Consider the following 61,021-nt stretch of genomic DNA (forward strand, 5'->3'; position numbering starts at 1 on the left):
ACGAGCCTTACACATTGTTTGGTACCGTCATCGTGCATTAAATCACTTGACCGACCATCTCGACCACTACACCGTCACTAAACTTAACAAAACACTCTTTTACTTGCTAAAACGGTTTTAAACCGAGTCTTTTCCGACCAAACGAGTTGATACACTTACGTCGGTTTCTCGCCATAACCAAGCATGTAAGTATGAGGGTGTAAAAATCCTCTTTTTATTATGTCTTTACTTGTTTCATGACTATAACATGCTAAATCATGCATAACATGGTCCAAAACATGGGAATAACGAGCCAAAACTGAGTTTTAGCCTGAGACAGAAGCCCCTTGTTATGCACAGTGGCTCGCGCCTAAATGGGGTGTCCAGGTCAGACTCAACCGTGTTTGTTCTCGTCTTTCCTTTTTAATTCATTTTCATATTTGTAATCGGTTTTTACCATTTTAAGTATTTTCAAGTCATTTTTACAAGTTTTAACCATAAAACATTTTTCACCCTTGGTTCTTAATACCATGACGGTTTAATCCGTGTTTCGGTGATAATATTTGGTTAATTACATTTAAAAGGTATTTTAAAACCTTTTATTTCATTTCTTTACATTTTGGAAGGTATTTTAAAGCCTTTCATCATTTCTTTACATTTTCAAATAAATGTATTAGTCACCAACACAAAGTCAGCCTTGGTTCTACATACCATGTTGGATTTTAATCCGAGTACGATGATGAGTACCGACTAATTATATTCAAATGAACTTAAAACAATTAGTTCATATTTATTCTCAAAACTATTCATGTCAAGCTTGCAAAATCGAACCCGACATCGAATACCGTCAAAATAATGATGATTATTCAAGTCTCGTTCTTCAAATCAACACAAATGCGGCCTAAACGGTCCTTTCAAACCAAAACGGGTTCAAATACCCATTTTCAACACGTTTTATAAACATTTTTCAAATGGTCAAAACACGTCATATACCGTTGACTGACCCACGCCTAAACAGGCCATTTCTTTCCTATTTTCAAACCAGGGGAGACCCCCATACATCACCAACAGGCTCGCGCCTCATGTGGCTGCCTGGTGCAGGGTCTGTTCCCCTTCCCGCATTAGTCCAAGACGATCCCGACTCCGGTTAACCCGGATATAAGACGGATCAGACGACTAATCTGCTCATTCAAAAATCATATTTGCAAAACGCCTTACTAAGACAAATGGATCACGTTATGCACCATAAACCTAATACGGTGAATGGATGTTTAATTTCCGTCTTGCATGGAAATCAATCATAAATCTAACTCGACATCTTATACTTGATACTTGGATTAAATCGACCGACTTAGAAAGCTCTCACATGTTAGGTTTAAATTATTGGATGCGCATTCATGCATTTAAACCGTTTTATCAACTTTTGCATTCAACCAACCAAGATCGATCAGTAGAGGCCGCTACCGCGGGCGGGATTGGGTGTCTGATTAAAGGGCTTCCCAATACGTATCTTCACCTCTTACTCAGAGACTTTGGATAGTGGACGACCTTAGCTAGGGCGTACGAGAGTCATTCTAGAGATAGGATGCTAAAGAGGACGATTTCCTTATCTTTAGTACCTATATCAAACGCTGCTTTGTGCTTCGATTTGACCGAGGTATAAAGTGGATTTCGAACGGGTTCCAAGCATCCCACAAATGCTTGGTAGCGACTCCGAACATCTCTAATCGTTTCGAGACCCTTATCGAGACGAAACCGACCGATCTAAAACGATCCGGTCGAAAGCATCTTTACGCCGTCGAGCGTGGCTTTCAAAAGACCGTTGTATGTCCACAGATCGGCTGGGCTTGCAGGTGGGCCATGTCCACATTATTTGACTAAGAACCTAATGCTAATGTTACTGAACAATGTTAAGTGATTGATTCTATTTATTTTCTTTTACTATATATTTTTTTCTGCAATTTTTGAGAGTCTGAGATTTGTGTTTTGGACTTTTAACTATTATTGATTAATGAATTTATTGCTAATTTTGACTGTATTGAGTTTAATGCTCAATTAAGATCAGGACTTATTTAGGAAGCTGATTTGGGTTTTGATGTTTTAGTTACTAACTACAACAAGCCAAGCCAAGCCATTACAGCTCTGAAGATGCTGAGAGAAAACAAGATCAATTTCGACCTCGTCATTAGCGATGTGCACAAGCCAGATATGGATGGATTTAAGCTGCTTGAGCTTGTAGGACTTGAGATGGACCTACCTGTTATAAGTAAGCTTTGGAAACATTTGCCCTGGATTAAATTGATTTATACAATATGTTATCGTATCGTGTGCTCTCACAAATATGAACAACCGGCTGTCTTCAATCGAGATATTAGTTTATGATAATTGATTTTTCAGTTCTTTTTGTGCGATTATACGGAGTACTCTTAATTTATTTAAGTGAGACCGTATCAACTCATGTACACTTGCCCGATAATGGACACAATTGGACATGAGCAGGACACTTGGACACTTCAATTTAAACCAAAACATGAAGTGATCTTTTCATAAGATAACCCATTCCATCATTTGGACGTGCACCTACTTGTAACTTGAGCAACATAGACTTTTATTTTATGGTCTGAAACGCTGTAGAAGTCAAAATTTTAATGGTGAATAATTTTTCTTTTCGAATAAACACTTCCTTTACAAAAAAAAAAAAAAACTGATTTGTGCAGTGTTATCTGCCAAAGGCGATACCAAGTTAGTGATGAAGGGGATAAATCGTGGAGCTCGTGACTACTTACTCAAACCTATTAGGTTAGAAGAAGTTAAGAACATTTGGCAGCAACTCATCAGGAAAAAGAAAATTGAGCCGAGAGATAGGAACAGCTCCAACTGCCTAGACAAGGATTCTGATGAAATGCATTAGCAGGGGCTAACTCTAGTCAGGATGTGAAGTTCTGCAGGAAGCGAAAAGACGAAAATATGGATGATTATGAAGAACAAGATGAAAATGACTCTGAGAATGACAATCCCTTTGCTCAAAAGAAACCTCGTGTTGTGTGGTCGGTGGAGTTGCATCGCAAGTTTGTTGCAGCTGTCAATCATGTTGGCCTTGACAATATGTTTTCTTTTTATTCATGTTTTCATAGAATTTAATAACCAGAGCGTGGACTTCCCTAATAAGCTATATTACCTTGACTCGTCATATTCCTTTTGCTTTTTGTGGACGTGGCCCACCTGCAAGCCTAGCCGATTTGTGGACGTGCAGTGGTCTTTTTGAAAGCCACGCTCGGCGGCGTAAAAATGCTTTCGACCGGATCGCTTTAGATTGGTCGGTTTCGTCTCGGTAAGGGTCTCGAACCGATTAGAGATGTTCGGAGTCGCCACCAAGCATTTGTGGGATGCTTGGAACCCGTTCGAATCCACTTTATACCTAGGTCAAATCAAGGCAAAAAGCGGTGTTTGACATAGGTACTAAAGATCAGGAATCGTCCCTCTTTAGTATCATATCTCTAGAATGACTCTCGTACGCCCTGGATAAGGTCGTCCACTATCCAAAGTTTCAAAGTAAGAGGTGAAGGTACGTATTGGGAAGCCCTTTAATCAGACACCCAATCCCGCCGCGATAGCGCCTCTCTTGATCGATCTTGGTTGGTTGAATGCAAAAGTTGATAAAACGGTTTAAATGCATGAATGCGCATCCAATAATTTAAACCTAACATGTGAGAGCTTTCTAAGTCGGTTGATTTAATCCAAGTATCAAGTATAAGATGTCGAGTTGGATTTAAGGTTGATTTGCATGCAAGACGGGAATTAAACATCCATTTACCGTATTAGGTTTATGGTGCATAACGTGATCCATTTGTCTTAGTAAAGCATTTTGCAAATGTGATTTTAAATGAGCAAATAGTCATCTGATCCGTCATATATCCGGGCTAACCGGAGTCGGAATCGTCCTAGACTAATGCTGGAAGGGGAATAGACCCTGCACCAGACAGCCATATGAGGCGCGAGCCTGTTGGCGATGCAATGGGGTCTCCCCTGGTTTTGAAAATAAGAAAGAAGGGGCCTGTTTAGGCGCGGGTCAACCAACGGTTGTATGCCGTGTTCTGACCTTTAAAAAAACGTTTATAAAACGTATTGAAAATTGGGTATTTGACCCGATTTGATTTGAAAGGGCCGTTTAGACCGCATTTGTTGATTTGAGGAGTGAGACTCGAATAATCATCATTATTTTGATGATATTCGGTGTCTGGTTCGACTTTGTCAAACTTGACATGAATAGTTATGAAAATAATTATGAACTAATTGTTTTAAGTTCATTTGAATGTGATTAGTCGATACTCATCATCGTACCCGGGTTAAAATCCGGCATGGTATGTAGAACCAAGGATGACTTTGTGTTGGTGACTAATATGCTTGTTTTGAAAATGTAAGGAAATGATGAAAGGCTTTAAAATACCTCCCAAAAATAAAATAAAAGGCTTTAAAATACCTTTTAAATGTTATTAACCAAATATTATCACCGAAACACGGATTTAGCAGTCATGGTATGAGGAACCAAGGGTGAAAAATGTTTTATGGTTAAAACAAATAAAATAAGATAAAAAGGTTCAAAAATATTTGAAATAGTAAAAACCGATTGTAAATATGAAAATGAATTAAAGGGAAATGACGAGAACAAACACGGTTCAGTTCTGACCTGGACACTCCATTGAGGCGCGGGCTAGCCGGCGAACTAAGGGGCTTCTGTCTCAGGCCAAAAATCAGTTTTGGCTCGTTTATTCTATGTTTTGGTTCATGTTATGCATGTTTTAGCATGTTGTAGTCATGAAACAAATAAAAACATGATAAAAGAAGGATTTTTACACCCTCATACTTACATGTTTGGTCATGGCGAGTGACCGACGTAAGTGTAACAACTCGTTTGGTCGAAAAAAACTCGGTTTAAAACCGTTTTGGTAAGTGAAAAGAGTGTTTTAAGATTAGTGACGGTGTAGTGGTCGAAGTGGTCGGTCAAGTGATTTAATGCACGATGACGGTACCAAACAATGTGTAAGGCTTGTATTTACGATCGGTAGGTCGTAAATACGCATCGGATTGTGACTTAAAAAGTTGAGTCGAGAATTTTAAGGGAGAAAAGAGGGGGCGGACACTCGCGTGTGTTCTCAAATGAGGGCATTTGAGGGGTATTTATAGGAAAATGAGTGGTTGTGTGAGTTTTGAGCGACGTGGCCACCTGGGCTGCTCAAAGAGGCGCGAGCCACATCGCGGTTCTTCGAGTTGTCTTGTCGCTTTCACACAAGAGCAATCATGATTTGTTCTATCCTAGGATTTGTAGTCATATGTTTAGTACTTGACTATTCATAAATCCCGGAAATATTAGCATAGAAGGCTTTGAATGTTTGTTTTTTGTGGTTGACTCGGTTTGACTCGTTGTTGGAGTCGGGATTTGAATTTTTGAGTCGGTTTTTGGTCCGGTGTCGGTTTTGACTCTAGTTAGCGTCATTGTGACCCCGTCGTCGTGCATTAAACACTCCAGGTATTTTTGAAATGTTTTATTTTCCAAATCGTTTTAAGTTTTTCGACGTAAAGTTGTACACAAACTGTCGATCAAACGCCGCGATTCCAAAGCATGTTATAGTCCGATAATCATCGGGTGTTTGTTGAAGTCTCAGCAGATACTGGTTATCTACAGAGCCCCCACTTTGAGTAAGGCTTGGACAGGGCGAAAGTCAAAGTAGAGCCCCCAGGTCAATCGAAGATTACAATCTGGAGACCCAAGCGACGTCGAGGCGGCTCGAAAGGATTCGGGCCAAGGACCTGCCGTCGGGAAGGGCTACGCCAAGGCGACTCGAGGGTACGAGCCAAGGACCTGTCGTCGGGAACAGTTTAGAGTCTGTCGACTATCCGAGCGGGTCGTTTAAAGTCCGTTAGACTACGTACAAATGCTCGCCAGCCACAAGAAGGAGTCATACCTGAGGCATCTTCGGATACGTCCTTGCATGTTTGCGGATAAAGGCTCGCCAGCTGTGGTGCGTATGTGAGGAGGGCTCGCTATCCGCGATGCGTTGTAAGGCTTGCCAGCCATGGTGCGTACCTGAGGAGGGCTCGCCAGCCGCGATGCGTAGTAAGGCTCGCCAGCCATGGTGCGTATATGAGGAGGGCTCGCCAGCCGCGACGCGTTGTAAGGCTCGCCAGCCATGGGGCGTATATGAGGAGGGCCCGCCAGCCGCGATGCGTAGTAAGGCTCACCAGCCATTGTGCGGTGGGTTATCGACCATGAGAATAGCCGCGTCGAGTGAGCTTGTTTTGAAAGTAGCGAACTCGTGATGCCGCCGTGAAAATAGTGAATTTTGAATTTCACTATCAATGTTGTTGAAATAAGAGGGTTCCGCGAGGAAGCCCCCCTGTTGACATTTGAAGGAATAGTGAATTTGAACTTCCACTACTCGTTTGTTTGAATTTGAAGTGGCGGTTTTGATCGCCGTTTGTTTGAGTTTTGAAGGGAATAGCAAATTTTGAATTTTGCTATCACGTTTGGAGTGACAGTTTATGTGCCGCCATTGACATTTGAAGGAAATAGTGAATTTGGAATCTTCACTATTATTTTTGAAGTGATGGTTTATGTGCCGCCGTTGACATTTGAAGGAAATAGTGAATTTGGAATCTTCACTATTATTTTTGAAGTGACGGTTTATGTGCCGCCGTTGACATTTGAAGAAAATGTTGAATTTAAATTTTCACCATTATTTTGTTTTTTTATTTTTTTTTGAAGGGAAAATGGCGGTTTTGATCGCCGTTTGTTTGAAATTTTTGAAGGAAAATAGTGAATTTATATTTTCACTATTTGTTTTTTTGTATTTGGGAAAATGACGGTCCTTAAGGTCGTCGATGAAAATTTGAAGTTTGTTATGTGGAAATTGGGCCAAAGCCCAAAATTCGCTGAATAGAGCAAGGGGAGGCCTGGTTTAGGCGCGAGCCACCTGGCGAACCAAGGGGGCTTCCCTATTTTTCTGTAAAAGACGCGAGGTTTGGCTGCATATCATCCTCACTCATCTTCAACCTTTCGACACAAGAAAACCCAAAAAACGCCATTGTTGGTCCTTTAGCTTGCTTTCATTTGCGCCGATATCATCAATGTCATCTCAAGGTACGTATTTCCTCATGAATCCATTTAAATTTGTTGGTCATTTGATAGATTGAATTAGGGCGAAAATATTACCCTAGAAAATTGATTTGGACGTTTTTGATTGAGCCCATTTCGAGTGAAATTGATGATTGCATTAGGTTAGAAACCTGTTTAGGAGTATAGGGGTGCTTTTAGTTTGCATTTTGGTCCCCGTTCCTGCTCCCTATGCTCGAAAAACGTGAGTGAGGTGAGAAACCGTCTCATCTCACAATGCCAAGTTAATTTACTTGGATAATGAGCCCCACTAGATTGCATTGTAGTCGGGAAAGATCGTATTTGCCATTGTGGACCTTTGTTGGGTATTGTGGGCAAAATTGGAACTTTTGCCTTTTGTGACGGTCTTATGTCTGACAAAATAAGCGCCTGTTTGGGCTTAAATTGAGTCAGTTTGCCTTAAAATGGACCTTATTGGTAGTTTAGGTCACCTTGAGGTGTGATAAAATCATGTTTGCCTCTTTGCGGTCGTTTTTGAATTTTTGACCGGTTTGTGCTCAAATTGGCGTATAAATTGCCTTTTTGAGCCGTAGAAAAATTCCTCATTGCATTGGGAATGTATTTTGGGTTGTTGGCGGACCTTGTGTGGGTCTTGGGGTGCCGTTTTTTTGCTGTGGTTGTTTTGACTCGTCTTTTGTTTGAAAAGAAGGGCGAGTCGTTTTTGTGCGTTTTTTTTTTTGAATTGTTTTTGTTTTGTTTGGTTGGATTTGGGCGGGGTTGCCCTTGCTTTGCTTTGCAGGTTGTTAGTTTGTTCTGGGTTTGTCCGATTTACGCCGTCATAATGCCGAAATTTCGGCTGACGTTTTTTGTTTATTCTTTTGATCGCAGGGTACTATTTGGGACCTAAGGGGTCCGTCGTGGAGGCCTTGGAGGAGGAAGATGATCCCGGAGGAGCTGCAGTGACCGGGAAGGCTGCCGGAGCCGAGGCGGTGGTGGAGGATGCTTCCGTAGAGGAGGAGAGGCAGTTGACGTGGTCGGCTTGTCCTTTTCATTGTGGCTCATAGACAGGATGGCTGATGATTGGGGTCAGCACCAGGGTGGTGCGTCGCATCATGGTCCTTGGCCTCCTTATCATCCGAAGTCTGCCAGACATTGTCTTCATTTTTGTCGTGGAGCAGGAACGAGGTATTACCGTCATGGTAACCACCTCTGCTTCCGCTGTTGCTCCTCTATTTCTTGTGTTGCTCCCTTTTTTTTCCGTTTGAGAGGATAGAGAGTGCTTAGTTTGGTAGGTGGCGAATAGCCCCCAGTTCATTGTCTTAGGCCAGTGTCTGTATTATAGATGGTTATTTTAGGCCAGTATCTATATGATAGATGTCTGTACTGGATCCTGTTTGTACGGTCAGTTGTCCGTATCAAACGTGTGTCGATGTATTTTGCGTGAGGCGGTTTGTATATATGTGTTTTTGGATTGTGGTTCATTTGTGATTTTTGGCTTTTTGTGTTGTGTTTCGGAGGAGCGCTGTCGGCTGTCAATTCTCCTTTCTCTTTGCACTAGTTCTTGTATCGTTAGTGTAGGAAACAGGCAACAGATAGCACATATACATAAACGCAAACACGTAAAAGCATTTGATTGAAAAACAAAAATTAACCAATATGACTTGGAGTTCTTCGAGTTGAAATTTGAAATGATATGATATTTGAAAATTCCGCGACAAGTCGTCACTGAAGATTGAGCAATTAACTCGTGTCGTGAATTAAATTGCATCGAAATGTTGAAATTGATTTGTGACTCGAAAAATTCAAACTCAAACCGTCAGGGATGAATTTTAGAAAATATTTTTACGAGCATATTTGATCTTTGAGGTCAAGACTAAAATTTGTGAGTGCTTGAATTTTGGAGGAAAACTGATGTCGTGTTATCAATTTTCGATTTTTATTTTGATGGAAAATCGTGAAAAAGCGAAAAATTTTCGGAATTTTGATTGACATGGAAACGATCCGTCGCAGATCGGGGCGACTAGCCCTTCCCCCTTTAAAAAAAGAAAGAAAATCCCTATGTTTAAAGCTGCGTCGTGGAAACCGTGTCGGATTTCGTAAAACGCGAAAACAAGGAAATGTGAGTGTGAGGAAACACAAAATGTCCTGGATCATCCCGAAGAGGCGCGAGCGTCCTGGCGGGAGGTTTGAGGTGTCAGGAGAAAACACATATTGAAAGAGACAAGTCAAAAGCGGGAATCCTGGGGAAGGCCTAAAGAGGCGCGAGCTGCCTGACGATGGAAGCCAGCTCTCCCCTTTTTCTGAAAAACGCGCTGATCATTTTTGTATAAATAGTGATGTTTGCGCTTCATTGTTTCATCATCCGAAACACAAAAACATCTCTATAAAACTTCTTCTTCTTCCACAAAAATATTTCATGGATGCCTTTGAGAATGCGTTGCGACAATGGTGCCGGGATTTGTCGCCTCCCGAAAAGTATCAACTCGTTTGCATGGGAGTTGGTCAATTGTTGGTGCTCCGTCAAGTCAAGGTGCAACCCTCATTTCTCGAAGCATGTTCTCGGTTTTGGGATTCGAAACACCATGTTTTCGTTTTCCCGAAGGGTGAAATATGTCCTCTTGCCGAAGAAGTTGGAGCCATTGGTGGGTGGCCGGGTTGTGTTCCGGTGCTTCCTCCTACTTGGTTGTTCTATAAGGAGAAATTCCGTTCCATGTTGGGTTTGTCGACGAGTCAAGTCAACTTCCTCTTTGCTCCTCATGGTGTGGATATGTTGGCTCTTATCAACATCTTTTCAAACCGATTAGATGTCAATGTTTCGGAGGTGGCTAGGAGAAGGGCTCTTGCCTTTTGCCTTATCCATTTGTACCTCTTTGTTGATGTTTTGAAGAAGGAGGGGCCGAAATGTTATGGTAGCATGACCCTTATTCATGTGGTTGAGCAAATGGAGCATGGTAGAGATCCATCGTGGTTGGTACTTGGCGAGATCATCCAAGCCTTGGACAAGGAAGGCTCTTGTGGAGAAGCTCCTTCGTTCGGATCCCCAAGGATCCTCCAAGTGTGGCTATTGGAGAGGCTAAGGTATGTAGAGCCTCCGGTTGATTCTTCTTCTTATTCCTTCCGTCGCCTTACCATGAGGAACAAATTGTACCCGGATAGTTTTGTTTCTACCGAGGCTTATTGGGCCGCAAGATTGGAGGAGGAGGGTGGTCCTCACATCCGATGGGTGGTGCCATGGTGGCACTTGAGGTCTTTCACGGGGTTGCCCGCTTCGGGTGCTAGTCCTCGTTCTTTGATGGTGGTGGGTTTGAAGGTTGCTTCCTTCATTTATCCCGAAAGGCTCGTGAGGCAAATGGGGCGTCAACAAAAGTTGCCCGCTCAAGATACCCTTGTCCAAGAGAATGTTTTCCGGAACTCCGAGCTTGTGGAGGTCTTCGAAAGATGGTGGGCGACTCGGCCGCTTTGAGAGGTACTAAACCCCGTTGCCATGTCATGGGTGACTCCCGCTTATGTCAAGTGGTCACGAGCTCCGTCCTTGGAAGAGAGGTCCAAATTCCGTAAGGACGAGGTTGTCGACTTGAAGTATCGAGAGGTTGGCAAGGCCAACCGTGCCTTCTTTGAGGAGTATGTTGATGGGGGTAGCCCCGATGTGATAAGACCACCAAAAAGGAGAAGCGCGGGTCCCAAGAACCTGGTGGGCCGTGCATTGGCTCGTTTTGGGTCGAACATGGGGTCTTGTGCTAGACCGGAGGCCGTCGCCGTCTTAGATCCGTTGAGGATCCGTTCCGAGGAGGAATTCCATGTTAGGCGGGCCATCGAGAAGAACAAGGGGAAGATGTACCCCGAGGGGAAAGGCAAGGGTAAAATGGAAGAGTGAAGACCTCCATTACCCACTTTATTATTATGTTGTATTAGTGTTGTGAGTTTTTATTATGTTGTACTAGCTAGTTATTGTGTGTTTTGTGCTAGTTTTATTATGTGAGGTGTTTTGGTCGACACCTTAGCTTTGACAAGTTGTAGACTCGTCGAGCTTTATTTGTTGTTGAAATTGTAATCCCTCCCATTATTAATTAAATAAGATGATTGCTTGTGTCAAAAATTGTGAACGCTTTTTTCTTCCATCCATTTTGTAAAGGCAATTCGATTTGAATCGTCCTAAACATTCGCACTCGGGAAAGTGGGATTTTTGTAGGAAGGGAGAAAGGCTCTTTTTGTATTTTTTTGGGGGAAGGGGAATGCTTTTCCCTTTCTTTTTTTGATGGGGATGATGTTTTGTATGTGGGTGATGTTTTTTTTATTATAGGGATGGTTGTATCCTTCTTGTGTAAGAAAGGACTGCCTATGTATTCACCTGAAGAGGTGAAATCAAACCATGATCGTAGTTCGAAATGTTTTGTAAATTTGATTGGGTTTTGTGGTTGTATCCCTCATGTATAAGAGGGACTGCCTACGTATCCACCTGAAGAGGTGAAATCAAACCATGCTCGTAGTTCAGGGATTTTTTTTTGTTTTAGTGCAAATGGATGTTGCCTTTGACAGATCAAAGGACCTTCGAAATGGGCAAGGTGCCGCAACTTAGACTCGATAAAACATGCAATATCAAATCAGAACGTGTTGAGGAACTTGACTTGAAAAGGGTTGAGGTGGTTGCTAGTTGTAAAACTAGGCTAGGTCGTTGGTTGCTATGGTTCAAGGGTAGTATTTCTTGAGTTGGTCTAGGTTGGTTGGGTTTGTAAAATCCTCCCCATCTAGGTCACTCAGTCTCACTGCGCCCCCCGAAAGTATTTTCTTGACCAGGTATGGCCCGGCCCAATTGGGTTTGAATTTTCCCCTCGGATCGACGGGTAATGGTGCTCGAACTGACTTGAGGACCAAGTCGCCTTCTTGGATGTTCCTGGGTTTGACCCTCTTGTTGAATGCCCGTTGTATACGTCGTTGGTATAGCTGGACGTTGTGCAAGGCGTTGAGTCGCCGTTCGTCTAGAGAGTGAGTTGCTCGTACCTTCGACGGGTCCATTCCGCCTTAGGGACTTGACTCTCCAGTAGGATGCGTAGAGAAGGGACCTCTAACTCTACCGGTTGAACCGCCTCCATGCCATATGATAGGTAGAAGGGTGTGGCGCCTGTCGATGTTCGGATGGAGGTTCGGTATCCCCAGAGTGCGAATGGGAGCTTGCTCGGCTAATCGCGGTAGTTGTCTAGCATTTTCTTGATAATGGTGACAAGGGTTTTGTTAGCTGCCTCGACCGCTCCGTTGGTTTGGGGACGGTAGGAGGATGATCGATATCGTTTGATCTTGTACTTGTCCAGCAAGGCCTGAGTTTCCGCCCGGAAGTGAGAGCCTTGATCGCTGATGATTTCATGGGGTATCCCATATCTGCAGATGATGTTGTTCTGGATGAACCTGGCCACTTGTTCGGCGGTCAAGACTGCATATGACTGCGCTTCCACCCATTTGGTGAAGTAGTCGATGGCGACGAGGACAAAACAATGCCCCTTGGTGCCCACCGGGTTGACTTTCCCGATGATGTCGATGCCCCAGGTTGGGAAAGGCCAGGGTGACGTCATGGTGTATAAAAGGGATGGCGGTATGTGTTGTATGTTGCGAAGATTTGGCAATTGTGGCAATGTTTGATGTAGCTACGGAAATCAGCTTCCATGGTGGTCCAGTAGTAACCTAGCCGCATGATTTTTCGGGTAAGCATCATTGCGTTCATGTGAGGGCCACATTCTCCGTCGTGGACCTCTCCCATGACTTTTTTGGCTTTGTGATGGTCAATGCAAAGGAGGAGAATTCCTTGGGGTGTTCTTTTGTAGAGTTGATTTTGGTTTATCACGAACTGTGATGCAAGTAAACGGATGGCTCTTTGTCCTCTTGGGTCAGAGTTGGGAGGGAATTCGTTTTTGGTTTTGTAGTTAAGGATGGCTTGGTACCAAGGTTCGACATGGCTTTCCTCGTCATTGTTGATGGAACAAATGTGAGCTGGCTCGCTCCTTCTCTCGACACATAGGGGCATCGATGTCATGTCGTCAGGTATGTTGACGAGCGCGGAAAGTTTTCCCAGGGCATCAGCAAATTGATTTTCCTCTCGTGGCAAGTGGAAATAGTCGATTTGGTCGAAGAACTCAGCCTCTTGATTGATCTTTGCTCGGTAGGGAGCTAAACTGTCACTTCGGATTTTCCATGACCCGGACACCTGATTGATGACGAGCGAGGAATCACCATGGACCCTCAATCTCTTGATGCCAAGTGTGATGGCTGCTTGTAGGCCGATGAGGCATGCTTCATATTCAGCGGTATTGTTGGTGACGGCGAAGTCTAGTTTGACCGATATCGGAACATGTTCTCCCGCTGGCGATATTAGAAGGATTCCTACCCCAAAGCCTCTCAGATTAGATGCACCGTCGAAGTATAGGTCCCATGCGTCGGAGTCAGCACAAAAGATGTCTTCGTCAGGAAGTGACCATGTGTCAGTCGTTAGATCCTCGTTGACGGGATTCTCTGCCAGGAAATCGACGACTGCTCTTCCCTTGATAACCTTGAGGGGCACAAACTTGAGATCAAACTCGGACAGTATGAGTGTCCACCTAGACAGCCTTCCGTTTAGTACGGGTTTTTCGAAGACATATTTAACCGGGTCCATCTTGGAGTAGATGTGGACCGTGTAGCTGAGCATGTAATGCCGCAGCTTCTTTGTTGACCATACTAGGGCAAGGCATGTCTTTTCTAGTTGAGTGTACCTTGTCTCGTACTCGATGAACTTTTTGCTGATGTAGTAGATGGCTCGTTCTTCGTCGTCGACTGTTTGTACTAGCATAGCTCCCATGGCCGTGTTGGTAACAGTCAGGTATAGGGATAGAGGAATCCCCGGTTGAGGTGGCATGAGGACAGGAGGTTTGGATAGGATTTCCTTTATCCTGTCGAAGGCCTTTTGACAATCGTCGTCCCAATCGATGTGATCGGAGGCGCGAAGTTTATTGAATATTGGTTCGCAAATCATAGTGAGCTTGGCAATGAAGCGGCTAATGTATTGAACCTGACCGAGAAATCCTCGAATCTCCTTCTCGTTCCTAGGCCGAGGCATTTGTTGAAGGGCTCTGATTTTGGTTGGATCAATCTCAATGCCTCTTTTGCTGACGACATGTCCCAAGATTTTTCCGGAGGTGACCCCGAATGCACACTTCTGAGGATTTAGTCTCATGTTATACTTCCGCAGACGAGCGAAGAATTTCCGAAGGGCGTTGATGTGGCCGTCCCGTTCTCTCGACTTGACAATCATGTCGTCGACATACACCTCTACCTCCTTGTGCATCATATCATGAAGGAGAGTGGTAGCGGTTCTTTGATAAGTAGCCCCGACGTTAATGAGACCGAAGGGCATGACCGTGTAGCAATATGTACCCCACTGTGTAGTGAACGCAGTCTTGTGCATGTCTTCCTCAGCCATTTTAATCTGGTTGTATCCGGCATACCCGTCTATAAATGATAGGAGAGCATGTTCGGCAGTGTTGTCTACCAGAATGTCAACATGTGGCAAAGGGAAGTCGTCCTTTGGACTCACTTTGTTTAGATCCCTGAAGTCGACGCAAACCCGAATTCTCCCGTCTTTCTTGATGCAGAAACAATGTTGGCCACCCGTCGAGTATTCGAGACACTTTGATGAAACCAGCCTTGAACTGTTTATCCACTTCTTCCTTGATTTTTAGGGCCCATTCAGACGCATCCGGCGTAGCTTCGCTTCACAGGTTTAGCTCCGGGCTTAATGGGTATCCGGTGCTCTGCAATTTCCCTGTCAATCCCAGGCATGTCTTTGTAGGACCAGGCGAATACGTCCTTGTATTCGTGGAGGAGGTCAATGAACTGTTGTGTTTCCGAGGGGTCCAGGGTTGTCCCTATCCTAAGTTCTTGAGGTGTGTTGTCGGTTCCTATGTTAATAGGCTCAGTCTCCTCAATAACGGAGTTTCTGGTCTTCCGTTTGTCAAGTTCTTTGGCTAGGTGAGGTGGGTAGTTACTCAAGTCAAATTCCTCATAGTCTTTCAGAGTTGCATTGCAGTTAAATTGAGACGAGTCATAAGCAAACTTAGCGTTCATTAAGTTGACACGAGCGAAAAGCTCGGAGAGGACAGGCATCTCATGGTTGGTCAGAGGCGACGCAGCATAGGAGGTGGCCCCTGGAACAGGCTCCAGGTTGTCACCTTTCATGGGAGTGGAGGTGACCCTAGTAGACTCAGACTCTGAATCAGCCACGACCTTGTGATAAAATAGTGGGAAGGGGACCTTGACTAAGACATTAGGAGTGTTAGGAGCTATGACAGACTCTGACTCCGACTCAGACTCAGATTCAGATTCTTCTCCACTTCCTTCTTTGAACATAGGGCCTTCTCCAGTTGTGATCTTGAGAATGCGGCCTCTGCGATTTGTCCACTTGACGGTCTTCCTCCAGCCTTGTGTAGCTTTCTCCGGGTCAGTGTCAGAGATCAAGGCGGTTGGATCAAATTGTTTCTCCCTTAGGGCGATGTTGATAATGTCCTCATAGTCGAGGTGCTTGATGTTATCTTCCCCAAAGAGAAGGGTGACAGCTTGTCCATCGAGGAATGACGACGGCTTAGACTCGGTTGATGCAGTTTCGGTGTTGTCGGGGATGAAGTTGCAATCCTGGAAGACTTCCACACCCGGGTACCTGGCCTTGGCTACAGACTCATAGATCGACTCTGGAAAGCCATGGTAAAGCTTTGATTCTCCCTCGGGGACAAAGTATCCATTGAGGGTCAGATGATAGGGACGGAGGATAACCCCGTGCTTCTTGCGCTTCCGAACTAGGAGGTTTATCTTCTGGATATCTTCATCGGTAGGCTCGTATCCCAGTCCGAAGGGAATGTTGGGGACCTTAGCCTGTTTCAAGGGAGGTAAGGTGCTCTTCAGTGGATTGAGGGGTAAACCCGGGAAGTAACCCTGGCGCATCATGATGCGGTTGACTGTGAGGTTGGCAAACGGATCACAATCAGAAGGTGTTGATTCATCAGTTTTGGCATTCACAGCTTGGAATCCCCACATTTCATTATCGTCTTCCTCAATGGTCTGGGAGGCTATTCCCTTTCTCATGACAGCTTTGATCGGGGAAGCGGGAATTGTGATTGTTTTCCCGTTGAAGGGGACCCTGATTTTCTGGTGGAGAGTTGAGGTAACCGCCTTGACGGCGTGAATCCAGGGACATCCCAGGAGCATATTGAAATAGGCGTCGATGTCGACCACCTGAAAACTGGTTTGCCTTTCCAGCGGTCCGGTTGCGACAGTTAGAGTGATGAGCCCCGCGACCTTGCGACGAGTGCCGTCGTAGGTGCGTACTCCTTGATTTGTCGGGACCAAATCAGCTTCCTTAATACCCAGCTTATGAGCAGGCTTAAGGGGAATGACATTCACCGCGGATCCGTCATCCACGAGGACCATGGGCACATTCTTCTTGAGACATTGTACGGTAATGTACAGGGCAAGGTTATGATTGGCTCCGAAGGGAGGGATATTCTCGTCAGAGAAGACGACTGGGTTGTTCAAGTCAGGGGCGTCCCTTGTCATATGTGCCACTATTTCTTCAGGGGAAGAGGTTGAGGGCACATTTTCCCAAGGCCTGTAGCAAAGCCTGTCGATGTTCAAAGGATGTCGCGATCAGTTGCCAGATTGAGATTTCGGCTTTTGCCTTCTGAAGCTGTTTGAGGATTGAATTCTCAGGAGCCTTTGGTTGGGTGTCTACTTCCGGGACAACTTGGTCGTTTGTTGTTGGAACGACCGTTGGATTGTTCGGGTTCTGATATGGGCGTCCGGACCGGGTAAGGTGACCGATCTCTTTTGCCCGTTTCTCTTTCTCTGGGACAAGGTAGACATCTTCAATGTCGTCTCTCCAGATGCCGTTGATTTCAGGATCTCGAAGGCACCTTGGAGGGGTATTCCTTGGTGGGTAATTTTTGTGAGGGATATTTTTGTGAGGGTAATTTTTGTGAGGGTAACTTTTGTGAGGGTGATTATTGTGAGGATAATTATTGTGAGGTGCATGCCAGAATGGTCGCGGGAGCAATCCGTCCTGGTGAGGGTAGTTTTGGGTGCTCGGGGGACTCTCCCTCGGGCGTGGTGGTGGATTAAAGATAAGCCGGCGGTAGGCATCGTCAAGTCGGGTAATCCTCTCGGAGAGGTTGGCTATGGCTTCCTTAACCTGTTGGAACATGGTGAGCATAGTGGCGGCACTGAACACAAATACCTCGTCCAAGGGATCTTTCTCCAAGGCATTCACCTCGTCATCAACTGGCAGGATGAGGTGAGAGCAGTCTAGAGTTGGCTCATCGTTGGAGATGGCGTGGATTCCCAGAGGGTTTGTTTTGTTGTTTGGCTTAGTCGGCGGGGGTAAAGGCAATTCCCCTTTCTCAATCATGTCTTGGATGATGTGTTTGAGTTTGAAGCAGGTTTCTATATCATGCCCTTTCCCTTGATGGTACTGACAATAGGCATTGGGGTTCCAGAAGCGGGATTTCTTAGAATCGGTCGGATCCGGGGTGGGTCCGATTGGTTGTAACTTTCCCTGGTCCATGAGCCTCTTCAGGTCACTCGCATAAGTTGACCCTATATTAGTGAACACTCTCTGGGGGCGCTCAGCTCTCTTAGCAGATGGTTCAACGAGGTTGACCTCATCGATCTTGTTCATTTGGTCGTAAGGGCGAGACCCGGTTCATGTGGATCCCTGGTAGCCTCTGCCAGTAATCTTGGCCAAGACACCCTTTCGGAGGTCATCTTCAATGCGTGTCCCCAGAATTTGCAGATCCTGGAAGGTCTTAATATTTTGATACCTCAGTAAGTTGGCATACACTGGGCGGAGATTGTTGACAAACTTTTCCACCAAAGTTGATTCACTCGGCTTGCGACCACCGATTGTACTTACCCTCCTCCAACGGGTTAAGAACTCGGTGAATCCCTCCTTGTCGTTCTGGGTTAGGACCTCAAGGGTACGGGTATTGGCTTGGATTTCAACATTGTCAGCGTATTGCTTAGCAAATTCAATTGCGACCTCATCCCAGGTAGTAAGGTTTTTCGGATCAAGGGAGTAGTACCACTGACGAGGGATCGGTTCCAAAGAGGACGGAAAGATCCGGGTGAAAAGTTCCTGTTTGACCCCTTTAATGTCCATGTAGTCTTTGAAGGCACGTATATGATTGAGCGGGTCCTCCACTCCTTTGAACTTAGGTACATCAGTTAGGGTAAAGTTGTCAGGTAATTGATCCCCAACAGGTTCGAACCTTCGGTTGTTCTCAAGATGGATATTGTTACCCCGGGCTAGGAGTTGTTCTTCCAAGAGCTTTAGCCTCTTCTCAGTTTCAGTCAGAGGTGGAGTATTATGTTCTCCAGTTTCCTTGTTGTCTAGGGTGTCGATACGGGTCTCGACGCGATCCAGGGTGACCTTAAGAGAGGTGAGCAGGCTGGCTAGCTGATCAGTCGTGACATCTCTGTTGTTATCATTGCTGTTGTTGTTGACAGACGAAGTTGAAGACGGGGCCATGGCTCTGAGGTAGAAAAACGGCTCACATTACAACTCAATCCGACACGGTTCAAAGACTGAACACAAACAACGCAAGGACGAGACAAAGATCAGACTCAACAGGACGAGGATGACCGTGCGTGGTACCTCAGTGCTGACTCGATTTATGACGTGACGGTGTTGACCGAACTTTTGACACATGTCCAGCATAACGGCGTGACGCCAATGGACGGGTCTCGTGGTGAGACGCCTAATAAGTAAAGACCCATAAGTACGTTTGCTTCGAATCGATAGACACGAGGCGGAATTGGAGTGGTGGACTGAAGTTTTCGAAAATAGAAATTTTCAAAAAGATTCATTTGTCACTTTGCGGACGATTTCCGAAGATAGAGATCTCCGTAAGTCGATCAGTTGAAAGGGTTGTTTTAAGTTTATTTGCAAAAGACGGTTTTGAGTTTGAATCGGCTCGGAAAACAGTGTATTGTTTCCCAAGACGGTTTCGAAATTCAAAATTGTATGTTTTGAAAATCGAGTTTGAAATGTTTGAAGAGGTCTCGAAGACGGTGCATGGACCTCGGGATCTCGAAAGTGTCTCGAGAAAAGGGCGTGTGCTTTTCTCGGGTTTTAAAAGAGCCATTGTCGGCGCGAGACGGGTTAAAATCCGTGTCTAGACGCGGCGATTATAACGGCGTGAAAAGGTGGTTTGAAATGGTTGTAGAAACCGAGTTTGAAAATCGTCATTACGACGGCCTAGAAAGTCGTGTTGAAATTGTTATAAAAAACCGGGTTTGAAAATCGTCATTATGACGGCCTAGAAAGGCGTGTTGAAATGGTTATACAAAACCGGGTTTGAAAATCGTCATTACGACGGCCTAGGAAGGCGTGCAACGGTCGGCGAAAGACCAAGGTTTAAAACGGCCATTATAACGGCGCAAAAGGTTGTTTTCGAAAGTTTGAAAATGACACGGAAGGACTTATGATCAAGTAGCACATAAGCACCCACAGTTCATTATATTATGCATTATGCTGACACGGGTTTTGGCTTAGAAGGGTGGGTTACACACCAAGCAATCAAACCCCGATTTGCGAGAGGGATACCAATCCAAACAAAATGTGTACGGAGGGTGCCCTAGCCTCGTGCTCGAAAGTGATGAAAGCTCATTGACAAAACAGAAATGCATAACGTCAATGGTATGCTTGACTCAATCGGGATTCGAAACGCGGGGATGAGAAAACTCACGCCGACGAGACGAGCCAATTGGTCGATAAAGGGTTAGGTTGTGGGCCCGGACAAGGAACCCGACCGTGACCGTAATATCAATTAATGCATTCCAACCAAGACCTCGTTCGAGTCTCACCATCTAGGGATCACAAAGACGTAAGTGTCCTAGTTTTCCCCAGCGGAGTCGCCAATCTGTAGACATGGCCCACCTGCACGCCCAGCCGATCTGTGGACATACAGCGGTCTTTTGAAAGCCACGCTAGGCGGCGTAAAGATGCTTTCGACCGGATCGTTTTAGATCGGTCGGTTTCGTCTCGGTAAGGGTCTCGAAACGATTAGAGATGTTCGGAGTCACCACCAAGCATTTGTGGGATGCTTGGAACCCGTTCGAAATCCACTTTATACCTCGGTCAAATCGAAGCACAAAGCAGCGTTTGACATAGGTACTAAAGATAAGGAAATCGTCCCTCTTTAGCATCCTATCTCTAGAATGACTCTCGTACGCCCTGGCTAAGGTCGTCCACTATCCATAGTTTCTGAGTAAGAGGTGAAGGTACGTATTGGGAAGCCCTTTAATCAGACACCCAATCCCGCCCGCGGTAGCGGCCTCTACTGATCGATCTTGGTTGGTTGAATGCAAAAGTTGATAAAACGGTTTAAATACATGAATGCGCATCCAATAATTTAAACCTAACATGTGAGAGCTTTCTAAGTCGGTTGATTTAATCCAAGTATCAAGTATAAGATGTCGAGTTGGATTTATGGTGGATTTGCATGCAAGACGGGAATTAAACATCCATTTACCGTATTAGGTTTATGGTGCATAACGTGATCCATTTGTCTTAGTAAAGCATTTTGCAAATGTGATTTTAAATGAGCAAATAGTCATCTGATCCGTCCTATATCTGGGCTAACCGGAGTCGGGATCGTCGTAGACTAATGCTGGAAGGGGAACAGACCCTGCACCAGGCACCCATATGAGGCGCGAGCCTGTTGGCGATGCAAGGGGGTCTCCTCTGGTTTTGAAAATAAGAAAGAAGGGGCCTGTTTAGGCGCGGGTCAACCAAGGTTGTATGCCGTGTTCTAACCTTTAAAAAAACGTTTATAAAACGTATTAAAAATTGGGTATTTGACCCGATTTGATTTGAAAGGGTCGTTTAGACCGCATTTGTTGATTTGAGGAATGAGACTCGAATAATCATCATTATTTTGATGATATTCGGTGTCGGGTTCGACTTTGACAAACTTGACATGAATAGTTTTGAAAATAATTATGAACTAATTGTTTTAAGTTCATTTGAATGTGATTAGTCGATACTCATCATCGTACCCGGGTTAAAATCCGGCATGGTATGTAGAACCAAGGATGACTTTGTGTTGGTGACTAATATGCTTGTTTTGAAAATGTAAAGAAATGATGAAAGGCTTTAAAATACCTCCCAAAAATGAAATAAAAGGCTTTAAAATACCTTTTAAATGTTATTAACCAAATATTATCACCGAAACACGGATTTAGCCGTCATGGTATGAGGAACCAAGGGTGAAAAATGTTTTATGGTTAAAACAAATAAAATAAAATAAAAAGGTTCGAAAATATTTGAAATAGTAAAAACCCGATTGTAAATATGAAAATGAATTAAAGGGAAATGATGAGAACAAACACGGTTGAGTTCTGACCTGGACACCCCATTGAGGCGCGGGCTAGCCGGCGAACTAAGGGGCTTCTGTCTCAGGCCAAAAATCAGTTTTGGCTCGTTTATTCCATGTTTTGGTTCATGTTATGCATGTTTTAGCATGTTGTAGTCATGAAACAAATAAAAACATGATAAAAGAAGGATTTTTACACCCTCATACTTACATGTTTGGTTATGGCGAGTGACCGACGTAAGTGTAACATCTCGTTTGGTCGAAAAAAACTCGGTTTAAAACCGTTTTGGTAAGTGAAAAGAGTGTTTTAAGATTAGTGACGGTGTAGTGGTCGAAGTGGTCGGTCAAGTGATTTAATGCACGATGACGGTACCAAACAATGTGTAAGGCTTGTATTTACGATCGGTAGGTCGTAAATACGCGTTGGATTGTGACTTAAGAAGTCGAGTCGAGAATTTTAAGGGAGAAAAGAGGGGGCGGACACTCATGGGGGCATTTGAGGGGTATTTATAGGAAAATGAGTGGTTGTGTGAGTTTTGAGCGACGTGGCCACCTGGGCTGCTCAAAGAGGCGCGAGCCACGTCGCGGTTCTTCGAGTTGTCTTGTCGCTTTCACACAAGAGCAATCATGATTTGTTCTATCCTAGGATTTGTAGTCATATGTTTGGTACTTGACCATTCATAAATCCGAGAAATCTTAGCATATAAGGCTTTGAATGTTTGTTTTTTGTGGTTGACTCGGTTTGACTCGTTGTTGGAGTCGGGATTTGAATTTTTGAGTCGGTTTTTGGTCCGGTGTCGCTTTTGACTCTAGTTAGTGTCATTGCGACCCCGTCGTCGTGCATTAAACACTCCAGGTATTTTTGAAATGTTTTATTTTCGAAATCGTTTTAAGTTTTCCGACGTAAAGTTGTACACAAACTGTCGATCAAACGCCGCGATTCCAAAGCATGTTATAGTCCGATAATCATCGGGTGTTTGTTGGAGTCTCAGCAGATACTGGGTATCTACAAATAATAACCCACATCATTTCTCAATCATGATCTTAGTCAATCAAAAAAGCCATTCAAAAGACATACTGAAGCACAAATCATAGTTAAAAGTAGAAAACCCTCAAGTGGCATCTAGGCTGGTGCTCGCCCCCTTTGAACAATGAAAAAATTTCGATTTTTTCCTAGTATACCTTACTCCATTAGTAATTTGCCCCTCTGGAAATTTTCACCCCATAGCGAAAAATCCTGGCTCCCCCAGTCAACCCAAGTCCATAAAAAGGGATCATACTAAAAACATGAAATATCTACATTAATTAAAAAAAATCACATAAATCTATCAACCAATTAAAAAATTCTCATCATAACAAATAAAGCAATCAATTATATGCACCACTTATAAGATTTAAGACGGATACCCATCTTAAGCAAGACTTGTGAAACTTATTATACACTAAATAAACATAAAATTTATGAATTTAATAATTTTAAAAAAAGGAAAATCAAATAAATTAAAAAAAATAAAACAAACCATGATATTGTCATTTTCTCAAGAGAGTCTCAAGAAGTTTAAGACAAATAGGATCATCATCAACTGCCAAAACTCTCATACCAGTTGGAAATTGATCATTTGGTTGATCTCTTCTTCTTTCAATTACAGTCATTTTTCAACCTAATAAAATTTGAGAAAAATTTAACAAAAGCTGCTATCTGAAACCTTGAATGTTTAGCCTGTCTTTTTTCTGGTATAGGCTTAAGAAAGTCGATATATGTAGAGGGTAAATATTTATGACAGCTGATCTGCTTTGATCACTGCACATTAACACGACATATTTGTATGTGGCCTTGAAAATCCTGAAGAACGCAACCATGTACTCTTCTAGGTCATCTGAGGCGAGGGTTAGGAATCCAAATGGTCCAAGGCCACCTTTGACATTTGCTCCCTTCCTGCTGCAGAGAATCTGGCGGCTAACAGGTTCATGCCTTGAACAGAGTTTTAGTAGTGTTTTCAATCAAAGAGTAAAGTGTGACACGAGTTGTAAACTCCAAAGATGGAAAACAGGACCAAATAACTATCATGGAAAAAAATGGCTTTCACAATGCTAGTCACCTAATAATTTAGAAGTTTCTCATAGACTGCTCTAAGATTAGTTAAACCTCGTAAACTATTTTTTTTTCTTACACGGTGGATTTTGATGGAAGGTAGATCAACCCTAATCTCAATACACTCTAATCGACCTTTCAAGATACCCGATCAACCTAAATAAACATAACAACCGAAAATAAGCGAGTATATACTATTAGGAGTCGGATTATTATTATTGTACTGGCTTAGTCCAATACCGTTTCATATTGACGACTAAGATGAATATGCTCTACCATTCTATCAATCTTAACACATAGCCAAGAAGAAAAAATCAAAGCACAAAAATAAACCAGAAATTAAAATTGCCCCAAATTATTGCATGCAATCAATTTAAACAAAAAAAAAAACCCCAAATTATTACATGCGATCAATTTAAACCCAAAAACTGAACCCTAGATTATTTAATTTAACTCAAAATCAATAACCCATGGGATTCAAGTCATGATCGCCATTGTTGTCCTTAACTCACAATCAACAATTCACCTCAATAGTTAACATAAGGAAGAAAATCACAAGAATGAACAAGGCAATTTACCTGCTACATGTTTGTATCAGACGGATTCAATTCGTGATCATCGTTGTCCTTAACTCACAAATCAACAATCCATAGTTAACGCCATTGTTGCCGATCTAATATGTGAGCTACTTCCTCGAAAAAAAAGGAATTATGGGCATTGTTTTGGCCAGGAAAGAAGAAAAGAAAACAAAGAAAGGGAAACAGAAAAAGAGGGGATACGAGGAAGAGAGCAAGGCAACAATGGAAAGGGGTAAAATGGACAGAAAATGGAAGAGGGGTAAAATGGGCATAATAGCACAAAAGTATTGTGCTGGGAACAGTAACCCAGGTTTGGGTTTTTTAAAGACTATGGATATTACAAGCTCTATATTTTCCCGATGTGGGATAACTTTACTCTAAACTCTTGGGGTGTTAAAAAATTTGAGATATCAAATCCCGTGTATTTTGATGAATCATTCATCTAAATTACGATTATGAATTGTTTTTTCAATTATGAATTGTTTTTGGCAATCGTTTGTTGTATCTCGGGTTAAGAAAAATTATTTTTGGGTCAAGATAATGTTGTCATATCTCTTAAAATCAAGTTTTATGCATTTTGATAAATCGTATATCTTTATTACAATTATGAATTGCTTATTGATTATGAATTAAATTGAGATATGATTCTTCTCAATTTCCCAGCTCGGGAAATGTTCTTTTGGGTTGGGAAAATGACATAGATTCTTAATTAAATAGTAATTATGAACTGTATCTTGATTATAAAACAATTTATGGGTCTTTTTATAATACCTCATGTTAATTGAAGAGGTCCAGTGATAGGCTTAAATGACTAGTGCTTAAAGGGATTAGAAGTACTACTCATAACAACAAAATTGCACTTTATTTTCTGGTTAAACATGAAAAAAAAAAAACTCCAAAGTTAAGCGTGCTGCTTGTCTGGGAGGAGTCTTAGGATGGGTGACCTCCTAGGATGGTTTCCAGGATGAGCATGAGTGAGGACAAAATGCGCTAAAAAGGACTCGTGTTGATCTGGGGGCCATGTACACAGCCTGTCGAGGTAACATGAGTGACCGCTCTCGACCCTAGATTTGGGTCAGGGTGTTACACTTTTAAAATTTTACTCAATACTTTCTAAACAAACGTATCATTGTGACATGTGATGTATGAATGATTAATGTTTTAAGCTTTGTGTGACTAGAATGGATAAGTACCCTTGTAGTTGACCTAGTACCATGGTTATGACCCATTGAGTTGATGGGTAACAGTTTGCATCGTTGGTTAAAGTGACTGCGAAAGCAATTCTGTGCCAATTATGTGAATCGAGTTGTTACTCATGCCGTGCAATTTGGTTCGCTTAACATGGCTATCAAGTCGAACTTGGGCTTTGAGGCAAGGAGTTTGTGTCATATGATGGCTAACCGACAAACCGAGAGTTACATGGAGATGTAATTGACATGGTGATGTATACCTTGACATTTGTGGTTTAGGTGATAAGCCACAGCTCACATAACCACAAAGTGTTTGGGATCTTGGAATATTGCTCATGTATGAGGGTTACATGTTCAATTTATCATCTTAAATTGTTTAAGATTAATTATTAATTATTGTTTCATTTTGCATATATTAATGTTGGATTAGTTGATTGTTATCGTGTTAATCTTTGTTGTTGGTGTTATACTGTATGAATTTAGTTATCATGTTGTGGTTATGGTGTGGCGGTATAATAGCGGTTTTGTTGTTGATTATGGAGCCATTTTTGGAAGATGGTTTTCACCCCCATGTTCTCCCTTTGTGGCTCCCGTCACAAGAGGGATGTGCACATTATGATCTTTGTTCGCTCGTAGCGATGAGCGGGGCTTAGGTGGCAAGGTTGCGGTCTTCCATTGCCGGTGCATGTTACCCGTTGCGATGGGAACCATCAGATACTATAGAGTTGGAGTGGTGGAGCTCGGTAATCGGTGGTCTTAAGTTTGCACTGTCCCATTGTTTTGCTTTGTTTTTACTGTCTTTATATCCTGTTACTGGCTTGTGTGGTGTCTGTTGTGTTTCTTCTTGTTGTCTGTGTCTGCGGTGATCCATTTGATATTGCCGGCAAATGGTGAGCAGAGAGACGTTTCTGGTTACTATGGTTGCTATCTCGATGTAGCTGCTGGGTTGGAAAGGTCGCATGACATAGAGTCTTTCGTCGGGCAATAGTAGTTTCACCAGTTGTATTTTTAAATCTTCTCGCGGAATGATAAAACGTGAATTTGTTCTCAAGCAAGTAGAAGTCTTGAACAATTGGAAAAGGCGTTCGAGGTTGCCACCACGAATATCACCATCAAGTACACCTGGAACATCCTGATGAAAACCCAGTTGTCGCGCAAAGCGATGAGGAATATACGGTTCAACGATGTAGTTGTATCATGCCTTAAAGTTAAGAAGTTGGACCGCGATGCAATAAGAAAGTCTTTCGGTCGACGCATCATGTTACGGCCATCATCCTTGTATTCCACATCTTCCTTAGTCCCATGAAATGTAGAGTGCCACGAAACCTGGGTGCCAGATTGAATTCGTTCTTTTGGCTCGGTAGAACGAAAAGTTTTGACAGCATCGAGACCTTGAAACTCGATCATAGCTTCTTCAACAAATGAGTGGCTAACAGATTTATGCGAACGATAGTACTTAGCAAGCCACCCGTAAACATAGTGTGCAGCAAAGTGGCCATGATCCTTGCCTGGCGTTGCCGAAGTAGAAATGTCGTTCAAACCTCGGTAAATACTCGCCAATACTGGTATGGCCAAAGAGACCATCTGGTTGCTTGCTAACAAAGAAGAAACTTTAAAGACGCAAGATATGTCTTTCGTCTCTCAGCCTCCGGAACGCCTAAAATAAGAAAGAAGTCATGAGTGGTCTCGTCGCATTACGAAGGTTCTCCGTATGAAGAAAAATCTTGTCGTAGAATCGGAAAATGTGCCTTCTCTGATGCATTAGACGAAGGAAAATACTTGGAGGTGCCTTTAAACCAAAAGCGACACCAGTCTTCAAAGGGTACTTTACCATTCTTATTCGCCGAAAGATAAATCCGGTAAAACGCATAAAATAAATACTTGCAACTTGGGGGCGAATACAGTCAATCATTCCCATCAAAGCCTTGAAGTTCTTCGACTGAAGGCACTACTTCATCATAAAATGAGCCCGTTAGAGGTAGTCCGGTGATAGAGCGGATATCCCAAAGGCTCATTGAAATTTCTCCCGCCGCTGTCAATAAAGTGTTAGTCTGTGGACACCAAAAATCGCAAAATGACTCAATTAGCTGACTACTGCGGCGATAGAGGAAAAGTGAGGCGTAAACTGCTTCATAAATGTAGACGGATCTCAAACTGTTACGACACTCGCAAAGAACGTCTTCTAACCATTCCCAGTAGTGTGGAATGTAGGAAAATTCATATCCAAAGTGAAAATTGGCGTTTCGTTGAACTTCACCTCTGGAGCATCGAGAGTGTAACAACTTAGAGAAGGATGGTGTGTCGGCACTTTCTCGATGATGTGACGAAAGGAGCACCAGCAATGGTTTTTCAAGTTTTTGCCACCAGCAATCCAGATTTGGCGGATATGTCAACGGCAACCACGACTCAGCAAAGGGACCCATCATCGAAGAAAAGATGGTGTGTTTAACTCCATTATTTGCTTCGTCATCATCATCGTCAATCGTCACCAAGTACTTCTTGCCAGACGTCTTAGATTCGCTCGTCTTCAAGTGCACCATATCGTCTCCTAAAACAAGAAGACAAATCAAATTACTACTTATATTTCCTTTTCAAAAAAAATGGAAAAAGAAATATAAAGTAAGGTAGTGTGGTACTGTGGTGGACCACGTAGTCACATGTTACCAAGAAAGAAAGAAACCAAACTACCCTTTGTAATTCACATCCAAATTTTCAAAAAAAAAAAAAAGAAAAAAAAAATCAAGTGTGGTGTAGGTTGTAGACTTGTAGCCCACATATTTCCAAAAGTAGAGAAAGAAGAGCCAGAGAAAAAATCAAAAAAGAAAAGTACACAAAAAAAAAAAAATTTAATCAAGTACTCCTCCAAACTAAGAATACGGAAAATCAAGACCAAAAACAAAGATTTTCTAATCAATTAATAACTCCTGAATTCCCAACCGAAATTCAGTAGGCTTCAAAAACTTTTAATTTGAGTCCAGTGCAGTTCTTGTGGTTTTTTACGATGTACGTTGAGCTCTACAATGCACATCAAGTGAAGCTTCTTTTCAGGAGTCGTTGAAGTCGAAGTCGCAGGGCTGGCCACACACCATCGAATTCCGATTGCAAGTGTGTCCATCAGTCGGTGGTCACATCACGAGAACGATAAAGATAACATGACTAGGTGGTTCGATACATGTATAGAGATTGTTGACATGTTGTGCTGATCTTTTGCCGCGCTACGAAACCCGGTATAAGCTGCCGACGTCGGTTTCAATTTCAAGTAAGACAGTTCAACGAGGTATGCTCAATGTAAATCTCACCGCCAAGCTCAACGACCGCCTCGATTTCGCAGTTCACGCGCCAAATGAGTGGTGAATTTTGAACTTTGAGAATCGCGGTCCGCGTCGAGTTAACGATAAGTACTGAGCACGCGTCGAGGACAAATCAGTTTGAAGACGGATCGCCTATAAAAGTCGGTATTATCAGTGCCGTTTTGGCATAGGTCAGTCCGTTGTGACAAAGAACGTCGCTTATGACGTTGTAAGTGATATACTACGACATAGAAATAAAATTGATTAGTAATCACAAATTTGTGTTCTCACCTATAAATCCAGAAATTTCGGCTTGGTACAGTATAAGAACGGTCTTCTGGCTCATCTCAGAACTCGGTGAAAACGTCAACTGAGGAGAGATTTCGCCGTCACAGGACTCGGGTTTCTCGTCGTCGGCAGTTGGGGCAAACTCGAGCACTTGAATTCTTGCGCACGGGAAGAGTGATTATTCTCTAATAGCACCAATGATGTAGAATTGTGAAGCCCTTCTCCTCCTTTTATACTCGAGTAACGGACGGAATTATGGAAATAAGCATCGGTGACAATAATATGGAAATTCATGCCAAAAGCAAATAATTCCTTTGTTCGATCTCAGCAAGAATACTATATTTCTGTTCTTCAGTTTACGGAAAGGTTGCCAAAAAGAAAAAGAAGCCATGGAAAAAGGAAAAGAAAATATTATTTTAATTACTCCTTAATTCCAAAAAGAAATCGTTGTCAAAAAATTCCAAATTGTATAGATTTGGCGTAAAAGCTGGAACAACTTGGTCAAATGACAAAGATTAAATCCAAGGTCCATAAGTTGGCATAAGACAAACATACGTCTACATATGGCATACAAAGATCAATAGCAAGATAAGAAGCAAACAAATGCTCGAGTTCGGACGTTACTATAACTGTTTTTTTTTTTTGTGCTAAAGAGGGGCTAAGCCCCAAACAAACAACAAAATTAAACTGCTACTAAACGAGGGAACGCTACTCCGAGTAAGTCCTCTCGAAGTATGGAACGTAAGCTCTCCGGTGGATCATCCAGATATGTCACGGTTGTGGCAGCTTGCACTCCAGCGTTAGCGAGCCAATCCGCTGCCCGGTTAGCCTCTCGAAACACGTGCTCAACCCTTACCGCCCAACCACTCATGCTGATGAGTTCCTTGCATCTACTGACCAAAGGTCGAAGGTTGTTACTCAGCAACTGATCTTCCCTTATGAAGTCGACGCATGGTTTATTATCCATATGTACTAGAACCTTTGTGAGACCCAACGCTCTAGCTCGCTCCAAACCGGTTACCACTGCTCGCATTTCAGTCCTCATAGATGTACAAATACCACAAGAGAACATGAAACCCGTAATGTAATTACCCGTATCATCTCGTATTAGACCGCCGCATCCAGCCATCCCCGGATTGCCTTTAGAGGCTCCATCTGTATTAAGTAATGCCCAGCCGTGTGGAGGTGTGTGCCATCGAATAAAACGCTCCTCCATAGATGCACCAGGACTAGGAATGAACAATGAGAATGGATCGAAGGCTCTTTTAGACATTTCGAATTGGTGCTGCAAAAAACGAACGGGGTCATTTGGATTGTCATCTGCTTTTCCGAACACCATATTGTTCCTCCACCTCCATAGCCACCAACATGTAATGGCGAATTTCATGGACCAATTGGGAGAGGATAAAGACGACCTGTTACTCGCGTTTTTGGTAATCCATACCGGGTATGGATCCGTATAGAATTCTGGGTGGGCTGCATACCCCCCTATTTGTGTCCAAATTTCTTCAGACATTGGACAAAAACGTAATAGATGATCAGACGTTTCATCCTCCTCACGGCAGCGAGGACATATAGGATCGTCCGCAAATCCCCTTCGTACCCTATTATAATTCGTCATTAACCTCCCATGAGCCACGAGCCATATAAACATCCGAACCCTTTGTTGAACTGGTAATTTCCAAATAATGTGCCAAGTGATGGGATTATTTTCGGGTGGGACATCAGCCCCTTTGATGATAGCCATAGCATATTGAATAGAGAACCTGCCGATGGAGGTTCCGTTCCAAAACAAACTGTCTTCCATATCCGGATTTGGCGAAAGGGAGTATGCTGCTATTTTTTTTAATTCTTCCTCGGGCAAGAAATTTGAGAAAACATCCCACTTCCAATCATCATTTCCATTCCACATCTCGCTTACTGTCGCGCCAATTAAAGCTTCAGGAATAGGCGCTAAAGCTTTATCCGAGAGACATCCTTTATCAACCCATGAATGGTCCCAAAATAGGGTTCTCCTGCCATTACCAATTGCTACTGAGGTGCCCTTATAAATGAACTCGGAATTCGAGGTAATACCTGACCATACATTTGACATTCCGGCTTTCGGTTGAAACATATCGATATCGCAACGCCCATGGCAGTATTTGGCTCTCAGGACACGAGCCCAAAGGCTGTTCGGTTTTTCCAAGACCCGCCAACCAAGTTTAACCAAGAACGCCGCATTCGATTGTCGTGAAGAACGCAGTCCAAGGCCTCCAAGAGATTTCGGTTTTTGAATTGTTTCCCAATTTATGAGATGAATCTTTTTCTTTTCATTATCACCCCCCCCCCCCCCCCCATAGAAAGCAGCGAGTTTTTCGATCAATATTATCACACAACGACCTTGGCAATTTAGCGGTTTGCATACTATAATTGGCCATTGTAGACAAAGTCGATTGGACTAGAGTATTTCGTCCAGCCAACGACAAATGCTTGGTTTTCCATCCCACAAGCTTCTTGTTAAATTTCTCCTCTAAATGCGCAAACGTTGCCTTAGTCACGCGGCCATTAATAGTCGGCATTCCTAAATATGTGCCCAAGTCTGATGTTTCGTCGATCCCAAGGACACTCGTTATTTCTTCCCTATCCGCCAGAGAAGTATTAGGGGCGAAGAAGACCTTGGACTTAGCTATACTCACCTTTTCTCCCGACGCCTTACAAAAATTATCGAGTACATACTTGATTACAATAGCTTGATCGACTCTTGCTTCCGCAAAGAGAATCATGTCGTCGGCGAAAAAGAGGTTTGATATTTTCGGACCTCCCCTGCAAATGGGTATAGGCAACCAGTCAGTAAGCACAACTCGCTTGTCTATGGCTTGTTGTAGCTTTTCTAGGCACATTACAAACAAGTACGAGGATAATGGGTCTCCTTGTCTTACTCCCCTCGTTGGTTTAAAATTTTCCGTAGCTTCCCCATTCCATAATATTTGCATAGAGGATGTGGTAACGCATTCCATAATAGTGTCTATGAGTAAGATAGGGATGCGCATATCAGATAGCGTGTCCTTGATAAATTCCCATCGTAGCCGGTCATATGCCTTCTCAAGGTCTATTTTAATCGCCATATAGCCTGTAGCTCCTTTTTCTTGCGCATAGTATGAATAGCTTCTTGAAATACCACTATATTATCCGTAATTTGTCGTCCTGGTACAAATCCACTCTGATTTTCCGAAATTAGAAAGGGCAGCACCTTCTTGATCCTATTGGCTATAGTTTTGCTAATAATCTTGTACGCGACATTGCACAAACTAATGGGCCGAAATTGAGATATATGTTCAGGTGCATTAATTTTGGGGATAAGGACTAGGTGCGTATCATTCAGACCGACTGGAAATCCCTTACCTTCCAAAGCTTTCATAACCATATTGCAGACATCCGTTTTGATCACCGACTGTTGAACTTACTAAAGCTTTCATAACCATATTGCAGACGTTACTATAACTGTTGAACTTACTAATTCGAGACCCGATCATGCTTAAACATTCAAGTTGTGTACATGACTAAGTCTCGAGGAGGTAATTTGTAGACACGTAAAAATTATACAAGTGCCGCGTCGAAAGTCAAAAGTCAAAATGTTGATCCGTCAAATGGAATGTAAACTAATTTAATTAATTTGGACAAAATTTAATTAAGTTAGTCCAATTTGAATATTTTTAGTCGGTCGGACTCTTCAAGGTGATAAAATCCGACAAAACGGATCAAACTCACTAAATGGGTCAAATACATTCAAATGGGCAAAAAATGACCACCAAGTCCACTATAGAAATGTCAAGACTAGCAAGTCCACTTAGGGTGGAAACTAAGCCCTTCATTTTTCTATAAATACAATCATTAACTCTCATTTTGAGACTAATCGGAAAATTACAAAGAAAATCACATTACAAAGAAAATCTCTCTACAAAAGCCCTCTCTACAAAAATTCTCTTCCAAGAGAAAGCTAGAGAAAAAGAAAACTACTCTTCGATCCGACATCAAGTGTTCATCGCCGTCAAAAGGTAATCGACGGTTCCCGACTTTCTCCGGTTTTCGCAACCGTAACCCCAAAAAAAAAAAAATTTATTCTAATTAGCATCCGAAATAAGCAGACGAAAACATGTTTCACAAATGGTATCTGCAGGATCGGTAGAACCTCCCGATGTTATGAAGAGTCGAACCCGGGTTATGTTGCACCCACTGTGCCACTTTATTATTGTTGAGAAATGGTAAGCAATTTATATTTATATCCGGATTTCGTCTAGGATTGAAAAATATACTAGGCATAGAAAACTCTCATACATAATAGTTAAGATACGATTTTCTCATTTTTGTTTTGCAACAACTCTCCTATAGGACCGTCATATACACATGCATAGGACTGACCCAAAAGAAGTGAAGTCAAATTATAGAATTTAATTTAATTTATATTTTAATTTTATTTTAATAACTCGGCATTTCATGATGAAAACTAAACATTTAAATATACAAGTTATCAATCTAAAAGTTTAGGTTATCTAAATAAAAAATAATTTACAAATTTATTGAGTAATCTATTTATGCTTTTGATTAATTGACTAGTCTTTTGAGTAAAATGGTCTCACACAACAATTTGAGTTTCTTCTAATAAAAATGGTACGGGCCTCTCTTAAAGAGTTCGCACAGGGCCTCCAAAACTACCGAAACGACCCTGCTTATAACAACAATTAAAATTTAATGTATTTTTTTAACTTCTATATAATAACATAAAAAGGCATGCTGAGCCTCTTTTGAAGTGACACGTGTCACCCCATATGTTCTTGCCACCTATCACACCTATTTACGTAATAATAATATTTTTTTGTACAAAAAACGAATAATAATTAATTTTCACTTAATAATACGGAATTAATGCACATAAATTTATAGAACTTAATAGTTATTAAACTTAATAGTTATTTACATGCCCTTCAATCTCCCCCAAGAAAAAAGATAAAGAGTCATAAAACACTCTTTCACAATTTTAATGACCTCCTTAACTGCAATCCCTCATCTATAATGCTTTTTATCTTCTTTGTTTGCAAAAAAATAACAATATTTTCAAGCATAAACACGAATAAACTCAAAGCACATTTTATCCTCATTCTTATCATAAAAACAAGGTAAGTGAATTTTGTTTTCTTCAAATGTTATTGTTATTAAATTAATTTGTTTCATGCATGTTTTGATAATATTGTTTTAGAATTGAAGCTTTAATTATGGAATGCTTAAAATCGTCCTTCAAAAGAGTAGTCATCAAATTTATTACTTCGATCATTCAAAAATTGATCTTATTTAAGCATATATATCTTTTGCTTTTCAATTAACCGAGTGTCAAAATATGTTTATATATTGTTTATACATGATTAAGGTTTGGATGGCAAGGGAAAATAAAAGAGGAGAAGAAATCATCCAAAGTTGAAGAAGACAGTAGAATATGAAAGAATATAATTGGTTAAGTAAAGACATTCCCTACTATTTTGAATCAATTAGTACGGTAATTTGTCGTGAGGCGATTTGGTAAATTTTTTATGTATGTTTTTGAATCAATTTATATGGTAATTCGTATTTGAATCAATTGGTATATATGTATAAATTTATAAGAGTTAAAAGGTGATTGTTGTGGTGCTAAGTTTTATTAATGTTTTATTATGGACTATTTACAGGGAATAAGGTGGAAATTATGATAATACGGGGATTTGGAAAATAATTTACATGTTCGTAAATTTATAGCTCATTTCTTTATTAATATTGGTTATATTCTTTTGATCTCTCATATTTTGTTTGCTCTATTAATTTACCGGTTATATTTTTTGGTCGTTATCTACATAAGATGCTTTCTTTTTAAGATTAAAATAGGGTGAGTGACTTTATTAATTCATATCAATATCCGCCAACTCCAACATGTTTTGTGAAAAATTAGAAGTATCTTGCCGATGTTACTACATTTTCTTTCTTTTCCTAGGGCCGAGGTATTTGTATCTTGTACGTACATATCTATAATTTGATCGATTCATCATTAATAACTTTATTAAAACCACGCAAAAGAATCATAATAGTAAAAATATAAACATAAAAAAGGCCTTTAAAACCCCGTGATTTTCACGGGATACAAAACTAGTTTGAAGTTAAACCTAAAAAAGAAATATTTGAAAAAAATTAATCTATTTATATTTATAACAAAACAAAGATCAAATGTCATATATCAATTATATTAAATTTCTCCAATTATAACACTTAAATATTCAAACAGGTCGCCCAAGCGCGGAATAATACCTAGTATGTTATAATATGTGATATTTAACTATAATAATAGTACATACTTATTAAAGTTTAATTATAAAAGATCATGACAAATGAAGGTCAATTGCAATCAAGTCTGACCATTTATCGTTCCCTGACCAATCAAGTCTATCATAGGAAATTCAAAGAGAATCAAGTAATGCAGCAGGAAAACGCTCTTCCTCTGGAAGGGACGAGCCTTGCAAAATAAAACGCCTCTGGAAGCTGTCTATTTCTGTTAGAGCTTTGTATTCTGCATATCTTTGATGAGTAATTCTTTCTCCATCTACAAACTTTGCATATTCTGACCAAGTCTTCCATGTCATCAACTGCAATATCTAGCCTATTGAAATAGAAAAAGTGGAGTTTGAATATGGTACAATTTTCGTCAACTTTGCATAATATGCGGTACAATTCTCTTTGAATTTCCTAGTAGAGAAATGCACACTCTGACCATTTATCGTTCCCTGTATAAGTTGAGTTTGAATATGGTACAATTATTCAATCAAGTCTTATGCTATAGGCTTAAGCAATTATGTAGGACTTGCACAAATTAGGTAATAAGGCCGAAGTAAGAAATGAGATCAGTAAGGAAGCATGATCACAATGGGGCCAACAAACATTACAGAAGTAGGAAGAAGAACAATCAACACATCACCTGAGAGTTAGGAATTAGGATCAGTGACCCGTGCGAGTGTGCGACTGTATGAGTTCTGGGAGTCTACTAGCATAATTAATTTCCCAATTCTAACAAATTAAGCGGAGTCTACTAGCATAATTAATTCACATTCTCATTTCCACCAACACGCTTTCAAAATTACAAGTTATGTATGATGTTCTGCAGAATAATACTTGGTTCACAGGCAGGCCTTCCTTACAAGGGTTAGCCGTTAGACTGTTCTAGCATCATACGGAGTATATTTCAATATCCTGTACTCAAAAACTCATACCTCAAAAATAGCAATGCAAGATATAAAGTTAACAAAGAGTCAATACATCAATGTTAACAACCTCGAACAAAGGGTCAATAAATCACAGTTAACTAGTTGACGAATCATGTTATCACCACATTAACCTTGGGTGCAACTATTTTGGCGAGTTTACAAGCTCGCCTCTTAGCAACCTCGAACTCTTCCGAGAAGTCTGTCCAAAAGGTAGTATCACTGAGAGTAAATCTCTTGCCCTCTGGATCACAAATGATTGTCTCAAGAGAGCTTGCATAACTGACAACAGCTAGTGCAAGTTGAACATCACAGCGAGTACCCAAAAAGCCGACAAGTTCCATAATCCTGAGATTGGGATGACTTGGCTTCTCCGAGCTGTTTGTCTCCTCATTCTCTTTCTCATTTTCAAGGTCAATTTCTTGCAATTCACTAGCTTCTTCAAAACCTTGCAACTTATCCAGAAAGCATATCTATTGGGAAAGTTGGTAGAATAACACCATTATTAGATAGGGCCAAAAAGAGAGTCAGTAAGCGATAACAACGCTGACGCAGATCATTTACAGACATAAGACTAAGATAATAAGTATCCTTTGTTTCCATTGAGGCAACAAGACTCCTACATGAAAATTTAAGATATTTGTTTACCTGCAACTTGAATTCCTCCAACATAGGACATGCGTCTATGAAACATTTCATTGAAAGGATGCAACTATTATGGTAGCACCCAATCGTACAAGTGAAATGTTTCACATTAGGAAATGCCGGAACAGCCCCATCAGGAATAACCAAATCCATACGAAATATTGTGCCGTTAAGCTCAAGGGATAGTTTGCAAAGCAGCTTGGAAAACTGAGAAAGATTGTCAAAGATTGGAAACGGATACCAGCAAAATCCACCGCCAAAATGTGTTTCAATAAGCATCGCCAGGTTCTTGAACACCATACAAGGCCCACCTTCATGTTTTCAATCTTCATATTCAAAGTACAATAGATTCTCCGCATCAATTTCAAGTTCTTGCAAATCGTGAAAGCGCATAATGATACTAAAGTATTTCAACTTGGAGGTCTTGACAGGTTAACTTAGACGTGGGGCTGAATGCAACGTGTATGTACTCTGAACTTATCAATAGAAGGGCCTCGATGCATGCTGACTACTTGATTAATCCAAGCAAAATATCTACTAGTCTGATACTCGTGATTTTTCCAGAAACTAGCATACTCTTCCGGGTACATCATAGCCGCATCAAAGTCTAACCAAGTCAAATAAGTCCACAAATATCTCCACCTTTTATATAGGATCCTGTCCACTAATCCTATCCTGGAATGAAAGAGAAGTATTTTGTTCAGTTCCCATATCCCGATCATTTGTTTTATTCTTTGTGAGAACATAGAAATATTTCAATCAAAAGTAACCAAATAATTGGGACGGAGGATTATAGACATAAGAGTTCTGTTTCAGTGACTTCAGTCTTAAATATGATACCGTCTCATGCAATACTTACCGGCTAAAATATAGCATCGAAAAACCAAATGTGTTTGGTGTGGTGGTTGCTCACCTCATCCCTTAACCATGAGGTCAGGGGTTCGATCCCTGCCCATGGGAATGGAGCAAACTCTTTGGCCAGCCGTTTACCTCTTTGTGAGAGCACGCGCGGCGAGAGGATTATACACTGTTGTCGACGATGGACACCCCGGTTTACACCAAAAAAAAAAAATATAGCAAATAAAACCTACATAATCGACAAGAACAGAGAAAATAAGGTGAATACATCACCTTTAATTCTTGTGAAGCCGAGATGTCCATTTGATCATACACTGCAAACTTTACCTTCACTGAGCAAAGTTAAATAACAAATCAAAAAAGTATAACACCATAAACATTACCTTCATTCTTTGAAAAGCTTAGATCTGATGAACCAAGTAGGGTGCAATATTTTCCAAATAGTAAATGAATACATGACAAAATCTACCAATAAAAGAGAGTAATTTATTTCCAAATAACCCACACGAACGTATACTAGCAATATATTAAATGAAATGGATATGGGTCTATATCCTGTGAATCAGAGGCTATGACAGTGCAACACGAGCAAAGGATTCCAGCTACATCAACCTCTTCTACTGTAACAGAATTTGACTATGCTGACTAGACTATGACTAGGACATGTTAGTTAGTTCATACTTGTATATATATATGCCAACACTTGTACAAATTATTTAACTGAATCAATACAATACAAACCTTTTATTTACTTGCTTTATGATACGTGCATTTTATATAGTCTTTTTAAGCCTCTTTATGCACGTATTTCTATTTTATTCTCGTAGTTTTATGCTACGAAATGCCCCGAATATTGTACTTTGGTTTGTTTTGCTTTATTTGCAGGAATGGACCTGAAAGTAGCAGAATCAAGCTTTTTAGCGTCCGTTTTGCTTGCATTTAGAGGATGATTGGATTTGGAGCGGAAATACTGCTGTTATGGGACGCGTGAAGTCATTTCAGAAGATATATAACCAAGTCAAGGCTGAAACTAATGACATAATGTTGCTGGCTGAGTCAAAGTTACTCGATCGAAGGCTTTATTGGTCGATCGAGCACTTTTGGTGAGGAGAAGACCTCGATCGAATGCTTTATGTGTTCGATCGAAATGTGCTTTTTAGGGGTTACTCGATCGAGTTGTTTGTTTACTCGATCACATGGTTTTTGCTGGATTTTTTTCGATCGAGCAGTCTCAAATGGCTCGATCGAGTGGTTTGCTTTAATACACGAGTTAGCTAGTCCGTGATTAGGTTTAAGTTTGTAAAATCTCGCTTCCCTATATAAAGGAAGTCGGGATTAGGTCTAAAGGCTCTTCTTCTCTTTTCTTTTCTCCTTTTTGGCTCTCTTTTACTGTTGAACACTGTTTCTCCCTCTTTTCTGGATTTAATTTACTGTAACTTTCTCTTTCCCTTACTCTCTTTATTTAATGCTTATTATTCTTCTATCCCTTGTTCTTGCTCTTTTCCTATTTATGTCTAGCTAAATACCCTGCTAGGATTTAGGGGAGTCAAGGGATTGTTGTTAATTGTTAATTAGGTTACAGATCTTTCGCTGTTGTTAAGTTTATGTTGTTAATCACTGCAATTAACTATAACTAGCTAGCTACTTGAAACGATGCATTTAGCTTAATTAATCTTGGTAAGCCTTAACCTGACCGGAAGGTTGGAAGGGGTGAGACTCGCAGTGAACAATATGATGCTTTAGTGAGGGCGGAAGCTAAGATAATAATATTTTAGGGCGAATTGAGACCGGAAGGAGATATTCGTTGCCCCTTAGACCGATACAATTGACTGATTTGCGACTTTAACTGTGATTAATCAATATTCATTGATGAACCGACAATCCTAGTTTTCTTTCTCCCTTATTAATTCCTCTTAACCTTTTCTAATGCCTTAATCTCTTTTAGTTAGTTTATACAACTCAAACCCCCAATTGTGACCTTAGACAGACCGAGTTGACAAGTAGATAGTGACCGCCTTCCTGTGGAGATCGACCCTACTTACCGCTGACTTCTGTTAGTAGTAGCTAGGTATTTATTTTTGGTACCTGACGACGGTATCAAATTTTGGCGCTGTTGCCGGGGAGGCAACTACTTTATTTACTTATTTTAATTTTGTCTGTCTTTAGCCTCAAGGAATTTATTCCTTGAGGCCGTTCTCATCTTTTTCTTTAGTGCTGTTTTGATAGGTCCTACAGGTCTTTCATGTCGTCAACTGCAATCTATAGCCTATTGAAATAGAAAAAGTGGAGTTTGAATATGTTACAATTGTCGTCAACTTTGCATAATATGCGGTCCAATTCTCTTTGAATTTCCTAGAAGAGAAATGCACACTCTGACCATTTATCTTTCCCTGTATAAGTTGAGTTTGAATATGGTATAATTATTCAATCAAGTCTTATGCTATAGGCTTAAGCAATTATGTAGACTTGCACAAATTAGGTAATAAGGCCGAAGTAACAAATGAGATCAGTAAGGCAGCATGATCACATGGGGGTCAACAAACATTAAAGAAGTAGGAAGAAGGACATCAACACATCACTTGAGAGTTAGGAATAATTAGGATCAGTGACCCGTGCGAGTGTGTGACTGTATGAGTTCTGAGAGTCTACTAGCATAATTAATTTCCCAATTCTAACAAGTTAAGCGGAGTCTACTAGCATAATTAATTCACATTCTCATTTCCACCAACACGCTTTCTCTCACTCCTTGTTTTCCACTCTTTTTCGGTCTAGTTAAGACGAGCTCCCCAAAAAATAAATCTCGTCAAATCACGTTTTCACACTCTTTTTCGGTCTAGTAAAGGTACAAAGCCTTAAATAGAAAAAACTTCAGCGAACTAAGGGGCCAACTAACACCTCAATGCACATCTAAAGTAGTGCCTAAAACAAAGGAACACAACTCCAAACTGAAAGCAAAACATGCCATAAACTAAGGCCACCAGCTAAAAAAAACTACTTTCTAGTTTATAGGATAGTTAAAAGACTAATTCAAGGAAATATTTGAATCATATTTCAACACACTTCCCCTTGTTTCAAATACTTCAAACACCAATCTTTTCCATGAAGAACCGGTGCTTGGCTTGGGACAGACTCTCGGTAAACAAGTCTGCATTTTGATAATTTGTAACTCCACCATGCATTCATTATCTTTTTGATGAAATGATGTTGAGCTTCAATATGCTTAGTTCTAGCATAAAATGAAGGATTCGTTGCTATATTTCAATATCATATTTGTGTAGGCGGTATAGCTATTAGATAAACAATGAACGGGAAAAACTTACAGAACCGGTAAAGAAGAATGTCGTGGCGTGATAGAATCGCTGCCCTAAAGTTGAATTTGCCCCGCTCGATACACACGGCCTCTTGGCAACCAACTCCCAGGGTTACACGACGTCCAAGTCTAAGGTGTACGACAAAGACTCAGAATGAGAACTACTTGCAGAACGTTACCAAATATCAGCTTAGAACTTAAAGAAATGTTTTAGAGAGGAAGAGAAGAGATAGATTGTTGTGTGTTTTGAAATGACAAAATAGGTAGTATTTATAGGTACAAAGGAAGGATCTAGAGGCGTATTTATTGTGTCTCGTAAATAGTTTTTGGAAGACTGCACAATCAGTTTAGAAAACTGAGTAATCTGTATGGAAAAACCGCGATAATCAGTATAGAAGACTGAACTGTCAGACTTGGAAATTGTGCAAAAATAACATAGAATTCCAACACTTCCAACAATTAATCCCAACTATTATTCTACCAAAGTGGGATAATAATAACTTCTTTTGAAGCAACACTTCCAACAATCCCCCACATGATTCAAAAGAAGAGAAAAGGAATAGCTGATATAAGGCAACGGAACGTAAGTCTTAAGATGACAATGTTCCTGAGGAATTGAATTGTCACCCAGTGCATACAATTACCTACTACAGCCGTATCGAGTTGCTCTCGGCATTGGACTCTCCACGGTGGTTTGTAACGGATAATTGCGCACAAACCTGCATTTGAATCTGTTTTCGTCCTCGCGAAATGTCATAAAAGGTGCCCCTCACGTGCCTGGTATCTCGTGAACGCTCTAGAGGTCCTAAAGCCTAAGAACCTCATAGGGGTAGGGCATTTTCCCCACATTTACATAGGTAAGTCCATCAGGTTTAGCTGTCACAAACCATCCTTAAACAAGGACTATGGACTTATTAAGAGCTTTAGCTCAACCTTCTCACATGACAGAAATAGCTCAATATATAGAAAAAATACTACATCACTTTTATTAAAATAGGAATGGTAGTAGTATTACAACATGAGATCCTCGTGACTTCGTTTGACACATTGAACTTGGTAAACCCAAGTGGGGGAGCCACGTCACGATTCACTCCCAATAGGCTTTAAACCCATTCCTCGTGGTGCCACCTACACCAACACCTACCATGGCCATTGGAAGGAGGATCTCAATATCCTCTTCACAATTTACGTACGTACTATCATGATATCACATTGTGTAAGGGATCTCAATATCCACTTACAATTCACAACCTTTGTGAACACATTATCCGATCAGATTATCCATCACTCTTGATAATCTGCCAAAAAACCTGATACTTCAGATTATGATGCATGACAATTAATGGAGTCAAAATATTCCCACAAAGGAATACAACCACTTACCATTCAACTTTTTATCCTGCAAATTCTTCACAATATATTCATACTCCATTGCATATTAAACAAAGCAATTATGCATCTATGACTTGCATGATATAGCATTATGAAAGACACCATTTCCCAAAGTCAAATAAATATCATAATTATTCGACGTTCAATTAAATTGCAAACTCATTCCAAAGATACAATTGTTTTCATGGATTAGCTTACAAAAAAATCATGGTGTCCATCACCTATAACAACAATATAAGCTATATCATATCTCTCATAACGCATACAAACATCATATGTATGTAACAACCTTTCTACTAATTTTATTTTGTCATGTATAAACTCAAGAATATATCTTAAATAGCTCATATATTAGTGATCCAATTACCACCAATAACTTCTGTTAAAGAAACATAGCAAAATCAAAACCAAATAAATATATATTATTCGTCCTTTTCCTTTTCTTGGTTTACTATAACCATTTAAACCAAATAAAAAGTAATTACTCTAACAGATGTATTACCAAACAATAATCATTCATAGATTTCATAAACGGAGAAACAAGTTTATACAATCATAATATCAGAGTATTCACAATCTATCACCCAATCCAATGTAATTGTCATTATAACCACTTCCAACACTGAAACTCAATTACCTTACGACAAAAAATAAGGCAGTCGAGTCTTACCTTCATCGAGTCTTACCGTCACCGGACACCCCCACAATCCACGGTTTACCTCAAAGTCAAAGCCTTAACTATGCAAACATCCTCTAATCAGACCAATCATGCTCATCAGAATCGACAATGTTAATAAAGTTTATAAGACATACAGCCAACAACAAACTTCAAAGCAGTAAAAATGTTTAACAACATTTTAGACTTGGCTAGCAATCACGAATTCAGGATGGAATAACTCAATGATAAAAGATTAACATGTCATCAATTTTCTAACGTTGTCATATAAGAAATTATTATCATAAACCAAGATGCCAAATTATACTTTGTCATAACCAATTATAAAAGATCCAATTTTGTATTGCATGTAATCATACAATATTCTCTTTTAACACACTTCATATAATTCCAAGTATATCATGTAAGGGACAAATTTTCACAATTTAGAGAGGATAGACAAAATTTTTACAAAGTTTACTCAAATAATACTACTTCCCCCACATGTTGTACGTCACATTATACATAAGTGACAACACAACATTCAAAACGTCATGTATACATGGATCTAATCAGTCATATGAGGCCATAAAAAAAAACTATTAAATGTTCCTCAAATAATAAGCATACGATTTAACCCAAACAATCACAACTTACTAATGGTCGTGATAATAAAAAAAATAAAATAACTCATTACTAATTAGTATAAAACAATTTCCTCACAGAAATCTCAATTATTATACACACCAACCATTACTTGTTCAACAACGTAGATAAACATTTAAGCACATTAAATGAAAATTTATCTACACAGTATAATTCTTAATGTGACTAAACTTTATGTAATAGATATACCAAAAACAAGTAAGCATCATAACGTAGCTAGACTATGTCTAATATGCAACAAGTGTACTATAAAAAATTACCATATGAGTAAGAATAAGAATTCTCACTTCCACGTTTCCAAATCACACTTGCATTACTTGATAAAGTTTGTAAATGGTAGTGACTCGTAAACATAGATAACAAAAGTAGACATGTGAATGAATGATATCCAACTTTTATGAAGAAAAAAAAATTGAAATCATTATTCACGCTACACGAGCATATTACCTCACATAAATTACTTACTAATTATTCCGGGTTCGTAATTTCACAAGGGAGATGTTATATTTACATTCCAGATTTTCAGTTGTTCAATCTCAACAATAATTCATTTAAATGGGCTCGGATAACAAATGAATTAGCCGGATCATGAAAAAGGACATGTGTTCTATGTATCCAAATATTGTTCATACTATGTCAAAAATTTAGCAGGCCACGTCTAAAGTTATATATGTCACCAAAGGTCAAGGAGTATATATAGGTCAAGGAGAAATAGGATAAGGATACCATATTACCGTACAAATGACATATATGCAAAAATAAATAATAATAGGAATTTTGGTGACGGATAGCCATATCGCCTAAAAAGAAATTTAACGAGCAAGAAAATTTTTAAAATTCAACTTTAGACTGTAGGCGGTATAGCTATTAGATAAACAATGAACGGGAAAAACATACAGAACCGGTAAAGAAGAATGTCGTGGCATGATAGAATCACTGCCCTAAAGTTGAATTTGCCCCGCTCGATACACACGACCTCTTGGCAACCAACTCCCAGGGTTACACGACGTCCGAGTCTAAGGTGTACGACAAAGACTCAGAATGAGAACTACTTGCAGAACGTTACCAAATATCAGCTTAGAACTTAAAGAAATGTTTTAGAGAGGAAGAGAAGAGATAGATTGTTGTGTGTTTTGGAATGACAAAATAGGTAGTATTTATAGGTACAAAGGAAGGATCTAGAGGCGTATTTATTGTGTCTCGTAAATAGTTTTTGGAAGACTGCACAATCAGTTTAGAAAACTGAGTAATCTGTATGGAAAAACCGCGATAATCAGTATAGAAGACTGAACTATCAGACTTGGAAATTGTGCAAAAATCACATAGAATTCCAACACTTCCAACAATTAATCCCAACGATTATTCTACCAAAGTGGGATAATAATAACTTCTTTTGAAGCATCCCAACAATTTGTTGTCACACCATAATTTAGTGGCATTCACATGCTCATTCCCCAAATCAGTTAGCAATTCTTCAACCACATTGCTTCTTTTCCAGCTGCCTTAAACGCAATATACTCAGTCTTTGTTGATGACAATGCCATTGTATCCTGTTTCTTAGAACTAAACGTGATGACACCTGATCCCAATGTGAATACAATAGAGCTTAATGTACTCCTCTTATCATCTAGACTTCCTACCCAATCACTGTCAGTATATCCAACTAACTTAAAGTTTTTTTAGGTTTCATATATAAGAGATTCCCAGCTAGACTCCTTGTACCTCAGAATCCTCTCAACAGCTTCTTGAGACTACACTCATGCAATACGCAGTATCTGATCTTGTATGAGTGAGATAACTCAAACCTCATACAATGCTTCTGAATTGCTTCTCATCTCCCATTCATGTGCCATCATTCCTTTGCAATTTCTCACTTGTATTCATTGGTGTGATATCTTTCATTATGGAGATGGCTTCCTCTCTTCGCACACATCTTCTTATCATACATGATGTAATACCCCGTAATTTAGTAATAATTTATGAGAATAAAATATTTAATTTAAAAATTAATTAATGACATTTCGAATAAATAATTGTAATAATTTATGAGAATAATTTATGTAATTTAAAATTTAATTAATGACATTTCTAATAAATAATTGTAAATAAGACATTAATTAAATAATAAAGTAAGTGAGTCGGGAATTTAACTTAAAGCTAGTTGAGCCTTGGACTGTGTGGAATAGTTATGACATGATTATATTAGGTCTAGTATAAGTAGTAGTTAGGATTTGAAGCGGGATTTAATAATAAAATAATAAGTATAATAATTATATAGTAATTCCTAATAATAATCGAAATAAGGCAATGGTTTCCTAATTGGCCTCATATGCTCTCTAATTCTAGACTATAAATACATAATAATTGTGAAAAGTAATTTATAAATTAGAAGAAGAAGATTTAAGAGACAGAAGGAGCAATTAGCGAGAAAAGGTAAGACCGTCTTATAATTTCATGTATCGATTTTATAACTTATATAACTCGTAGTTTAGACCGCATCTGGACTAGCTAGGACCGTGACCTTGACCATGGGACACCAGGGGGTGATCGGACCCATGTTGGACCGTCGTTGACCGTAAGGGAGGGGGTGTTTGACCGGTGTTTTATGGTGGTGTTTATTAGGGTAAATAATACATAGGACTCGGTTTTGACCCTTGTTTCATGTGACCCAGACCTAACCGGGACTGGGTTGAGACCAGGGGTGATAGTCGACCATGGGGGAGGTGTCGTGGTGGTTGCAAGTGGTGTTTTGTGGTGGTGGCAGTCGGAAAATGCGAAAACAGGGGAAGATTATGGGTTTGTGACTGCGGTTAATTAAGATGGTGTTTATGGTTGTTCTGGGTGTGTCGAAGGGGAGTAGACACCATCACTGGATCTGCCTTGAGCTGGTGGTATCAATGATGGTGGCCAGTGGCGACGTGGGGACCTTTGGTGGTCGTGGTTGTTGTGTTTAGTGTAGGCTGTGATGTCGGGTTGTGTGGGATAGTGTGGTTGTGTCGTGGGTGTTTGGTGGTGGTTATAGGACACGATGGAGGTCGGTGATGGTCTATATTGTGGTGGTGGTTGTCATAGGTAGTAGCTTGAACGCGGTGTTTGGATGTCGGGTTTTCGGTAATTGGTAATATTTGCGGTTGTTGTTAGGGCGTGAGTAAGTGAGTTGTAGGCGTCGGTTGGTGGTTTTTGGGATACGTCGTGGTGAGGGCTAGGAGGTGGCAGGCTGTGTGGTGTTGCTAGGTGGGCAGTGGTTTCGTGTATGGTGCGTGTAAGGGGATGGGGTACACGGGATAAAAACCCTGTGTGGGGTTATGTGTTTGGGGTTGTTACGTGGATATGACATGGTTGGTTAGTGGGTTTACATGGGTATTGAGTTTTGAATTTTTTATTTATTAATACGGGTTTTGATTTGGGTAATCGGGTCTTGACATTAATAAATTAATAAATGGGTTTTCGTATTATAACTAAAACGGGATTAATTATACGAGATTATAATTAACGTAATTAATTAATTAAACCATTTATAATTAATGGAATTATTTGAATAAAGTATATAATTAGTAATTATTATAAATATTATTATTAGGTGACGGGTTTGTTGAGGACCATTGCTTATTGGATTCACTTTCCTAATTACTTGGACTTGCTTTGCATTAATTGGACTTGCTGATCAGGTAGGATAATCTGCTTAACTATATCTGTTTGCGTGTTTAATACGTGAATGTTATTGGAAGGATGATTGGTTTATGACTGCTTATTTAATTAAGTTAGTTGAGTGATTAATATTGTTAGTTGTTGGAGTTGTGAATATTTTATACGATTATGTTGTGGAATGGTATATGAGAATTGGACGTCCCCAGGCATAGTCTCTGCTGGATAATTGGACTGCTCCAGGCTCAGTCTCTAGTGGATAACGTGTGTGATTAATTGGAAGGCCCCAGACTTAGTCTCTGGTGGATAACGTAGACAGTTGATGTCGAGATGTGACATGTGAACAATTGAGATTGGAATATTTATAGTTGTGAGAGATTGGTTGTTTTTGTAATACTACGGATTTTATAGGCTGGTACTCGACCGAGTATGGCCTACTCGGTCGAGTAAAGTGTGTCGTGGTCCCTGTTTGGCTACTGCCTAGGAATACTCAACCGAGTATGTAGAATACTCGACCGAGTAGAGGGTACTTGGCCGAGTATACTCTATACTCGACCGAGTATCCGGTCTGTCGAGTGTTTTTCCGCGGTTTGATTTGGAAATAATTAGGGCATTATATATTACGCTAGACAGTTTCTAATTACGCTTTACAGACCTAAAAACATTCTACGACGCCCTAATCATCTCCGATTCTCTCCTTGTGTGTGGGTGATCATAGCAATTACATTCATTCCTTTTGATTCATCATCGGTAAGTCCCCATCTTCATATTCACTGATTTATATTTAGGGTTTGTTCTTGATTATGAATTTGGGGAAATGGGGGTTTTGCAGTTAGTGATTGTATTATGTGATTGTTGGTGTAGGTGACGATGTGGTATTTGTTATGCATATTGTATGATTATTTGTAGCATAGCGGATTGCGAAAAGGTAGGGTTTCTCCTACTCAGTACTGTTAATTGATTAAGATTGCATATGTTTCATAATTGTTGTTATCTGCTGATCATCGGAGGATGGGTGTTGTGGTGACGGTGTTGGTGTGGTTGTGATGTGACGGTTGTGGGTTGTGACAGCTGTGATGCTGTAATGTGTGTGATTGTGGTGGAGTCACTTGCGGGAGTGGCTTCCCACCCTAGTTCGCCCTCCGTGGAACCCGTCATGGGAGAGGATGTGCACATTAAGGGACAGGGATTGTTAGTCGCTCGTTGATGAGCTGGACTTGGTGGGGATAGGCTGCGGTCACCCACTGGCGGAGTGGATTACCTGTTGCGATGGGTAATCTGGCAGGGCTACACACTTCGGTGTATATATAGTCGGTTACTGTGGAGGATGATCAGCCGGTTACATTGTTTGTTTGTCTTATCTTGATTGAACGGTACTGACCCCATTATTGTTGTTTTTTAAAACCTGCGGTGATCCATTCGGGGATGGTGAGCAGATTATGACGGGTAATGCAGATGTGTAGCTTTGGGACAGTCATGGGGAGTCATCACTCCGAGTCTAGCTTCCGCTGTTACGAGTTTAGCTGTTTTTTATTTCAGTTGTATTGAGTTCCTTATACTTTTATTTTGAGTTGGTCTGAGATTATGTAATCGTTAAACTCTTCATACTTTAATAAAGTTGTTTGGATTGTTGCTTTTGATATACTAACCTCGGGCAACCGAGATGGTAACAACCTCTCATGCTAGGGTAGTCCTTGGTAAGGTACCTTGGTATGAGGGGGTGTTACAAAGTGGTACCAGAGCCGACGATTACGGTACCTAAAACAAATGAACCCAATGAACTTAGGTAGTCTAAATGAAATAAACCCGGGGAGAGTTGTTTGGAGCTACCGCAAGGACTTGGGAGACGTCCTAGAGTCGCACTATGGCCCTCACAAACTCAAGCCGGTTACGGGGGGGAACTGTGTTGTGTGTTTATTTGATTCATGCGTGTGGTGTGTCGAAATTGAATGCTTGGAACATGTGGTAGAAGGTGTCATGTGTGAAAATCTGTGAAGGACATTGTGAAAGTGGTAGAAAGGCATGATGGAATTGATGTCAGAAATCAGCTGAAACGGTTTTGGCATGATAAGTAATGGCATGTTACGTGTTTACTATGTGGCTTTCAAATTTATGACGTAATATGCTTAACTTTGGGTAGCGATGCATAGTATATAGAATTGCATGCTTAAGTATGTTATCGTAAGTTTATGTCATGTTTAATTTTCATGTGGGTATGATAAAAGTGCATCTATGTACTGGTTTCTTGAAGTATTGAGTTGTTGTTGTTACCTTATGCATGTTCAAATTGTTTTGGTTGAGAAAATTTGATTTGTATGAAAACCGATTATGGAAGGGTTGTCTTAAAACTATCATAGGTCGAGTTCTAGAAATGATATTGCTGTGATTCCAATTGGAGGTGATAGCTTGTCTTCTTATGATTCTAACGATAGGTCACGCGCCCAAAATGACCAAGTAACGAGTGAGATATGACTGTTTTACGAAAACTGGACGGTGTTGAGAACTGTGCCGATACTCGACCGAGTAGGCCCTACTCGGCCGAGTATCTTTCATACTCGACCGAGTATTCCATATTCGACCGAGTAATCTCTCTGGGATAATTCTGTTTAGCTTCTGGAGTCGTGAACTCGGCCGAGTAGTCTCATTACTCGACCGAGTATCCTTTACTCGGCCTAGTACGCCATGTACTCGACCGAGTACCTCAGTGGGCGGCCGTTTTGAGTCGGTGGCTATGTTATTACCTTTATTTTGAGTCGGTGTCTATGTTGTTACATTGTTTTGAGTTGTAGCGTATGTACACATGTATGTTTTGGGTCTTAAAGCGTTCTTTTATATATGTGACGGTCTGGATACGTAAGTTACCAAAGGCTACGACAAGGAGAATTCCGGCTTGTGAAGGACATGTGTTGGGTAAGGAAGACATGTGTTAATATGGTTGTGAGGGATAGTGGAAAAAGGAAAGAGAGGAATGATGAGCTAATCAAGGTAAAGAACATGTTGGTGAGATATGGTGAGTGATATAGTAGTCTGTTGAGTAATATAAAAGTAAGTGTATAAGGGCAAGGGTGATGTAAGTGTAAAGAAACGTGAGAATGAAAGATTGAGATGAGGGATACGAATAGTGGCATATTGGGATGTGTAAGGATTTATGGAGGGAGACGGTTTGGATTGAGTTGCTTAAGGATATATGTGATAAAAGGTTGCTATAGAGAGATGGAAACGAATAGTGTATAGTGAGGTCAAGGTATGCCGCGATGAGTAGATAGTGGTTGGTTTGGGAATTTGGAATATCTATAGGTGAGCATAGTATGTAATTCCTTGGGAAATTGTCGGTATGAGGTAAAGTTTTGGTTTTCTAAAGATACGAAAGGGAGATACGACTAATTGAAGAGTAATCATTAGTGTGTAGACTGGATAGTGACAAGGGTGAGTAAGAAGCAAGATGAGAGAGGATAAATGATAAGAAAGAATGTGTAACACCCCCTCATACCAAGGTGCCTTACCAGGACCACCCTACCATGAAAGTGCGTTACCATCTCGGTTGCCCGAGGTTAGTACATATCAAAAGCGTCTGAAATGAGCACTATTATTAAAGTACTGTAAGATGTAAAGTTTACAATATCCAAAACCAAAGACTGTCTAACCAAAATACAACGTCAAAGTCTTAACATTAAAATAAAGTCTACTAAGACACAAACGGTGATGCTAGGACTCGTGGTGGCAATCTCCCAAGATAACTCCCAAGCTCTCACTAGCAATACCTGTCAAGCCTGCTCACCATTCCCGAATGGATCACCGCAGATTCCACAAACAACAACGGGGTCAGTATTATGCAAACAACAAAACAAACAAATGCAAAACTCGTCCGATCATCATCAACTCCCAATCACCCAAGCTCACATAGTATCCGACTACACACTAAAGTGTGTAGCCCTGCCAGATTACCCATCGCAACAGGTAATCCTCGCCGCCAGTGGGTGACCGCAGCCGATCCCACCTAGTCCAGCTCCTCAACGAGCGACAACGATCCCTGTCCCTTAATGTGCACATCCCCTCCCGTGGCGGGTTCCACGGAGGGCGAACTAGGGTGTGAAGCCACTCCCGCAAGTGACTCCACCACAATCACAATCACATGACATTACAAACATCTCAATCCCCTCACACCAACACACCGTCACAAAACCTTCATTCTACGATGATCAATAGACGACGATAATTACAACAACAAGTCATGTAAAGCACGAAAAACGAGTAGGGAAACCCTACCTTAGCAATCACAAAGAGATGCAACACGGACAATCAAAAAGGCTCCTCTACGAAGTCTTCTCCTATACAATGATCATACAACACAATTACACTTTGTACAATTCCCAACACCCCTTCCCATATGAATGTACAGTAACTCAAGAAGATGCAATAATTACAAAGATAGAACTTACCAACAGTGTAACAAGAACTTATACGCAAGAATCACCGCAATTATCCACACAAAGATGCTACGAAATGCTCAATGGAAGGATTAGGGAATGATTTGGGTATGATTAGGGTAACGTAGAAATGATAACGCTGTGAAAATGATATTAGAAACTGACGCGACAATATAAAATACCCTAATCATTCCTTAATCAAACCGTCGAAATAACACTCCGCCAAACCGGACACTCGGTCGAGTAAGTGCATACTCGGCCGAGTGTCCAATACTCGGTCGAGTATTCACTATACTCGGCCGAGTATTCCTCGGCAGAACCAAAATAACACGCATCCAGAGCACTACTCGGCCGAGTAGGCTCTACTCGGTCGAGTAGGCTCCAAGGAGAATCCGTAGTGTTACAAAATGATAAGATATTGATATGAATTAATGGAATTAGAGTTGTGGAGCTACGAGAAAATAAACAAATTACTAAAAAGTTAGGTAGAAAGAGGAAGGAGATGAATTATTAATTGGTATTACTGCGTGATAAGGGGGAAAGAGGGATGGAAGTAAGTAGGAAATTACGGAAATGTACGATAGCCTCATTAGAGGGTGTGAGTTAATGGTTATATAGGAGTACAGGATGACGTGTTAGCCATGAGTTTCGGGGTATTAAGGGAATAAGAAGCTTGTAGAGTGTTTGCACGGTCTGAGATTTTGGTGGAGAGTTAGGTGACGATACGATAAAGGATAGAATTGGGAATAATGTTGAGGAAAATTTTGTTGATGGATCTAATGCTCGTTATATGGGATGACAACCAAAAGAGGAAATAAACTGTTGTGTAAAGAAGTGATAGTGAGAGAGCGGTCACATGAAGGATGTTGGTGTCATAGTATTGTCACTAGTGGTTAAGGATGATGTTACTTTAGGGAAGTTAGTTGTTCTAATGAGATTGATTTTGTGGAGGTGATTAGTATGTTTGGTTGTGAGGGAGTATAAGATGTGGATATATAAAGTGCTCGCTGGAAGTTGAGTACTGATGTTACGGCTACATTTGCCGGAGGGGTGATAATTGTGTGTATGAGAGGATATGTTATGAAAGGCACCTGAGTTAAGTCCGGATGAGAGGTATTCATTGTCAAGTGGTAACTTACGTGATCAGGATTGGCTAGTTAGATTCGATTATGGGTCCATGAAGTGTATAAAACTTTGTGTGAGGTCCTAGCCTCATGAGTAATGGTGTGGCGTGATAGTTACGAGTCGTTATATGTGTGTTCCGCGACATATGTTATATTTATGTGTATGTAGGATAACTGTAAGTATTGGTGTGAGGTTCCGGCCTCAAGAGTCATGGTATGGATAATATTCATAAGGTTTGTATTTGTGATTCCGTCTAATATGCTGCGTCGTGATCTGGTAGAGCAGTTTTAAGAAAGTCTTGTGGTCAAGGAAGTTGTGCTGAGTCAGTGTTATGAGATTGTAAAAGTCGTGATGGCTATCGATGTGGTTGTGTGCACTATGCACGGTAACTCGTGTTGTGATACGAGTATTTTCGTGTTGTCATAGATTGTTGTTTGTTTACTGCTATTTCTTGTCAGTGTCGATCGGGGCTTATAGACCGTTGTGTTGTTTCCTGATGTTTCTTACCAGTGTCGGTATGGTTATGACCCTATTAGTTTTTATAGAGTATGATAGGAAAGAGAGTTGGGTATGGTTCTGTTGTTGTCATGGTAAAGTAATATTCTGTTAATGGGACACAGTTGTGAGAGGTTGTTGGAGTACTTATGATCTTGTGTTAGATGAGGCATTGGTGGACATAGTTGTGAAAAGAAATTGTGGAACATGTGTGGTATTGAACTTGAAACTACAGGTGGTTTAGCACCTTTTCTTGGGACAGGGAGTGCGGAGTTTTAGGACTTAGTATCATGTCAAGTCAAAGGGGAGTTTTGTGGTAATATAAGAGATGAACTTGAGAACCTAATGGGAGTATGTGTAACACTTGAGGATTGTGAGATAAGATCGTGGAGATGAATGTATATGTATATAGAAGTATGTCGTTTTATGGTAATGTAGAAGAGATGGAGTAGTGGTTATACTGAGGATTTTATGATATATGTTATGGGAGTACAGAATAATTGGAGGCACGAGAACTGTTAGAGAAAGAGAGTCCTGGATATAGGAATGGTTGTAGGTGTTAAGGTTATAATGGGTTATCGTTGTCATGCGGTAGTAATGAGGATTATGAGAGACATAGCAAAGGACCTAGTATTAGTGAGTTACGAGGACGTAATATTTATCTTAAGAGGAGTAGGATGCGACAAGAGAGTTTGATGGTCATAAAGGTGGCAATTGGAAGTTTGAGTGTTGGTGTAGAATAAGGATGGATTTGTGTGATTGTCATACAGGTAATGGCAGTGCTCGTAGTAGTATGATGTTAATGGCAGTGCTCGTAGTAGTACGATGTTAATGACAGTGCTCGTAGTAGTATGATGTTATGAGTATGATGTTATGAGTGTGGGTAAACTTCGAGGACGAAGTTCGTTTTAAGGATGGTAGAATGTAACATTCCGTTTTGATGATTGATCTTATTTTGTGGATTGTCTTGGTATTGAGTTGCTAATGAGTGTTATGGAAGTGAGACAAGGTTGGCAACATTATATTGTGGTTATTCGATAATATTATGGAGTCAATATCGAGAGGATATGTTATCTAGTAAGCGTGGTTGGTGGAGTTAGTGTTAGGTGTCCATGTTTTATAGGTTGGGTTGGAACTTCAGGGACGAAGTTCTTTTTAAGGGGGGAAGATTGTAATACTACGGATTTTATAGGCTGGTACTCGACCGAGTATGGCATACTCGGTCGAGTAAAGTGTGTCGTGGTCCCTGTTTGGCTACTGCCTAGGAATACTCGGCCGAGTATGTGAAATACTCGACCGAGTAGAGGGTACTCGGCCGAGTATACTCTATACTCGACATAGTATCCGGTCTGTCGAGTGTTTTTCCGCGGTTTGATTTGGAAATGATTAGGGCATTATATATTACGCTAGACAGTTTCTAATTACGCTTTACAAACCTAAAAACATTCTACGACGCCCTAATCATCTCCGATTCTCTCCTTGTGTGTGGGTGATCATAGCAATTGCATTCATTCCTTTTGATTCATCGTCGGTAAGTCCCCATCTTCATATTCACTGATTTATATTTAGGGTTTGTTCTTGATTATGAATTGGGGGAAATGGGGGTTTTGCAGTTAGTGATTGTATTATGTGATTGTTGGTGTAGGTGACGATGTGGTATTTGTTATGCATATTGTATGATTATTTGTAGCATAGCGGATTGCGAAAAGGTAGGGTTTCTCCTACTCAGTACTGTTAATTGATTAAGATTGCATATGTTTCATAATTGTTGTTATCTGCTGATCATCGGAGGATGGGTGTTGTGGTGACGGCGTTGGTGTGGTTGTGATGTGACGATTTTGGGTTGTGACAGCTGTGATGTTGTAGTGTGTGTGATTGTGGTGGAGTCACTTGTGGGAGTGGCTTCACACCCTAGTTCGCCCTCCGTGGAACCCGTCACGGGAGGGGATGTGCACATTAAGGGACAGGGATTGTTAGTCGCTCGTTGATGAGCTGGACTTGGTGGGGATGGGCTGCGGTCACCCACTGGCGGAGTGGATTACCTGTTGCGATGGGTAATGCGCGGGGCTACACACTTCGGTGTGTAGTCGGTTCTTGTAAAGGATGATCGGCCATACATTGTTTGTTTGTCTTATCTTGATTGAACGGTACTGACCCCGTTGTTGTTGTTTTGTAAAACCTGCGGTGATCCATTCAGGGATGGTGAGCAGATTATGACAGGTAATGCAGATGTGTAGCTTTGGGACAGTCATGGGGAGTCATCACTTCGAGTCTAGCTTCCGCTGTTACGAGTTTAGCTGTTTTTTATTTCAGTTGTATTGAGTTCCTTATACTTTTATTTTGAGTTGGTCTGAGATTATATAATCGTTAAACTCTTCATACTTTAATAAAGTTGTTTGGATTGTTGTTTTTGATATACTAACCTCGGGCAACCGAGATGGTAACAACCTCTCATGCTAGGGTAGTCCTTGGTAAGGTACCTTGGTATGAGGGGGTGTTACAGTTTTAATGTATTTAATCCTACTCAACCTTGTGGTTGACCGTATATTCGTGAACACCTGTGATGAACCATAATAGGAAGCAGGTTTGACAGATACTAAAGATTAGCTGGCTTGGGAGCATTTGGACGTGAGCTTGACTTGGACCAAAGTTGCTGCCTAGATCACTTAGATTAGTAATCACTTTATTTATTCCCTGCGGGTTGTATCAAGTTTTATCTATGTCTAGATTGAATAAGTTGTAATAATATGTAATCGCTAAGTTTTAATTAAAGTACTTTGATATTGTTGTACTTTGTTATTCACTACCTCGAGAAACCGAGATGGTAACAGTCCTATTTAGTTGGGAATGTCTAGCTAAAGGTCCTGATTAAATGGGGGTGTTACAATCGGCACAAAATTTATACAAACATGGGTCATCCCAATGGTATTGCCTCACATCATGAATGAACGTCTTCTTTTTATGATAGTCATAATCATGGGGAATTATCCCGGAGACCAAATAGTTGAATGTCCGCATACATGGTGCTTCACCCAAACACAAGGCTAATAAATGTTCGGCGGGTAGATAATCATCAATATGGAGAACATTTCTAACATTCTCATTCAACAACCGAGAAAGATGATCGGCTACAACATTCTCAACTTCCTTTTTACCCCTTAGCTCTATGTCAAAGTCTTGAAGTAATAGTATCCACCGGATCAAACGAGGTTTTGATTCCTTCTTGTTGAGTAAATGTTTCAAGGCCGCATGATCGGTGTGTACTATGACCTTGGCTCCCACCAAATAAGTTCGGAACTATTCCATGGCAAAGACTACCGCCAAGAGCTTCTTCTCCGTTGTTGAATAATTGATTTGGGCTTCATCAAGAGTCTTACTTTCATAGTGAATGACATGAAGCATGCCATCCTTCTTTTAGCCTAATACCGTGATGATTCAAAGTCTTACCTCGCAAGTGAACCGGTTCGTTGCACTATTTGAGGGTCGAATCCGCAAGGAGCATGTGAGATTATTAATCGTTTTAAGTCTTTTGTTTAGCTAAGTTGGCGCAAATTGAGTTGAGAATATAGACTAAACAACTAAACTAAATAAAATGTAAATGAACTAAAAATGGAAATTGAGCAAGTGAGATTGTAAAAGATGTAATCAATATTAAGGAAGGCCTAGGACCCGACTTCTCCACCGACAAATGCCCCTACAAGTTTAATTTCCCACTAAGTGGTCGATTAGGTAGTGGTAAAGAGGATGACGACTCTAGGTCGCCAAACAGCTCCCTTTCGGTCTTGTGAGTGGACACTAGTATGCCCTTCCAACCCCCCTCTCGGGTTCGAAGGCCGGGAACCTAATTTCGATTTTCAGATCCCCCAAAATTATGCATTATCTCAAGGGTGGTTTAAAATAGATTTAGGTTCATTAAACACGTGTCTCAAATCCGGGTCATCCCACTTCCTCTCTCGAGGGTCGATTTCAAACAAAAAATTAGGGGTGTTCTCCCTTTGGGTCTCAACCAAGGTTAACAAAAGACAAGCTAGTATCACACCATCCTCCACCTAATTGATTTCCACCAATGGTCAAGGGTCAAGGACAAGAAGAAAATTCCAACAAGTCAATAACACAAATCAATCCCCTTAATTCTCCTTTAGCACCACCTAAAATGACCAATTAAATGGGTCTTAACCAAGTAGGAAACTCATGTCGGGGATAATCGAGTCCTAGTAAAAGGACTACTCACTAATCATGGCTATTAAGACAAAATAATTAATAAAGATGGATTCTTTAACCATAGACATGATATGAAATTGATTTCTACAATTAAACATGTAATAACCAACAAAACTATGAGAAGAGACTAATATAACTATGATGGAGAAGGATTAATGCAAAAAGGAACAACCTTTGACACAATAACTCAAAGGTTCAAACTTTGATGAGAAATATCAACTAGAGACATGAAAAAGATGAACAAGAGAGAGAAAATTATAATCTAACAACTAATAAGAGAAATTCAAATGCGAACAATTGAGATAAAACTTGAGGGAAAGTAAATGTAAACTAATGAACATAAAGGAAATAATTAAGAAGAAGAATTATACCAACAACCAATAAACATGGAAACTTGAATTGGAATAATAAGGATGAATATGTACCTCCTTCAAATTGCAACCCACTAATCTAAATGTAAACTAATGAGAATTGTAGATTTTGAATAAACTAAAGAGTAATTAAATTAATTGTGAAGAAAAATTACAACTTTGATTAAAGGAAATTAAAGAGAGAAATATTAGGGTTCTTGTTACAATAATGAGAGAGTAATTATTCTAAACTAATTGGTGAGTAGAATAAACTAAGGTAAGGTGGTGGTGAAGTTGTTGATGGTGATGATTGTACGGGAATTAAGATGATGTAAAATGGTGAAATTGGAAGGAGTAGTGGCGAGTTCGAGTTATGACAGCCATGGTAATGGTGATCGTGGTGGTTGCAAGATGAAGGTGGATTGATGACGGAGATGAAATGGCTGGCAGATTATCGTTGTCTAATTGGCAGCCATGAATTGTTGATTTGAGAACTTGAATTGGCTATGGAATTTAGAAGAGAACGAACTAATAAGGTGAGAATTTGGTTATATTGATGGTTTAAGATGGAATGTGGTCATTTGATTGAGAATTGCCATTGTTAATGGAGAATGATTGTCGGAAAATTGGGGAAAGAACGAGCAGGGGATTGATTTTAATTTGGTTGTTTGGGTTTTCAAGGTTTGGGTTGACTGTGACTCTGCTCATTGTTTCCTTCCCTTTGACCCGGTCTTAACTCGTGTCAATCCGACTTGCTCCTCAATTTCCGACTCATTTTACTCTCTCTTCGTCCCATTATTTCTCCTTGCCTACACATTATTATAATAAAACAATAGTAATACGAATATTGTTTAAATACCCGACTAATTATTAAATCTAACTAAGACGACTAATTATTATAAATTAGTAATTAAATGAGCCGTTTGATCAATTAAGCACGCAAAATCGAATCGGAGCAAGGTATAAATGGAGGGTAAAATGCGACTAAAATTCTACTTATCAGACCGCGCCCAAAGCTTGATCACTTGCGTCACACATGAGTTCAAACAACAAGTTCCAATCCGGAGGTTGTATAATTGGAGCACTTGTTAAATATTGCTTCAACCTATTAAAATAATCATGACAACGGTTAGAGAAAAAAAGGGAGTATATTTAGCTAATAATTCGGTCAATGGTCTTGCAATTTTAGAGAAATCCTTAATGAAGCGGCGGTAAAAGCCCACGTGTCCAAGGAAACTACTCACCCCCTTTACATTTGTGGGAGGTGGAAGACTATCAATGACCTCAACCGTAACTTTGTCAACTTCAATTACACGATTGGACACTATGCGCCCCTATACAACACCTTCTTGTAACATAAAATGACACTTCTCCCAATTTAGGACCAAGTGACTCTCTTGAAATTTGTTCAATATTTTCTCCAAATTTGTCAAGCAATGTTCAAAAGTTTTCCCACTACCGAAAAGTCATCCATAAAAACATCCATTTCTTGCTCAACAAAATCGGAGAAAATAGACATCATACACCTTTGAAATGTCGATGGTGCATTACATAGTCCAAATGGCATTATTCTATAAGCATAGGTGCCAAGTGGACATGTAAAGGTAGTATTCTCTTGATCACTTGGATCGATATGGATTTCGAAAAATCCCGAGTACCCATCCAAGAAGTAAAAGTAATTATGTTGAGCCAATCGCTCCAACATTTGGTCCATGAACGGTAAGGGAAAGTGATCCTTCCGGGTGGCATTGTTCAACCTTCTATAATCAACAAACATGCGCCACCCGGTTACCGTTCTAGTGGGAATTAATTCATCTTTATTATTCTTAACAACCGTCATTCCTCCCTTCTTAGGCATTACATGAACCGAGCTCACCCACCTACTATTGGATATAGGATAGATCATCAAGTAGCTTGAGGACCTGTTTTCTTATAACCTCTTTCAAGATGGGGTTAAGCCTTCTTTGTGCCTCTATGGAGGATGCATCTGATGTGACTTGTATTTACACACATTTAGTCCCCTAAGTAGCCCTCATTTCATATGTTTTTACGTGATCATTAGGGTCGTTTCCTGTCGTTAGCTTCCTATTATGCAAATTCTATGAGGCTGGGTGCCTTTGTAGAAGGAGAGCTTTTAGCCTTGCTTAATTGGTGCATTACGAAGCTAAATTGACTGCATCTAACGACCAAACATCAAAGAGGAGACCAAAACTAAAGGCCTTATTCAATTAAACAAGCATTTGGGCAATGAAGAGGAACCCCCACAAGTCCAGGCTAACTCCCCACGAGCTGGGAGGCAGCCACGCCCAAGCAAGAGAGAAAAAAGGAGTTTTCGTCTACATTATAGTGGGGCAAAATGTGACGATTTTAACAGGAAAATGTTACCGCTTAGAAAATTGTTTAGAAAAATTGTTACATTTAATTTCGTGAAAGTGCCAATTTGCCCCCTTAACTTTGTTCAATTGTGAAATAAGACCCCTTAAGTTTCAATTGTAGCAATCAAGGCCCTTAACTTTAGTTAAAAGTGAAATTAAACTCCTTTGATTGATTTTTCATCAAATTCCACCAAAATTCATTTTATAATCTAATTAATTAATAAAAAAAAAAAAAATTTTGTAAACTTTAAACTTTTATTCAATATATAATTATAACAACGAGTGGGCTTTTAATAATTTTACAATTGTTAGACGATTTATTATGAATGTAAGAATGTAAATCATAAAATTTGAACCTGCGATAAACAATAAAGAGAAACTAAAATAATACGGAAAGCAAGAGTTTGTTTTATAACTGAAAGATTAAGAGTTACAACTTTCGTAGATCTCTTGATTCCATCTCTAGGGTTTGGGGTTTTGATAGTATTACGGGGGTCTTGTTGACTTAATCCCATTGGGAGATTATGGGGTCGTTTTGTGACTTAATCCATTTACCTACAATTTGGTAGTAGGATGATGGGGTCGTTTGACTTAATCCAGCTCTCCTTCTAACCCTAGAGAAGGAGTTATATTTATAGTAGAGTGACTTGAAGGGCAAGATATAAAATAAATATTCTATCGTATCTTAA

General features: G+C 40.4%; 1 protein-coding gene across 1 annotated transcript; it reads right to left on the reverse strand.

Annotated features, from left to right (window-relative positions):
* Positions 1 to 36,071: 36,071 nt before the first annotated feature.
* On the reverse strand, positions 36,072 to 37,219 carry LOC141614800 (uncharacterized). Its single transcript, XM_074433541.1, has 2 exons — positions 36,817 to 37,219; positions 36,072 to 36,641 (listed from the first exon to the last, which is right to left on the reverse strand). Exons 1-2 carry the CDS (start codon positions 37,111 to 37,113, stop codon positions 36,282 to 36,284), a joined length of 657 nt encoding a protein of 218 aa, XP_074289642.1. The 5' UTR covers positions 37,114 to 37,219; the 3' UTR covers positions 36,072 to 36,281.
* Between the last annotated feature and the right edge of the window lie 23,802 nt (positions 37,220 to 61,021).

The sequence above is a fragment of the Silene latifolia genome, chromosome 11 (genome assembly GCF_048544455.1).
Source record: "Silene latifolia isolate original U9 population chromosome 11, ASM4854445v1, whole genome shotgun sequence".
Classification (NCBI taxonomy): Eukaryota; Viridiplantae; Streptophyta; class Magnoliopsida; order Caryophyllales; family Caryophyllaceae; genus Silene; species Silene latifolia.

Coding starts and splice junctions, on each gene's coding strand:
- LOC141614800 (XM_074433541.1), bottom strand. CDS start 37,113: ATGGTGTTCAAGAACCTGGCGATGCTTATTGAAACACATTTTGGCGGT. Junction 36,642..36,816: donor TGGAGGAATTCAAGTTGCAG/GTAAACAAATAT, acceptor CTTTCCCAATAG/ATATGCTTTCTGGATAAGTT.